The following is a 71454-nucleotide window of genomic DNA, read 5'->3' on the forward strand; positions in this document are numbered from 1 at the left end:
GGAAGTAGTACAAATACAAATATATAGAGTGCAAAACCCTATATTTTTTATGTATTTGCACATACATATCTATATTTGTACTCTTTCCAAACTTAGTGTTCAACTACTAAGTACTAACCATGTATATGTTACTCCTTTGTCCAAAAGTTTCAAACTAGGAAGTAATAAAGCATCTTTGCGTGCGAAGCCTGTACTGGGATCAAGAGCTTAATTTCTAATATCCTTAAATAACTTTTTTACTGCCAAATGTGGTCATACAAACAATGGCGAAATTCCAAACAATAGGTCTACTGAAGCCATCGAGAGCATCTACCAAATACCCCTTAATACATTATTGGAAGCCCTGAGAAAGAAACTGATGCCAAAGGAGATCAAAAACCATTTGCATGGAGTGATCCTCTCCCCCTCCCCCCCTCCCCCCAAAAATAAAAAAGAAAAACAGGAAAAATGTCAATGCAATGAATAACCAAGATTTACACGCAGTTACAGGAACACCATTTTGATGTTTGTAATAATTGGCAAGTATTGCAGCAAACGACTAATTGCACCAATTTTTAATAAAAAAGCAAACATATTTCTTGCAGAACGTCGCATAATCAGGGGGTTGCATTGATGATTATGGTGAACATGGTAAAAAAATGCAATGATACCAAACACCATCCCAAAAGCACAGTTGCACACTCAACAAACCAGTTGTATCTGCACCAAGCAAAATGAACAAACTTCATACGGTGAAGGATCATAGGTACATTATACATTTAATATTTGATTTGATTCCTGCTTCAACAAAGTTAGCCTTGGTTTAAGACAAATCAATTACAAATCCTCCTAAGCTTGGGGTAGGGGGAAACTTACACCTACAATGACTTCTCCATTAAGTCCTTTGCGAAGATGTACCGGAACCTCGTATTGTAAGGTAACCACTCCACAATTTGTGATGTTTTCCTCTTAGGTTTACAATCAATGCATTTTCCAATTAAATCATGGAGCTTCTTATCTACATTCAAGGAAACCCACTTCAAAAGATCATCTGAGGTGATAGAGGCCTCTTTGGCATACCTCTCTAGTAGTTTAGGTAGAAAGACTTTTCTTGACTTCTTAACAACTACATTAGCTTGCAGATACTCCTTCTTGGCTATTTCTAGCTCCTCCATGACATTTGCGGCAGTGTAGACTTTTAGCTATAAAAATACAAAAGATGCCAGGATAAGAAACTACCAAATGCAGTTCAAAACAAATCATTTCTTCTTTGTCCCCCTCCCCCAATTTGATATTGGACATTGAACTATAGAGACTAAACTGGCTATCCTAAGAGAAGCAGAAATTCGTTACATCTCAGGCAATTGTAACTCACTTAACATAGTAAAAGTAAAAGGGTAGTTAGACTTGCTATGCTTTTTTTTGACAAGTTAGACTTGTTATGGTTAAGCAATAATATTTTGGTAAGTATTAACGACCGTGACTAATGATGCGGCCCATTTATTTCCCAAAATTTGGCTTGTTATATAACCAAATTGAGCTCAGATCCAGGTCTGCATGGGGTGGGGTTTGGCGCAATGGTTGGGTTGCTCCATTGCGACCTGGGTGACCACGGTTCAAATCTTGGAATCAGCCTCTCTGTATGTGCAGGGGTAGGCTGTGTATATCTATCCCTCCCCAGACCCTGCATTGGTGGGAGTCTCGTGCACTGGGCTGCCCTTTTTATCCAGTTCTGCATGGAAATTCCAATGGTAATCCAATCAGGAAAAAAAGAATTACTCCAACACCGTTGGCAAATAATGTGTTTTAGGCATAATTACTGAAACACATTTACTTACCAGTGGTTACCAAAATATATTCCTGGTTGGATTGTGACAGGGACTCCCTATGGACCTTTGCAAAGAGGATGAAAACTCAAATTTGGGCCAACTATATCAAGACCAACACAACTCCATAGAATTTTAGCTAACTTCCAAATCATATCAATAAAATGTGTTGGTACCAAGTAATTTTGACATAGTCATTAAAAGACTTGAAATGTACTTCAAGCTGCATTTGGTTATAATATAAATAGATTAGAAACGAAATTACCACAGGATCAGAAGAAGCTCCGGTACAAAGGGCAAAGCATATGAGTGGTTGAGAACTTTGAAGGCCAAGCTTCGAATATAGAAGTTGTCTTTCTTCCCCTGCTTTCTTTCTCATGGCAGCTGAAAGGATGGTCTCAAACCACTGCAAATAAATAAGACTAGAAAATTATATATGGTGGCAAGAAGAAAAAAAATTTTTGTAATATCTCACCTTCAAAATAAAAAACTACAATTTCATCAATGCCAAAGTTTACATGTGTACTATTGGAAGATTCATTTCGATGCAAAAGGGAAAAAACAAACCATGGGGAATAGACCAAATATCATTCAGATTCTCATTAGATGGCAATATTCAAAATTCTATGTTGTCACAGAGATATGTTTTATTGGTCTAAAAGGTCAAAATAACTAAAAGAGTCACATTGGTGAATTTTAGCTTTAGGAAGGTTGAGCTTATAATGCCAGTTTTCTTACAGTCTAGGTTTACAGCATCTAAATTTGTTTAAGTCCTAGGAAATAGAATTGTGTGTCTTTTAATTACTGTTTTAAATAGGATCTCTTATTGTAGTGAAATTTAGGCTTCTGAATGTGGAATTCAAATTATGAAGTGTTTCTCTTGTTACCAGCTTGGTACAACCTCTCCTGATCTTTCTCTTTAATCTATTTTCTACTTATTTATTATTATTACATATATCGGCATCATAATTTTACAAATTTCTCTTTTCTAGTTATCAACTGTTGCTGTCCAGAATTTATGATCTTAATCCATCTGGTATTCCCTGAATCCAATCATATGCAACGTATGTGAGGTGCACAAACTGACAAAAATATCTATCCTTTTCAGATCTTATATGCCCCAAAGCATCCTGACAAAGGTAATCCTACAGATCCTGCGATTGACTTTTTTTAATGATTTATGTCCAGAAAAAGCAAATTTTATTGTGCTTAGTCTGATCTTAATCAAAGATTCTTTATGGGAGAAAACCATAAAGTAATAAGTTCAAAATTTAAATAGAACTATTGTCAAGGAAATAAGACAAAATTATGGCACAAAGTGCATGTTTTGTGTTGGTGCATGTAAACAGAAGTGTGCTGTGATTGTGTAAAACAGGCATCAAGAATAGTTTGATACCCTGCCAATTCGGGGGGTACGGAATCTGAATATAGATTGCTCAATGACATCTGTACTAATGGCATGCCCTCCAATGTTGTAAGTAGCCTGTACCAAACAGAGAAACCATCAATTATTTTAATAAAAATGGTTAGATCCACGTATGATTAGTGACCACTCATTTGCTGATTAGAATATAAGAATGGTAAAACAAAAGAAGATTTGGATACATGAAACTGATTGGTGCAAGAAGAACATTGAAGAATGAAGTGCACTACCTTGTGAAACAGGGCCATCCTTCTCACTGAACCATGTGGAATTCCGTATGCTAAGTATGCCTATACAATCCGTAAGTGTTACATAGGCACAGATAGATAGATAGCGAGAGAGAGAGACAGAGATCCAATTACAAAATATTTACATGCATAATAAGAGAATTGTACACATTGATCCAAAATGCCATTTGTGCATTGCCTCCAATTTGACTCACATTCACTCTCTCCAATTGTTCCACTAAGACCCTGAAATTGGAAAAGCAAAGAACAGCAGTTCTTTATGGCATGCCTATAAAAGGAATAAACCAAAGAATAAATCCAATGCATCCATTGGTAGGTCATAAATATGGTTTCCTAGTGCAATATGAAACAACAGAATATATGCATGGGGATGCAAGAATCACTGTTTGATGGAGCTCACTGATGCAAATGCAGTTTAAATGATTACTGCCTAGGGGAAGAAGCGCTATTGTAACTAGAAGGTGATGGATTGATTTCTCAGTCATGACCTATTGAAGGTTTTAATTAAGGCTGGTAATTTGGATTGTTAAGAAAGGGTAAAGTCTACATGGGTTTTCATAAAGTAAATTTAATAAATATCATAGTCAATATCTTGGAAAGCATAGTCCATGGTCAAGTATTGAAATGATTTTTGTGGTATTTCCTATGTAAATGAATGTATTGTTCTTGGAAACACAAGAAATGTAAATTGAGAGTTTTCATAGGGACTCTATATATATGGATCTAAGAACAGTGTTTTAAAAGTGCAAGGCGCAAAAAAAGTGCAGGGGTCAATTTGTGCCTGAGGCGCAAGGCGAGGCATGCGCCTTTTTAAGCAAGGCACAAAAATAAAAAAGGCTAAAAAATAAAAAAATAAAAAATGCCAAAATTTTCAAAAAATGCAAATAATCAAAATATTATTAAACATAATATTAATAAAAATATAAACTTTAATTTTAAAATAAATGTTTTTAAAAAACTATTATCTAATATTAAAATACATAAATATAACATGTAAAGCATATTCAAACAAGAATTTAAAAATAATATCAAATATATAAAACATTTTCAAGCATATAAAACCCACCTCTCTTTTTTTCTCAATTGCATTACTTCAAGTAGCTAATGCGATGTAAAACATATTACATTCCTGATTCTACAAGCCGCCTTTGTACCACGCCCCTTGAGGCAAGCCCAAACAAGTCCACATTAGGTCTTAAATCCTTAATTCTCACACAAAAAATAATAGTTTTATAGTTTTAATTGCTTTTTAAGAAGACATTTTATTAGAATGAACACATTCATTTTTATCACCTCTGCTTCAGTTGTAGGTTTTTGATCAAAGATTTTACTATTTATTCCAAACCATAAAGTCCACATGATTGCCAGTGGAATAGATGACCAGCACACTTCCCCTTTTTAGTCATTCTGCAAATCGGCCGCTCTTCCAATTGTGCTTTCATAGTACCTGGGAAGCACCAGTTTAGATTAACAGCCTTCAAAAAATGGTTCCACATCGCTGTACTGAAATTGCAATGCAAAAATAGGTGGACTGAGTCTCTGTTTCCAGATTGCAGAAAGAGCACAAAGGTCTAAAATATTGAACCTCTCTTTATGAGCATCTCTTTAGCAAGGCACTTTTCCAAGGCTATAACCCAGACAAAAAACTTGACCTTCGAAGAGGCCGCAGATCCCCAGATTGCTTTGCTTGGAAACTCATCTTGAGGTTCACCAATTAGTCCTTTATAAAAGGATTTGACAGTGAAGCCACCAGACTGATTCCACTTCCAACATTTTACATCCTGAGAATGCAGGTCCAGGAGATGGTTCTAAAGCTTGGCTAGGAACTCAGCCACCATCTCAATCCCCCAGTTATTAAAACTTCTTATGAAAAGGGATTCCAGATAATTCTGTTGCCTTCCAGCACATATGATTCAGCAAACAAGGCCAATTTGCTTTCAGCCATATTGTAAAGGGCAGGAAATAAGTCCTTTAATGCTCTTTCTCCGTACCACGGATCTAACCAAAACATTAACCTCCTTCCATCCCCTTATACTTTATGCCTCTGCTGAACTTTGAATAAACTTTAGATTTTCCTTTCCACACACCACATCCATATTTCTCTGCAATTACTTTTCTCCAAAGATTGTTGGGTTCCAATGAGAATCTCCACAGCCCTTTGCCTAGTAAGATTCCTAGAGCCCATGAGAAATAGGCTTGAAAACCTGTTCCCAGTTCACCAAATACAATTTGGAAGAATCCCTTCATCCAAGCCATAAGAAATCCCTCACTTTTTTTTTTTTTTCTGCCACCTCCAAGAAAATTGGAAACAATGACATGCAATATGGAAGATTTGTCAAAACACATTTGATGAGTGTGACCTTACCCCCTTTTGAGAGGTACTGAGCTTTCCAAGCTGCCATCTTCGTGTCCATCCTTTCTAACATTGGATCTGAAATGGCTTTTCAGGTGCATTTAGTTCCTAGGGGCAATCCCAAGTAGGAAAGCTACCAACCTTGTACCTTAATATTTCAGCCAGTTCATGAACATCAGTGAACCTCCCAACTGATAACATCTCACTTTTGGATAAATTGACCTTCAGACCTGACACCATCTCAAAACAGTATAGGATGCGTCTTTAATTAAGCACCTGATCTGGAGATGTATTGTAGAAGAAAAGTGTATCATCTGCAAATTGCAATAGAGGAATTTTAGTGCCATTGCTACAGCTTTCAAAACCCTCCAACCAACCAAAGTCTGGAGCACTCTATCAGCCAATTTGCTTAATGAGAAATATCGAGGGTGACAGTGGATCATCTTGCTTCTTTGATTAGTTCAGACTTCAGACAATCATAATCAGCTTATTTTATGCTACTCTCTTCTTTCTTTTCTTATTGTAAGATTCAATGTACTGTTGCTTTGCTTCTTGATCTTGGATTTTTGTTGTTACCTTTGATCCTTGACATCACTCACCTAGGGATTTTGTAGGTTGAATGGTCATCATGATTAAGAGTGTCTGAAATAGTTAAATAGCATCATATCAAACTTCAAAAAAGATGGTCAATTTTTATGGATTTTACAATTAGCTTATCCGACAAGGTCATTATTTTGGTGGTTTTATCAGATGATAAGTTTCCTCTTTCATTGTATAAGCTAAAATGTTTTACTAGATCATTTGCCTACCTGATGATCACTGTTAATGATTGAATCACCAAAACGAAAGATAGGAAAATTGACATTCTATTTTTTTTTTCTCTCATCCCAACAAGTGTGGGGATCCTACCTATAGTTGTTGATAGCATAAGAAGCATGAAAGCATTGATTCTTATCAGTTGATATCCAAGGTATTTCTACCACAGATTTGCAAGACCAGTCCCTGGTTGATGACCTTGACAATAAAGGAGAACGGTTTTTTTCTGGCTTTGTGGATGCCACACTATGTAGCCAGCAGTATATTGCAGCCATACACCTCACCAAGTCCTCAGATAATTTGCTTGGGCACTGATAGAGATGATCTTTCAGAGTATGTGCTAAAGAAATTTTCTCCACACCTGGATTCTTTTCATAAACCTGTTGCAAATTGGGAAATGCAGGATTAACACAACCAAGTAGATATTGTATGGCATTGCTAGGTGGAGTAGGCATCATTTCTAGCTAGTTTAATTATGTGTAAATATACTTGGGGAAATATAATTTTGTTTTCATGAAGGATGTACAAAATTTTGTTCATGCCATCAATTTGTAGCCATTTCTGAATATATAGACTGTCTAATTGATGAGTAACCTCTTAAAACTATTAAGTGTCCTCATCCTTAGTTCATATACATCAGTTAAGTTATTCTCATATAACATAAATAAGAAGTGAAAATTATGACTCCTATTGCATTGATATTGATATAGTTGTCGGAACTATAAAGATTGCAAAGTTTCCCAAAACTCAAGGAATAAATTCATGGAGTTGGCAGTGTAATTTTAAAAATCACCAAAGAATCTGGTATCTTATAGAACCTAATTGCCATTGGCATAATAAAATGTTATATTTTTACAGATAAACTTCTTAATGAAAATTTAGAGCTTGTAATGCATGGTGGTTATCAGTATCTGGTGTGCAAGCAAGGAAGGGAATGCAAAAATAGGAAGAAAATCTTGAAGTATAGACTGAAACTGATAAGACCCGCTACTAACTGTCACCGGTGAGCTGGTTCGAGGGAGCTCGTCCTCCTGAAATGGACGAGAGGAAGAAGACGAGAGAAGAGAAAGAGAAATTTCAAAGATTCAATCACTGCCCCTCATGCATTCATTCATTGGCCTAAATGGCCAGCTAACAACCTGTAACCTATTCTGAGCATTTAGACAGTCTATGATTACTTTTTTAATACGTGGCATCGGGTGTATACGAATGTAATGGGTGGTGTCACCCGCGTGATTCGTGGGGGTGTTCTGGACTAACGCATGGGCCTGTTGGGCCTGACTAGCTCTGCCTAGGTCTTCTCCTCCCTGAGCCTAACATTCCCATCTCCTTCGAGAATGACCTTGTCCTCAAGGTCGAGGGTGGGGAGCTGCTTCTGAAGTTGGTTATTTCCTCCCACGTGGCACCTCTTGAGGCAAGCCACGCCATATGACTAGAGCCTGCTTAAGGACCTTACTGCCCTTTCAAACCCAACGCAAATCTTTGATCACCAGTGGCTCGAACACCACTTCCCCGGTCTCTGTGAATTGTGGAAGGGTGGGGCTGATAACATCGGTGGAAGCCAAGCACGGCTTCAGAAGGCTGACAGGGAAGACGGGGTGCAGCTGGCACTCGGTAGGCAAGTGGAGACGGTAGGCCACAAGCCCAATTCGCTCTACTACCTGAAATGGGCCGAAGTATCTGGGATGCCCTCTTCACCCGAGAGGTCTGTCTATACGGTTGGAGCTGTAGATAAACCCAGGCCCCAACTGAGAACTCTAATTCCTGATGCTTCTTGTCATAGGCTAATTTCCTTCGTTGTTGGGCTGGTTGTAAGTGGAATTTGAGGAGCTTGAGTGTACTGTCTCTTGCCTGTAATGGTGTCTCCACCTCGGCTACCGGTGGAGTGTAGGATGGAAGGAGGTTCGTAACCGTACAACACATTAAAGGGGGCCATTCCAGTTGAAACCTGGAACGTGGTATTAATATTCAGCCCACGGCAACCAGTAGGCCCACTGTTTGGACTCCTCCCCAATGAAGCAACACATATACGTTTCAGAGGCACCTGTTAACCACCTCGGACTGCCCATCAGTCTTCTTTGGCGAGGGCATACCTAAGGCAGGGACAATGATGACAATGTCAAATCTCTTCATTGTAGCCACAAGACGAGCACTAATTAATCCAACTCCAAACTGCCTGAGCATTCTCACAACAACAGCTTCCACCCAGATATAGGATATGGCACCATCGGAGATGCTAGAATGGACAACGTGAACAACGACTACGTTAAGGATGCCTGGATTCTCACCATTACCTATCTTTTCACCCTTTCGTTGTTGACCTGTGTGTCAAGGTCCTGTTGGAACCAAAACCCAAATCATTGAGTCCGCTTTAGCTATTTTGACATCACTGTCAATGATCGAAAGAGTCTGCCGACATCGTAACATCTTGGTGGAAGCAAGCACACGTCCTACGTGATCTTCGTTGTCGAAGGTTCCTTGACCACTGGGCTTAACTCCAATAATGAACCAGAACTCATGGTTGCCACTAGGGAGCGAGGGTACATTCATCATCACTGATTTGTCATTAAGCAATATCCTTACCTTGCATCTGATAAGGTTTGCTTGAATTGTATTGGAAATAATAATTCGGGCTGTTAGTAGGATCGAAGGATGCCAAGGGACGCTATACCGAGGAGGGTCCCATCCACTGAAATGGAAGGGGAAAAGAACAGGGATCTGTAAAACTAGAGGGTGGGCAGATATGGGTTTCAGGAGGCATGGTGGGATGGATCGGGTTATGGTTGCTGCCAACGAACATGATGTCCAGCGGTTGAGCAACTGAGACGGACCTTGGCTGGGTATGAACATGCTCGATTTAAGGGAGAGTGAGAGGGAAGAGAACGGGGACCAGGGGTTGAGCTTCGGGGATTTCCATGGATGGGGTGACGAATTGACTAGGGTTGGGATGTTGGTAGATCTTGGTCGGGGTTATACTCTTCACACTGCCCTTCTGAACCTCCCCTATTCTGTCACCTAGCATCACTGAGCTCGGTGCTGGGATTGAAGTCTCTTCTACTGTTGATGATCTGGTTCGTTATGGGTTTTCCAACGCTCTCTATCGGCTTCGATCCTCCATTTTCTCCAGAATTAGTGTTGACGGAAGGAGCTCGGCGACTACGCTCTTCTAGAGGACCGATCATCGTGTCCAGCTTGCCTAAAATCATCTTCAACTGGGCCAAAACCCCTTTCTGAATCCTCTGATTTTCCTCAAGACGACTGAGACGGTCTTCAAGCCTCGTCATTCACGCATCCATGGATCTGGATGGTTCTGATACCAATTGATAAGACCTGCTACTATCTGTCACCGGTGAGCTGGTTCGAGGGAGCTCGCCCTCCTAAAATGGACGAGAGGAAGAAGACGAGAGAAGAGAAAGAGAGGGAGTTAGAGAGAGAAAGAGAAATTTCAAAGATTCATTCGCTGCCCCTCATGCATTCATTCATTGGCCTATATAGTAAATGGCCAGCTAACAAACTGTAACCTATTCTGAGCATTTAAACAGTCTATGATTACCTTTTTAATACGTAGCATCGGGTGTATACGAATGTAATGGGTGGTGTCACCCGCGTGATTCGTGGGGGTGTTCTGGATTGACGCATGGGCCTATTGGGCCTGACTTGCTCCGCCTAGGTCTTCTCCTCCCTGGGCCTAACAGAAACTTTTGCATGACTAAAACATTGGTAATTATTCCATTTAGTAAAGTCCTTGCAATACAGACCACCATTTATTAAGCCCAAGATTTGGCTCCTAAGTTGGGGATCTTAGGATGGTCTCATTTGTATGACTTATTTTATTCCTTATAACCAAGCTTTGGCTCATAGGTTCAATCTTGTTGATCAATTCATTGATGAAAGCTGTAAATGCTTTTAAACTAAGATGCTTCTTCTTTTCTTTTTCTTTTACAGTTTTGGCCTATTCTTCTGTTCATGATTCACCTTTATACTCAATTTGATTTAGAAGTAAAAGGACACAAAAATAGCACAAAGTGCTGCTTCCATCTAACATTTTTTCAGTTCTTGTGGTCCTAGATCTGGACCTTCTATCTAGGTGGACCTTGGCAGTGTTTGGTTCCTCAAAAAATAAATGAGAAAGGAAAAGGTGTGGGAAACACAATAATAATAAATAATAGGAATAAAATTTTGACACATCATTTCATTTTTTGTGGTATTATTTTGTTCCTTTATAATATTTTTCTTAGCATTTCTTGACAAACCACTGCAATGTTAAGTTATCTTTTATTGGGTGACAAATCTGACCTAACCTTCTTCGAAGTTGAAGTGCCGGTATGAGGGCTCCCACAAATGTACTTCTAATGAGGCCAGGCTGTCTGTTGTCCCTGGGTTTGCAAATGGGCAAGGAAGAAGATTTGCTTGTGTAATTTTTAGTGATTGCTTTCAAGAAAGAATCTCCAGTTGATATTTCCATTGTTTTGTAGTATACCTTGTGATGAAAGGGAAATTTGGCCCGACCTCGCGATCGCCCGACACGTGGCAAAGGCAAGCAGCTCGGGACAGTAGAGCGCCCGAAGCGAACATCGGAAGCAAGTCCAAGCTCACTACCGAGCTGAACTCCAGACCGCTGTACTGAGTCCGAGCTCCCTGTTAAGAGCGAGCTCCTTGTTAAGGGTCCGAGCTCCCTAAGTAAGAACCCGAGCTCCCTAAGTCCGAGCTCCCTGTTAAGAGCGAGCTCCCTGTTAAGGGTCCGAGCTCCCCAAGTGAGGACCCGAGCTCCCTAGAGTCCGAGCTCCTTGTTAAGGGCCCGAGCTCCCTAAAGTCCGAGCTCCCTATTAAGAGTAAACTCCCTACCAGGAGTCCGAGCTCCCTATTAAGAGTAAACTCCCTACCAGGAGTCCGAGCTCCCTATTAAGAGCGAGCTCCCTACTGAGAACCCGAGCTCCCTGCAAGGAGCACGAACTATACTGGGCCCCAAGCCTCACAAAGCTGACCTGAGCTGGCCCATGGCAGCTCGGAACACTCCAAACCGAACTCAAGACACCTCGCTCACCACTCCAACACTTCACTTCCAAAGCACCAGGCCAGCCAAACGTACCCGACACCAAAGACGACCGTATCCAAGGGCGACGTACCTGACTGATTTGGGATCTGACGCCTGACAGCTGCATTTCAAACGGCTTCCTGCTACCGCCACCTGCAACCGTCGTCACTAGCCGCAGAGACGGCTCCGACAAAAGGAACAGTGGCGGTTCTGTCCGGCCAGAGGAAATGACATCCGAACTGGCAGGAGTTCAGAAGTAATCATGCCCGACCTGACGGAGGCCTGGAAGTGAGTGCGCGAGGTGGTTATAAAAGGCTTCTACCCCCTAGGAACGAGGTATGCTAACTTTCGCGCTATCTGGTTTATCTTGCCTTTGAAGGATTCTAACTTGAGCTTCGGAGCCCTTACGCCGGGTTCTCCCCGGAGCTTCTCTTCTCCTTCCGTTTCAGGTCCCTGTTACTCAGTTCAGAGGCAAGATCATCGACAGCTAAGACCGGCCAGATTGTGCATCATCAATTGGCGCCGTCTGTGGGAACGCTTGAAAAGGCCTCCCTCCAAAACTTTCATACCCTTTTCTTCTTCTCTGAGACTCTCAATACTCATGGCCTCATCCAGCAACGCCGGACGCGGCACAGAGACAAACACCACCGGGGAACAGCCCCAAGTTCCCGTGGTGTGTGTTGGGCAGTTCACCATCCCCTTCTCGGTGGATGGAATCCCCAATTTGACTACGCCACAAGCAGTGGCGCCTGTAAGCCTACCTTCCGCAAACATCCCCTTCCCTCTTCCCATCGAGACTACCTTCACTGAACCAACCACCGTCCCCCTGGCAGCTAGCCAAAATCGGTTGGACGACTTAATGCAGTGCATGCGGGCAATGCAAGCCCAGATGCAGCAGTTCCAGCAACACCAGCTTCACCAGCACCAAGTGTTGCACAACCTTTCCCAATACCACTATCAACAGCAGTTCCCCCAACTGACACCGAACCAACCACTACTTCCACCTCGCCACCCTGCCCCGAAGCCAGTCAAGGCCTCTCCGCAGGATGGGCGCCTCCACCAAGGAAAGGCCTCTAGGCCCCAGAATCCCCCAAACAGCCAGACCTCGTCCCTAGGCCGGAGAGAGAGAAAAGTCATCCCCGCCTCGCGGCTCGCAGGCGGATCAGGAACCTCGCCCGCAAGGTCGACACCTCGGGTCTCCAAACCGGAGTCCCCACTGGTGGAAAACTGATTCGGCGCACTGGCAGCAATGGACTACCAGCACTCCGAGCCCATCGAGCTCGGCAACACGGAGGCCAGCAGCGCCAATACAAGGCCCACTCAGCAGCAAAGGCGTCGTCGAAGTCAACGAACCGCCACTCGCGTCTTATCCGAGCTCAGAGGCAAAGGCGAGACGAGCTCAGACGAGGTAGGAGTCGCCCCGATTATCTCAGTTCCTTCCCCCCTCGCCTCAGAACTCCTGGCAGTCCCCTTGCCCAGAGATTTCAAGCTCCCACCCCTAGACAAGTATGACGGGTCCTTCGACCCCAACGACCACGTAGACGCTTTCCAGTCCCAAATGCACCTCGCCAGAGCCAGCGAATCATGCATGTGTGTGGCCTTCACCACCACCCTCAAGGGGGTAGCCCGCACTTGGTACAGGAACCTGGCCCCCGGATCGATAAAGTGTTGGGCTCAGTTCGTGCAGGTCTTCATTGCACACTTTGTCACCAGCAAACGGTGCCCCAGAGCAGAGGAAAGCATCTTCGCGGTAGTCCAGAGGGAAGGAGAACCCATACAAGGCTACATCAAGCGATTCAATGAGGCATGCTTACAGATACTACGGTTAGACCCCGCGATGCAGCTCGCCGCAGCAAAAAGAGGGGTGACGCACAAGGAGTTCAAATGGCACATGGTAGCCAACCAGCCCGCGACCGTGGCCGAGTTCCTCAAGCTCGCGGACAAGTTCATGAGAACAGAGGAGGAAATCAACCAGCGAACCGAGGGCGGAAACGAGAAAAGAAAGAGGGACGGCGAGCCCTCTAGCTCGGCCGACCGAAGAAACCCAGCCCGGGACCCAAAACCGAACCAGTCGTTCCGAGCTCCCCTGCCAGTTCGGACGGATTACACGCCCCTGAACACGAGGCGGACCGAGATCCTAATGACGATCAAGGACGCCCCATACGTGAAATGGCCATCTCGCCTAAAGGGAAATCCGAACGAAAGAAACAAGAATTTGTATTGTAGTTTCCATAGGGACCACGGTCACAGTACCGAGCAGTGCAATAACCTCCGAGACGAGATAGAGGGGCTCATCCGTCGCGGATACTTAAGAAACTTTGTACAGCACAACAATAATAGCAATAAAGCAGATCAGCCGGGCGAACACTTAAAGGACGCCCCCGAGACTAGCAGCAGGCCTGCCGATCCGATGCAGCGACAGCCTCCGGCAGAAAGGCCAGTTCGGGGAACCATCCATGTAATTGTGGGAGGTTCGGTGGTGGCGGGATGCACATCAGCAGCAGCCCGGACCTCAGTTCGCAAAGCGGTCCTCGAGGAGCGGAACCCCCCAAAAAGGCCGAAGACCGAGGAGCCGATCCTCTTCACAGAAGACGACGCGCGGGGAGTTCGCTACCCTCACGACGACGCACTTGTCATTAAACTCAGGATCAACGACTTCGAGGCTAGGCGCATGCTCGTAGATTCAGGCAGCTCGGCGGACATCCTCTTCAAGTCGGCGTTTGATCGGCTACAGTTGCCAAGGAGCGAACTAAAACTTGCAAGCACTCCCCTGGTGGGCTTCAGCGGGGAGGAAGTCAGGCCCCTTGGAAAAATAACGGTGCCCGTGGAAATCGGCACATGGCCTTGTGCGGTCAGACTCAACCACGATTTCCTGGTGGTCGCGACCCCCTCCCCATACAATGCCATAATAGGACGGCCAATCACGCATATCCTGCGGGCGGTGGTCTCCACCTACTATTTGGCCATGAAGTTCCCTACGGACTTCGGTGTGGGGGTAGTGCGGGGCGACCAGCTCGAGTCCCGCAAGTGCTACGTTGCCGCCCTAAAAGGCAAGTCCAAGCCGGCCGGCGACCTCGATTTGGAGCGGCCTACGGAGCAAGGCGAAGAACGAGCCTCGCCAACAGAAGAAACAGTCGCAATCCCGACCTCACCTACGGACCCAGCTCGCGCACTCCAGATTGGTGCTTCTGTCAAAGAACCCCTACGGACCGAACTGGTAAGTTTTTTACTCCAAAATTTAGATTTTTTTGCATGGTCCGCGGCCGATATGCCCGGTATTGACCCTAGTCTTATAACTCACAAACTTAACACTGACCCTTTAGTCAGACCCGTTAGACAGAAGAAACGGAACTTAGCCCCGGAGCGCTAGAAAGCGGTCGACGAGGAAGTCGAAAAGCTCCTCGCGGCAGACTTCATAAGGGAAGTCCATTACCCGAGCTGGGTGGCCAACCCTATGCTGGTGAAAAAGGCGAACGGCAAGTGGCGCATGTGCGTCGACTACACTGACCTGAACCGAGCTTGCCCAAAAGACTGGTTCCCCCTTCCTAGGATCGACTGCCTAGTGGACGCGACCTCGGGACATGAATTGCTAAGCTTCCTGGATGCCTACTCAGGCTACAACCAAATCCGGATGGACCAATCCGACGAGGAAAAAACCAGCTTCATAACCGAGTTCGGTCTATACTGTTACAAGGTCATGCCCTTCGGGTTAAAAAACGCCGGGGCGACCTTCCAAAGACTTGTAAATAGGCTGTTTCGGCCCCTGATCAGCACAAAGATAGAGTGCTATGTAGACGACATGGTTGTCAAAACACAGTTTTCACAAGAATTAATACAAGACTTAGATTCTGTCTTCCAAATCCTACGTCAGTATAACATGAAACTGAACCCCAACAAATGTGTCTTTGGCGTCACCTCGGGCAAGTTCCTGGGCTACGTTGTCAATCGACGCGGCATCGAGGCCAACCCAGACAAAATAAAAGCCATCCTAGATATGAGACCACCTCGGAAAATAAAAGAAGTCCAAAGGCTAAACGGCCGCATAGCCGCTCTAAGCCGCTTCATGTCCAAGTCGGCAGATCGCTGCCTACCCTTCTTCAAAGCAATCAAAGGCAAAGGGTTCGAATGGACCCAAAACTGTCAGCTCGCGTTTGACGAGATAAAAGGCTACCTCGCCAGTGTGCCAACCTTAGCTCGGCCCGAGGAAGGCGAAGTCTTAGAACTGTACCTTTCGGCTAGCGACGAGGTGGTCAGTTCGGTACTAGTAAAGGAGGCAGACCGGGTCCAACGACCCATATATTATGTCAGTAAAATCTTGCAGGGAGCAGAGACAAGGTACCCGCAGATAGAAAAGCTAGCGTATGCCCTGGTGGTAGCAGCACGGAAACTCCGCCCGTACTTCCAGGCCCACACCGTCATCGTCCTGACCGACAAACCTCTGAGACAAGTTTTACTCAAACCCGAGGTTTCCGGCCGGCTGACGAAGTGGGCCATCGAACTCAGCGAGTACGATCTCCAGTACAAGCCAAGAACTGCCATCAAGGCCCAAGCCTTGGCAGATTTTATCGCAGAATGCACGTTTAGCCTCGAAGCCCCTGAGCCGGTCGAGCCCGAGATCCCCAGTTTGGGCGAACTCGGAGCTCCCAAGCCAAACGAGTTCGAACCCCGTGAAGTAGCAACCAGTGTGGCATCCCTCCTGGTTGGACCAAGCGCGAACTGGGATGAGGAGCCCTGGATCCTTCACGTAGATGGCTCCTCGAACCAACAAGGCAGCGGGGCTGGAATAGTGCTACGCGGCCCGAGCGGAACAAAACTGGAATACGCACTACGCTTTGAGTTCGCGGCATCCAACAACGAAGCGGAGTACGAGGCACTGATTGCCGGGCTAAACCTAGCGCACGAGGTCGGAGCAAAGCACATGGTTATCTGCAGTGATTCCCAGCTCGTGGTCAACCAAGTTACAGGCGAGTACGAAGCACGCGAGCTCACTATGATTGCGTACTTGGCAAAAGTAAAGGAAGCTCTGCTCAACTTCCAGTCACACTTCATCAAGCAAATCCCGAGGTCAGAGAATGCTGAGGCCGACGCCCTGTCCCGACTGGCTAGCACGAGCCACAACGCCAGGAGAACCGTGTACGTAGAGGACTTACCTCGGCCCAGCATTCTCGGTGGGGCAGAAGAGGTCGCTCCCGTCACCGAAGCAGAGCCGAGCTGGATCGACCCACTCGCGAGCTTCCTATTAGACGGAACCCACCCCGCGGACCGCAACGCAGCCAAGAGGGTGTAGCGCCAGGCAGCCAAATACGTCATGATAGACGAACGATTGTACCGACGATCCTACACGCTCCCCTATCTGCGATGCTTGCACCCAGCCAAAGCCGAGCTGGTACTCCGCGACATCCATGAAGGCTTGTGCGGCGGACACCTAGGGGGCAGAGCCCTCGCCCAAAAGGCACTTCGACAAGGATACTACTGGCCAACGATGAAGACAGAGGCAATCGAGCTCGTCAGAAAATGCGATAAGTGTCAGAAGCTCGCCAGCATCCACCATCAGCCCGCCGCCGACCTCAAATACCTCACCAGCCCATGGCCCTTCGCCCAATGGGGGATCGACCTCCTGGGGCCATTCCCACCAGTGACAGGCGGAAGAAAATTCCTAGTGGTGGCAGCAGATTATTTCACAAAGTGGATAGAAGCCGAACCCCTGGCAATAGTTACAGCCCGAAACATACAAAACTTCTTTTGGAAGAACATTGTATGTCGCTTCGGGCTACCTCGGGTACTGATCTCCAACAACGGCAAACAGTTCGAAGATATCAAGTTCCAAGAATGGTGCCAAAGTATGGGAATTAGTCAGAACTTCACATCGGTCGCACACCCACAGGCAAATGGCCAAACAGAAGTAATGAATAGAGCCATCCTCCGCGGACTGAAAGCGCGATTGGACCGAGCTAAAGGTTTGTGGGCAGACGAACTACCAAGTGTTCTATGGGCACACCGAACCACGGAAAAAACCACCACAGGTGAGACCCCCTTTAACCTCACATACGGCACCGAGGCAGTAATCCCGACGGAAATCGAAGTACCTACGTTGCGACTAGAAGCGTACGACCAACAAACAAACGAGGGCGAGTTACGCACCAACCTCGACCTACTGGACGAAGTGAGAGACCTCGCACACATCCGAACTGCGGCCTACCAACAAAAGGTAGCTCGGTATTATAACGCGCGAGTAAAAAAGAGGAACTTCCGCGTCGGCGACCTGGTTCTCCGTAAGGTCATGGTGCCCGAACCCGGTGTAGGGAAACTGGGACCGAACTGGGAAGGTCCCTATAGAGTAAAGAAAGCACTCAGTGGAGGAGCATACGAGCTTGGAACCCTAGAAGGAAAACAAGTACCCCGAGCATGGAATGTTGTCAACTTGAGAAGGTACTACCTATAGGCCACCAAGTACCCCGAAGACATTTCATGTCAGAAAACGAACTGAAGGACCGAAATGGTCAGTTCGGCAAAAAATATAGCTTGAAGACACCAGTACTTGAACAAAAAGCCATTTCATTTCAAAATAGATGTGTACATTCAAAAAAAAAAGTGTACATTCACAAGCCAGGGGCTATTTCATCATTATCAGAAGCCACTTCGACAACGCCCGAAGGACCTGCCTCCCCCTCGGAGTCCGGTTCGGCATCCGCAGCATTAGCCATCTCTTGAGTGATGCGCGAAGTGGATATGGCGTTGGTATCGAGGTCGGGGTACGTATTCCGGATCATCCATCGACTTAGCTTAAAACCCCTCCTGTAGGAGTCTACCATCAGATCATCGAAATCCGGCGAAGCGATGTAATCGTTGACAGCCTTCTTCTTCGCGTCTTCGATGCCTTGAGAGAAGATCTGAGTCCTCTCCCTGATATCCTCCTGAAGATACTCGACCTGGTGCTCCAGGTCCAGCTTTATTTCCGCCATACGCTTCACCACCACTCCCATGGCCTCGGCATCCCTCTGAGACCTCACCTGCCTAGACCGCGCAAGGCGAGCAGCAGCCTCAGCAGCACGAGCATTCTCCTCGGCAGTCCGAGTAGCCTCCTCGGTAGCTCGCGTGTGCCTCGAGCATTTCTCCACCTGGTTCGCTAAGGCATGAATGGAAGAGTTCACCTATCAAAGGAAAACGAGATCAAAGAAACGAATAAAAGAATAAAAGCCGAACTCTAAAGAAGGGAGCACTTACCACCATGGCATGAGTAATAGCACGGCAGACCACTTGGTGCAGAGGGAGCTCGGTCCACGCCGCAACTTCCTCGGGAAACATCGCCTCCTTACTCCGTTGAAGAGCATGAACAGGCGACAGCACGCTCCTGAAGTCCCCCGGGGCCTCCGAGCCCGACGACCCAGCTCGCATATGGGCAGACTCGGAATAGGCGGGAGCCCCCGTGTGTGTGGTTTCGGCATAAGGAGCCCCCGCCGGCTCCTGCATAGGAGGAACCATCTCGGGCTCCTATGCCGAATAATCTGGCACCTCGGGCTCCGCACCCTGGGATGGCTCGGCACGAGCTCGCTTAGCCATCCATTTTCTCCTCTTCATCCCCTGGAACAAGTGCCCACCTCGGGTCCCTCGAGAGTCCATCGTACCTGCGAAAAGGAGTTCGGCATCAGTAAGACACGTAAAAGAAGAGCAAGACAGGATCACTAGGGAAAGAACCTACCCAAACTCAGGCCCGCAGCAATAAGCTTGGCCTCCGTCAGATACCATTGACAATCCAGCCCAAGTCGCGCCCATTGCCGGAGGCCCTTCGCCATCTCCTCATCAAGTGTGATGCCGGAATCAGGAGCGGCCATCCCCCAGCCGGTCTGAAACGGCCACCCCAGCGCACTTCGCACCCCGAAATAGTCTCGCTTCCACGTCATGACCTTATTGGGGAGTCCGTGTAAGAGCTTGAAGCCCAGGAAGGGGACCCACTTGCTTTTTTAGCATTAAAATGGAAGAGAAAATCTCCAGATCCAGAGGAAAGTTCTCATCGCAAAATAAAGAGATCGTTCCCACTAAGTTCCTAATAGAGTTCGGGTGAAGCTGGTCGACCGTCACACCGAAGTGGTTTAGGACCTCGACAAGAAGAGGGTGGAAGGGCAGTCGCAGCCCTGCGGCGAGATATTCCCGAAAAATCACGATCTCATCAGGACCGTGTTCCCAAGGGAAGCTGCCCGTAGGGATAAAGTAACCGTACTCACTAGGCAAGTCGTAGTAGTCTACGAGGGTTTGAAGTTCCTCAGGCGTCATAGTCGAACGGCCGAACTGATCTACAACCCGGCCACGACGGGAGGTGGACGCCGACCTACCCGAAGCACCTCGGGCTGTAGGCCCGACCCCTTCCTCAGGACCTACATCGGGCTCACTTGAACTACCGGGGGACGCAAACTGGTTCGTAGAACCTACATCAGACCCGCTTGAACAGTCTGAACCCTCCAAACCAGACATTGGGAAACGGAACGGGATTCCAAAAGCACTCACCCGAGAAGACTGAAGCAGACCACGAAAGCTCGAACAAGCGAGGAAAGCTGGGACGCGAGCTGAAACTTATGCGCGAGCTCAAGATGTACAACAGTAGCAAGGACGGGGCCCCCCCGCGCGCTATTTATATCCACAGCGGTCGGAAAGCGACGACCCAGATCGAAGCCAATCCAACGGCCCACAGCCGCGCTAAGCCGCACGTCTTCCAAGACCAATCGACGCACGTCTTTCCGAAACTGACGGAGCGTCGCGCACGTCTTGTCAGAGGACAAGTGTCGGCACGCATCTTCCCGAAACTGACGGGGCATCGGTGCACGTCTCCTCGCAATAAAAGCGTCTGCAGCGCAACTCCCGAACAACTGCTGTCACGACTCCCTAACGCGCGCCCATTTTTGAAAATCAAATTAGAGCAAGCGCGCTCGGCACGGACCAAAACCCTCCTGCTACCTTGCAAACTCCCCGCGCCAAGACGGGACCGTTGTCGCAGGGAGTGGGGGGCAATTGATGAAGGGAAATTTGGCCCGACACGTGGCAAAGGCAAGCAGCTCGGGATAGTAGAGCGCCCGAAGCGAACATCGGAAGCAAGTCCAAGCTCACTACCGAGCTGAACTCCAGACCGCTGTACTGAGTCTGAGCTCCCTGTTAAGGGTCCGAGCTCCGTAAGTAAGAACCCGAGCTCCCTAAGTCCGAGCTCCCTGTTAAGAGCGAGCTCCCTGTTAAGGGTCCGAGCTCCCCATGTGAGGACCCGAGCTCCCTAGAGTCCAAGCTCCCTGTTAAGAGCGAGCTCCCTGTTAAGGGCCCGAGCTCCCCAAGTAAGGACCCGAGCTCCCTAAAGTCCGAGCTCCCTATTAAGAGTAAACTCCCTACCAGGAGTCCGAGCTCCCTATTAAGAGCGAGCTCCCTACTGAGAACCCGAGCTCCCTGCAAGGAGCACGAACTATACTGGGCCCCAAGCCTCACAAAGCTGACCCGATCTGGCCCATGGCAGCTCGGAACACTCCAAACCGAACTCAAGACACCTCGCTCACCACTCCAACACTTCACTTCCAAAGCACCAGGCCAGCCAAATGTACCCGACACCAAAGACGACCGTATCCAAGGGCGACGTACCTGACTGATTTGGGATCTGACGCCTGACAGCTGCATTTCAAACGGCTTCCTGCTACCGCCACCTGCAACCGTCGTCACTAGCCGCAGAGACGGCTCCGACAAAAGGAACAGTGGCGGTTCTGTCCGGCCAGAGGAAATGACATCCGAACTGGCAGGGGTTCAGAAGTAATCATGCCCGACCTGACGGAGGCCTGGAAGTGAGTGCGCGAGGTGGTTATAAAAGGCTTCTACCCCCTAGGAACGAGGTATGCTAACTTTCGCGCTATCTGGTTTATCTTGCCTTTGAAGGATTCTAACTTGAGCTTCGGAGCCCTTACGCCGGGTTCTCCCCGGAGCTTCTCTTCTCCTTCCGTTTCAGGTCCCTGTTACTCAGTTCAGAGGCAAGATCATCGACAGCTAAGACTGGCCAGATTGTGCATCATCACCTTGGTTTACAATTCTTTCTAGTTAGAGGGATTTTGTAAAAAAATAAAAGATCTCAGAATAATTCCATTTATTGAAATGCTGTTTGTTTCTAACTGCAACATGTTGTACTTCTTAGAGCTTCACTCTAACTGCAACATGCTGCACTATCGTTTTAGAGCTTCACTCTTAGCAGGAGTGACTGTTCCCAAGAAAATTTCATGTTCCAAGTAAATAAACCATCAAAGAAACATTACATATAATTGCACGAAAGCAGTTAAAATTCAAATGAAGGTAGACAATTGAATATGAAAGATAGATGAAAAACAGATGAACAACAAAAGCTAAAATTTTTTAACCAACTGTTTTGAATGCACTCATACCTTAATGGGATCTGAATAATTATTCTCCATATGAATATCAGTTTTCCCAGTCAATAGTGAAACATGCCTGGTCTTTGAATGCAGTAACACATTCTTCTTTCTGGATTCCATTGCAGAAGCCAGAACTTCGAAAGGTTGCAATCGGAACTTTTTTGATGACGAGCAAAATGCACTTGAAATTATACTTGGGTGCTTTCTTACTTCATTCTTTGCATGGGCAGGAGATGTAATGTTTGAGCTTTGACCAGAAGGTGTAGCACTACTGCACTGATCAAACATACTTCTATACAAAGATAGAACATGCTTCTCACGGTTTGCAATTTCTTCTTCAAGTAACTCGATTTCTGCTATCAACTCCTTTGTCTGAAAAAAATAGGAAAAGAAAAAATAGCGAAGGAAACATAACATCTGTGGTGTAATATTGACAACATAGAATCTATTATTAGTATTGATGAGTGACCCTGAAAAAAGCACAACACAGTAAGAGCATATGATCTGTATGAACAACCCAGAGGTTTTGTGTAACAACCATGATAACCCATGTCTCTATTAGAGAAAAATTAGGTATAGATATGGATGAGAAATAGTTAGGATTTAGGTGCCATAACTATTACTGCTAGATGGCAAAGTTATTTAGTGAAAAAACTAAAAAAAAAGAACTTTTTTCTATGAAAGTGAATTTTGGTATCTGTCCAGTAATATTTTTTCTTATTTGACATTTTTTGAGCAAGACTAAATATCATCTTTTCAATTCTGTCCCATTGATATTTGATTGTCAAGACAAAACTTGCAATTTATTCTGATAGGGTTTACATGTTATTGACATGATTTTCAACAGGAAAAATCTATGATGCCGGGAAGACATGATACAAGAAAGGTCTTGACCAATCAAAACCTCCAATGGATTTTGATGAAAACCCACCTGATTGGTTACCACTTTTATGATGCCTGTTGATTTGTTGCAAGTTATTCTGTTATCATGTCTTTCCGGCATCATAGTCGAACCCTTTTCAATAATGTAACTATGTTTTACAGTTTCTTGCTGGCTTGGCCATCTTTGTCCTCATAGAACTAATGGAGGGCCTGCACCATGTATCTAATGGGATCTTAATGCAGACTAACTTTGTAGAAAATGCAAAATATAGCAAGGGAATTGATCTTGAAATAAGCTTTATAGAACAATAGGCACTATTCACGATTACTGTTCATGCCACCATAGCAACAGTATAGAACGGAGAAAAAAGGAAAAGGAATAAGGGCAGAAAATTCAGAGATAAAAATTCTTATTTAAAAAGAAATCTTATTTTTATTAATTTTTTTAAAAAAGCCTCCAATAATTAAATAACCAGACCCAAAAAAAAACCTAAGTTCTACCTAAGACTATTTATAGAATTAAATCCTTATCATAGGCCTACTTCTATTGGGGTGAACCAAAATTCTATTATAATCCTAATCTAAGATATACTTGCGAAGCAAGTTTAACTCTATGTGTAAGACTCGTAACTTGGAAACCCACTTCTAGTTAGATTCTGATTCCAAATAAGAAACAGAAACAACTGAGGCTCAGTTAGCACCTTATAAATAAGACTCGGCAATTAAGATAAAACCCTGAAGAACTACTACTGTTGTGTCATCCTGCACCAATTCCTCAAGGTATAGAGAATTTCGACATTGAATGTGATGATATGTACTCTAACAGCTTGAGCACAGTAGATTCTTGACTATCAACTTGCAATGGCTTCTTTGATGCCATTGTATAGTAAGGCCATTGGCACAAGCCCACAAAAACTTTTTATTTCATTTAAGTTTATAAGTATTGAACCTGCAATAATAGATAGTAATTTAGGTGCTTTAGGCAAGCCACTGGCATGTCGACACGCGGCCAAGGGCAGAGCCAATCAGTGCGTCTGGCAGGGCAGAGGTCCATGCCCAGCGTGGGACCAATGGCGTCACCACACACGAAGAACTAGGATGGCTGCCCGCCTAGGGCTGGACCGCATCCTGACCGTCCGCGGTGTTCGTTGTCAGGCAACCTCAAGTATAAATAGGGCATGACTCCCCTAAGGTAAGGGGCCAAACTTTCATCTCTCCAAACCCTCTTACTCTCTAGCTTTTTGGCGACCTCATCCGAGCTCCTTGGACCTCGTTCGCCCTCTTTGCTACGCCCTCACTAACTTGATTGTCGGAGTCCCCGCCTCGGGTTATCACCTGGGGCCTCTGACGTCCCCTTCTTCCGTAGGTACCGACCTCAGCTGACCTCGGGCAGACTTCACCAGCCCTCGGCTGCAACGCACTTCGGGCCCCTCTAACCCTTGGCCTCAGCATCCCTTGGGTCATTTGGCTAGCTGTTAGAATGCTCGGGTCAGGGGTATTTTGGTCATTCTGGATTAACTGCTTGAGAGTGAAAGGTCTGTTGTATCTGAGTTTAAGTTATGTGTCCCATCTTCTGAAGTTCACAACAGCAGTAGATTGGTGGTGGTTATGTTGTGGTGATTGGTGTATCTATGTTTCAAAATATTTAAAAGTGATCTCCTGTACCTTGTGTATAATCAGTTCTGCAGTGTGCAGCCCAAGTGTTTGATGTGAGGACTGAGTGATTTCAGTCTTAGTGTGTTGATGGTGAATGGTTCTGCAGTGTGCAGCCCAGGTGTTTGATGTGAAGACTGAGTGATTTCAGTCTTAGTGTGTTGATGGTGAATGATTTTGCAGTGTGCAGCCTAGGTGTTTGATGTGAAGACTGAGTGATTTCAGCCTTAGTGTGTGGTGTGCAATGTGTATTTAAAGAAGCTGGAATTGGTGGTGTTATAAGTGAGATAAGTCTTGTGAAAGAGTGTGAGGTTGTGTTGTATATTTGAAGGTAAAATAATTAAGATGGTGAGAATTATGTAAGTGTTCAAATGACATCCATCAAGTTGAATGGTGAGAATTATGTACCATGGGCAAAATCTGTGGAGGTGTTCTTGAAGGCCAAGAGAAAGGTAAAACATGTAAGAGAGGAGAAAGCTCCCTCTGATTCCCCTGGATTCAGTGACTAGGAACAAGTAGATGCACAGATAATGACATGTCTTTGGAATAGCATGGAACCAAAGATTAGTGTGAACTTCATGTTCCTAGATACAGCTAAGGAAATCTGGGATCATGCTAAGAAGTTGTACTCTGGACAAGACAATACAACTAGGGTGTATCAGTTGTACCAAGAGTATTTCAATTTGAAGCAAGGGAGTCAAAGCTTAGAAGAGTACTATGCAAGTTTGAGGAACATTCGTAATGAGCTTAATGTGTATCATCCTCTAACATCAGATGTTCAGATCCAACAACAGCAACGTGGGCAGCTTGATGTGACAAGGTTTCTTGTGGGGTTGAAGGCTGAGTATGAGCCTGTCAGAGCACAAATATTGGGAGGATCTGCTCTTCCCTCACTTGAAGAAGTTTTTGCTCGTCTTAAGAGGACATCCATTGAGTCGGTAGAACATTCTTCTCTCTCTGACAGATCTGGTTTGGTAGTGACTAAAGGTGGTGGTCGTGGAAATAGAAGTGGTGGTGTCAGGAGTGGACTCCCAAGCAACCGTGGTGGTCACATGTTTAGCAGGGCTAGTGGTCGGACTGGAGGTCGAGACTCAGGGGGAGGTCGGGGAAGAGGAAGGAGTTATACTCAGAGAAAGTGTACACATTGTGGTTTAGAGGGGCACACAGTTAATTTCTGCTATGATTTGCGTGGTACACCCAACACTTGGGCTAACCATGCTAGGACTAAGGGTAGTGACACAATTACTGAAAGTCAGCAAACTGACCCAGTTCGGGTGCTGATTTCCTTAGCTGTTATGTATGATTGGCCTCTTGTACAACTTGACATAAAAAATGCCTTCCTGCAAGGTGATCTAGTTGAGGAGGTGTATATGGAGCAACCACCAGGGTTTGTTGCTCAGGGGGAGTCTGGCAAAGTGTGTAGGCTCAAAAAGGCAATTTATGGACTGAAACAATCTCCACGTGCTTGGTTTGGCAGGTTCAGTGAAGTGATGAAAGCCTTTGGGATGAAACAATGTCAGGTTGATCATTCTGTGTTCAGTTATAACTCAAAGGATGGGAAAATCTTGCTAGTCGTGTACGTGGATGATATTGTCATAATTGGGAGTGATAGCAATGGAATCAACAGGTTGAAGAAATTCTTACAGGATCACTTCAATATGAAAGATCTGGGGAAGCTAAAATATTTCCTGGGAATAGAGGTTGCGAGGTCAAAACATGGGATCAACCTATGTCAAAGAAAATATGTTCTTGATCTACTTGAAGAAACAGGGTTGTTAGGTGCTAAACCAGCAGAGACTCCTATGGAACTCAATGCCAAGCTGAGTGTTGATGTGGGTGAAGAGTTTGATGATCCTGGAAGATACAGAAGGTTGGTGGGCAAATTGAACTACCTGACCATTACCCGACCAGATATATCATTTGCTGTGAGTGTGGTGAGCCAGTTTATGCAACATCCTCGGGTTCCTCACTGGGAAGTTGTTCTAAGAATTGTCAGGCACCTAAAAGGTGCTCCAAGTCGTGGTTTGTTATACCAAAGTGGAGGAACTCTTGAGATAGTAGGGTACACAGATGCTGACTGGGCTGGTTCTATATCAGACAGGAGATCAACTACAGGGTATTGCACCTTCCTTGGTGGCAATCTTGTAACTTGGAAGAGCAAGAAACAAACAGTGGTGGCAAGAAGTAGTGCAGAAGCAGAGTACAGGGCTATGGCCCATACCACATGTGAGCTAGTATGGCTGAAGAACTTGCTTCAAGAGATGGGATTCTCAATTGACAAACCCATGAAATTATACTGTGATAACCAAGCTGCTGTTCACATCTCTTCCAATCCCGTCTTTCATGAGAGAACTAAGCATATCGAGGTTGATTGTCACTTTGTAAGAGATAAAGTAATAAGTGGGGTGATAACCACATCTCATGTGAGCTCAGGAAATCAGTGGGCAGATCTCCTCACAAAGGGATTGTCTCAGGGAAGAATAGATTACATTTGTAACAAGTTGGGACTATATGATATATACTCTCCAGCTTGAGGGGAGTGTTAGAATGCTCGGGTCAGGGGTATTTTGGTCATTCTGGATTATCTGCTTGAGAGTGAAAGGTCTATTGTATCTGAGTTTAAGTTATGTGTCCCATCTTCTATGAGGGACAAAATGGTCTTTCCTGTAACTCTATGTTTTTGAATAAATACAAGTGGGTCAGCTAGGGGAGTGTGATTTTGACTCTCTTCTAGTCTGGCCGAACCTTTCTTTCTTCTTCTTCTTCTTCTTCTTCTTCTTCTTCTTCTTCTTCTTTCTCTTTTCTCTCTTCTTCTCTACTTCAACCTAGAATTTGCTAGAGTTTACTAACACTAGCCAACTCGTTCAGGAAGAAAAACGGATTTACTGTGTTGTTCTCGGCCAATCCGAGCATCAACAATTGGCGCTGTCTGTGGGAACGACTGCTAAGCCTTCTCCCCCAGCACTACAACCCAGCTTCCAACGGAATGGCAAGAAACAAGAAAACTACACAGAACTTGGTAACTAGGAACCAACTCCAAACAGTCCTCGACCGGCTTGATGACCTCACGCAGAGGCTGGACGAGGTGGGGCGACCGGTAGGAGGTCACTCGTAGGGTGGCCACCCCGCTAGGAACCTAGGGCATCACTGCGGATGCCTTACGCGGGCTTTGCTGGCTAAGCGCCCTGTCGTACCTTACCGGGCTGACCCCTCAATGTTCGGCGGAAGCGACCGAAGTGTGAGTTAGCCACTGATAACCCTCCAACATCCCAGTCAAATGGAGAACGAATCGGTACGGTCTTGGAACCGACGCTGAAGCCAAGGACACCACTGCTGACAAGAGACGCCACCTCCACCTCGCATCTCGGGCCTCCAAGACTACCTCAACGATTGACGGGCCAAAAGGAACCGAGACGCGACTGGCCCGTCCCACTGTCGAGGAGACCAAGACAAAGACGAGGTACCTGTCGGCCAACAGATTGCCTACCTACAGGCGTAGCTCGGCGCAGTGAAGGATGAAATTCGGCAAGTCAAGGAGAAACGAGGTGACACCTCAGCAAGTCAGTACTCCTCCACCAGGATGGACGCCTTCACCGCCGCTATCACCTCGAGGCCTCTTTTGCATCATTTCAAAGATCCCACACTAGAGACTTACAATGGCACCTCGGACCTAGATGAACACTTGGAGAGCTTCCGAACACTCGTGCTCTTGTACGGGTATTCCGACGCATTGATGTGCCGAACTTTCCAGGCGACCTTCAAGGGGGCAGCTCAGCCCTGGTTCTTCGGGCTCCCACCTTGCTCCATCAGCTCTTGGGACCAATTTTCCAACCTTTTCCTCGCCCACTTCATCAGCAGCCGACGAAGCCAGAAGCGGTCAACCCCATGGGGTTGAGGTCCCTCGCGACCTCGACCCCATGGTCTCCATGCACACAGCAATCCAAGGCCTCCTCCCTGGGTCGGCCCTTAAGTGCTCTGTTACCAAGACACTGCCCAGAACCAAGGTGGAATTTTTGAAAAAGGTATAGAAGTACATCGCGACCGAGGAAGCCTCGGTCGGCGAGCACCGAGGTGGAGAAGCCGACCACGACCATGGCGGCCACCGACATGAAGACAACTGTGGCTACGATAGCAACGTGAAGCCGCCAGCCTCATCCTATGACCAATACACGCCACTCAACTCCACCCGAGCACACTTCCTCATGCAAGTAGGAGGGAAGGAGTATATGAAGTGGCTTGGGAAGAGAAAGAGGAACCCCAAGAGGGGTGACCCAGCAAAATACTGCACGTTTCACCGTGGCGCCGACCATCACACCGAGGACTGTTATGACCTCCAAGACGAGATCGAGTCCCTCATCCGCCGCGGATATCTGAAGCTATACGTTGACACCGACGTCATCACCTTGCCCCAGCAGTAGCAGTTGTAATAAATCACTCATCATCAACACCTCGGCCTTGGGCGTGCCCGTAGGCCGGGCCATGTAACCACAAGAGCTCGGCCTTGGCCAACCATGTAAACATTTGGCAATAAAGCAAGTTTCTCTTACCTCGCCTCAAACCCTCAGCATATACGTTCTCGTCTTGACCGAGCAACCTTTTGTAGCATACGACCTTTGCCAAGGTTACACACTCAGACTGGACCTCGGTCCAAGGCACATGACCATTGGAGGTCATACGCCAAGTCGCTAGGCTCCACCTCGGTCGACTGGTTGGCCGTGGCATACAATCTTCACCAAGGTTACATGCCCGGATTGGACGTCGACCCAAGGCATACGACCCTCCGGAGACCGCACACCCTCAGACGACCGACTGGTTGCGGCATACAACCTTCACCAAGGTTACATGCCCAGACTGGACGTCAGCCCAAGGCATACGGTCCGCTGGAGGTCACACGCCTACTCACCCCTTTTGACAGGGAATCTAATGGACCTCGGCCACAACTGACGGGGCGGCCCTTGATTTTGGCCTCGACCTCGGAGAGACCCTCCAAGCGAGTGAGTTCTTGTTTAGGCTCGAAGGCTGGCATCGGCCCTTTGCTTGGCACAATTTATGGTAGAACAGACATGTTGAAGGGAACAACGCCATCTCGCTAGACTAGGGCGGTCCGCGGCGCCGACCGGTGTCCATATAGCCTAGGCCGCACACGGGTTTACGTGCCCTGTCCCCCATGGGATGGGTAGCTAGGAGAAGTTGCAAGCCGACGACAAGACAAGTTCCCACCTTGGCCACCCCTACGATTGACCTGGCCGAGGCACCCTCCTAGCCGAAGCACCCTTCTGGCTGAGGCGCCCTCTTTGCTCCGAACGGGCCCTTGCCCAGCGCCCTCTCCAGTAGCAAGTCCCTGGCGTTCAGCGACATCCTTACGCAAGCACGAGCTAACTGATGCTTATCAACGGGAAAGTGAGCCAACGTATCGGGTTGACAACCAGAATCCTCCTACCTAGGCGAGCGAAGCTGAGGCCATTCCGTGTCAAAGCTTCCTCCGCCACCAGGGGCTCAGCTCGACTCCCCACCAAATTGAACTAAACGACCAGCCCTTTGCACCAAATGCAAGGAAACACCACCATCATCTCGCGTACGGTCACGACCAGATGCCCACCTCGGGCACGGTCCAGACCTTCAACGCCGAGACCCATCACGCGCGTGGACAACACCCGTTGCCGGAATTCATCATGTGCGCAGCCATGACACGCCCACTCATCATCTGCACCTCACACAATGGTGATCAGCCAAGAAGCTGACGCCTGGCTTGCGCACAGACTCATTAGCTCATCCGAAGCACACGACTGGGGGGCATGCGCACCCCGTACTCATAGAAAACACGGTACCAAGCTCTCTGAAGCCGAGGCCAACCCCTCCGTTCTCTTCGGCCCTCCACAACCTCCTCAAGGAACGGAATCAACACAGCAACTAATGAAAGCCCCTCGAAGCCGAGAACGACGTCTACACGCTCATAGGCCAAACTACCTCCGACAAGGCCTTTGTCGTAGCCGACGTCTCCACGCTCCCAAGTCGGACTATCCTCAGCAACTCCAAATCGGGGCCAACACCTCCGTGCCCGAAGACCACTCTCTCTAGCCTAGCTATAGCCAAGGTCCTCGCCATAGAAGGCCACTCAACGCCTCCCAGCAAGAACGACACTCCCTTCGGCCGAAGCCGAGGTCCTTAGCTAAGACCTCCACCATGGCCTCAAGAGTGGGGGCAAATGATGTAGGCGCTTTAGGCAGGCCACTGACACGTTGACACGCAACCAAGGAACGAGCCAATCAGCGCGTCTGGCAGGGCGGAGGTCAGCCCCCAGCGCGGGACCAATGGCACATGAGGCGAGCTAGGATGGCCGCTCGCCCAGGGCCGGACTGCATCCTGACTATCTGTGGTGTCTGCTGTCAGGCGACCTCAAGTATAAATAGGGCATGACTCCCCCAAGGTAAGGGGCTAGACTTTTATCTCTCCAGACCCTCTTGCCCTTTAGCTTTCTGGTGACCTCGTCCGAGCTCCTTGGACCTTGTCCGCCCTCACTAACTTGATTGTCGGAGTCCCCACCTTGGGTTATCACCTGGGGCCTCTAATGTCCCCTTCTTCCGTAGGTACTGACCTAAGCCGACCTTGGGCAGATTTCACCAGCCCTCGGCCGCAATGCACTTTGGGCCCCTCTAACCCTCGGCCTCAGCATCCCTCGGGTCATTCGGCTAGACAACTCGTTCAGGAAGCAGAACGGATTTATTGTGTTGTCCTTGGCCAATCTGAGCATCAACAGATAGCATTCAAATAATGAAACCATGGCCTTCTAAGAAAATATTACAAACATCCATGACACATGTATAGCATGCGACCAGGTTATTATAGTGTCCCATAACCAATTTAAGGGGTGTTGATTACAACTCTTCTGGAAACTCAACTTGAGCCTACTCAATCATCATTGCTTCGTTTTTCTTTCTTCATTGAGCTCTAAGTCTGATACTAGGCCTTTTAGATATTAGGTTCAGGTACTTTCATTGTTAATAATATCATGAAAATCCTTAGTTACAGTATAACCATAGAAATTCTTCTCATAGAGAAGCACAACATTGGAGAATTTGTTCTAGCATAAAAGGCATGTAATGGAACTTAAGCTTCTTGATAATAAGAGCCCTAAGATCCAGAAGAGACATCACGATGTTTAGTATCAACCTCTTCCAATTAATCATCTTCATTATCCAAACTCTCTTGCTGTTGGTTAGTTAAAGTCTTTGCCTCCAAGGAATTAAAGCTGGGCCGGTGAAGTAGATGCATGATCTAGGAGTATTAACAACCAATAAACATGGTTACAGTTGACCAAGTGGTGACAACAAAAGAGTTAACTAAGGCAATCTAGCCATAGAAAATGAAAGATAAGTAATTTTTGCCTCTGAGAATAGTGAACTTTTGGCAACTTGAAGATTATGGGAGACAAGTATTTTATTCTGGTAGTGAGAACACATTTAATATATAATTCATTATAGAATATGACCCTATATAAAGTTCAAGTGGGACAAGGCATATGATGATGATTGGATAGGATTTTGGAATATTTCCATGCCAATAGGTGTCCCAAAAAATGGATAGTCAAATGCAAAGTTTGCTTTTGCAACACCTTGCCTGGCTCTTGATTCTCACCCTTTCTATATGTCAGTTGTCGGATAGTTAATTGGCACCAGTTGTTCCAGTATGGCAGATAGGAAGACTGGTGCTAGGAACTAGGGCTTACTCATGACTAATGTGACACGGTTAAAGAAATTTTCTTAAGATAATCTCATCCTTCAAGAGTTGATGCACTTATTTTGCACAAATAAGGTTAGGTTTATCTTTTAATGAAATCATAATGTTTGGGGTAATATGATATAGGCACTCAGTGAATTAACCATTGCTATAGTAGAGGTCATAACCACTTCTCATGAGATCTCAAGACTAACTGTGACAGGTATGCCTTGGTTTATGACACCATGACACCAGAGGTAAAAGCCACTTCTCAAGAGCTCTCAAAAAGCTTTAAGGGGCTATGCTGGAAAATGAAATCATATCATTTGATTCTTTTGTTGTGATAAAGTTCAAATTCAAACCATTTTCACAAAAATTATTTGATTGATGTTCTATAGTCAAAGGTTTTACTCAAACTATCTAAGCAAATGCATTTGTTTATTATCTATATATCCTCTTTTTTTTTTCTTTTTGTTAGTAATTCCTTTATGAGAAAGAATAGAATATACCTAAACCAAAATGATAACAACTAAGAAGTTTTGTGAGAGGTGTCTAATAAACTGTTTCAATGTGGCACACACAGAGGACCATGTATGGAACTTCATACATGTGTATTACTTTCTTTATAAAAATCTACTACTAAATTGAATGGAAAAATCATACAGATCATGTGGCTCATATGTCAAAATGATAAGTGCAAGTTGTTGAATTTTAGATGATTGGAGATTGGAGATATACAAACATAATATCTAATCAGTGAAAATGCTGTTAATAAAGGGTTTTGTTTCAAGTCTGGCTATTAAATAGGCAGTGATTTAGAAGTTATGATGTAAGCCATTTGATAGGTGTTGTAGTTAGGCTATGGTTATAACTATAAGAGTTCCAAAGTTCATTAGGTTGAGATTTCATAATTCAAGTTTGAATATGAATGTTGAAAATACTCAGATATATCGCTTTTGGAAAGGCTTCAGTGAAATACTAAAATTTCATGTTGTCATTAATGGTGTCCTTACAGTATTTGATGATGTCAAATTAAGTTTTAAATTTTTTATGCATCATATTTTCATTAGTCCACAATTCTTTAACCATTTAGCAATCCATTATTTTCCATTGTAAGCATGTAAAATATACTTTTTTGGTGTCAATAATGGTTTATATCCCATTTGTGTGCAGCATTCATGTGCAAATCTAGGGAAGTAAAGGTGTGTAATCTTGAGTAATACCAAGTCTGAAGTTTACTGTACCTTGGGAACAGTGTTTCCTTGATCAAATGCATTAACTTGTAATTACGTGCATATAAGGAAGTCTTTGTCTTAAAGATGGTTTCTTAGGTAATATCTCTTCCCTGAATTCTCTTCTGATATCTATTTCCCTTATTCAGATGCTCTTTTCTCTAACATGTAAATAGAAAGTGAATGACAAACAAGATATTTCATGTTTGTTCAGGATTTCTTTTGCTTGATTCATGTTATTGTTGTGCACAATTTCTACATAAGGACACATGCTGTTGTTGGTGAATGTAGTATGTTAATCAAAAAACACAGGACTGAACTAAGGTTCTTTGATATTTCAGCATTTAAATAATACCTGAGAAGCAAAGTGTCTGTGTCCAGGTGATAAAGTACTAGAAGCTCGGCCCATTGCCTTCTCAAGCACAACTCTCATAGACTTCTCCTGCTGCAAATGCAGTTGTAGCTGTTCGATCTGCAAATTCAAGCATCACTTATTTCAGAATATGCTACAGCTGAAAACTACAGTGAACAATAATTCAACCAGAATCAGATATTGTATTTAAATTTCTAATATAGAAAGGTTACATAATGGAAGGGAAAATTGGGTTCAATGCACTAGATGAAGGAAATCGGTCCTGGATATAGTGGAATGCTGATATCATATTCTATCAGCTTGCCACAAATACTTAGAAGAAGACTTGGACAACAAAGACAATGAAGCGATTTTCCTGTTTACTCTATTTATTATTAAATTGGTGCTTTTTGTTTGAGTCAAAACTTGGAAGAGAGATAAAAAACCAACACAGCATGTTCCAAGACATGATACAAGTACCACAACAACCTAAACATTAACTTGCATTTTAGATGGTCTCAGCGGTATGTGAGAAAGTACCAAAAATCATCATTAAGAAAATAAATTGTTGCCATGGATATAAAAGTGGATTTCAAACTAGTTGAGCAAAAACAATAGGAATTTCTGTTAAGGATGTGAATATGGTGTTTCTGGAATTTAAAGTGATTTTGTCTGTGTGATTATTGTCATTTTCTTAACAAGTATGCCAATGGGACCTAGAAAACCAAGGCTTCTTACTGTCATTATTTCTTCTTATTTTTCATTTACAAGTTCAGTCTGTTCTGTAGTTACCATTGTCCTTTAATGAGATCTACCCCCTCTGATAGAAAAGAAGCATATATTATACAGGAGGAAGTAAAAATATGCACAAGAGCAATACATCCAAAAATAAAAAGCCATAGGACAGGCCTGAGACAGAAGATGGTTACATAGGTAGAGAGCTCCCGGTAATCATAAGATTGCTGCCTTAAATAGAGAGCATGCAGATCATGAGATATACCATGGACTCCTAGATGATCTGATTTATTTTGTCATCACTTTGATGGATATATTTGTTATGAACCTTGTAAATTGGTATGTGTTCATCTCAAATGGCTCATCTCAATGCAGTAGACTGGACATATTCCTAAAAGGCAGGGGACTATTTATTAATCAAAATGGAACTTCGCTATCTCATATGCTAACATCGTGTGGATATCCTCTACCTGCAGATATCTATCCAGATATTGTACTTTCACTGGAGGTAATATGATTCCCCCTCCTCCAAAGGGGCGGGGAGAGATTTCAGTTGATGCACAGTGTTGAGCTGCAGAAGAATGTAATGACATACAAAATGCATGAATTAGTTAGATTAATGTCCTATAGAGGGCATAATTCAAGGCCAGTTACATATGAAGAGTCATTTACAACAACCAGGCAAAACTTCCTGTACCTTCTAATCCAGTCTTCAAAAGGAGGACTAAATGGACCAAGTTAGATTTGCACTTCAGCAATAATAATTTGGGGAAGTTAAAGAAATATATACCAGTTAGTGGGGTCCTAGAATCTTTGTCAAGGACAGATACAAGAGAAACAAAATGGTCAAGGACTACTCAAACCTGACAGGGATAAAATGCATGCCAAACTTTATGACATTCTAGAGACACATATATCTATTTATGAGTTAAAATAAAAAGGAATGACAACCATAGTTAACATAGCCTAATTTTCACATGCTCTATCTGCATTATTCTTTTCTAAATCTTTTCTCCTTCAACCCCTATACCAATTCAACCACCAAAATATGCACTGGCAAAATAAAGCATGTGAGCCATCAGCCATCATTAATCACTCACAAATAACTGCTTCTATCATCCTAGATCTTAATATTGACCTAATGAGACCCAGAATACAACCTTATCGGAACTTGATCATCATGACAATCATGGAAGCTTCATCTGATCATGCATGTCTCTTATTCTCCATGCCTATATATTGACAGAAGATTAAAGTCTGGCAAGAGGCACAAACATGTCAAGATCAATTCTGTGCCAATTTATCATATAAGTCTCTTAACCCCATAAAATTGTAATAACCTATCATAAAATTTCCCTATCAACAAGCTAAAATATAGAAGAACCTGAAAGAACATGATGGATTTAGATGCTGAATGTAGAGGTGATTATTTCTAAGTCCTCATTGATCATAGGGAATATAGGAGAAGACAAAAAAGAATTACTTGGGGTAAATGAATTTTGTGACTGCTCAAGAAAATTTGAAGAAACTTTTGAGTTTAAAAAGTTTCTCCTCTGGAGCTCAGTAGTTTTCTGCCAACTCCTTTATCAATACAACCACAAAGTGCTTTTTGAGGCATGCTGGTTACATGAAATGTTACCTTATGTCATGGAATAGTTGTAAGATAAACATGTAAAGAAAGAAAAAAAAATTTCACATAGAAATACCATTCTAAAGAAAATACAATTTCCTACACATTTCAATCAATATACCCTTACATGTGTGCTCATACAGATATTTAGCACTCACATTTAAATAAATGTAAGAACAAATATGCAGGTATATGTACACATACAAATAAGTTTCATGTAAAGCAAGACATGCGATGCTTACATCTTTCTCCAAGGAAGCTCGATGGCTGACTGAAGAGCTGATCCTAGTATAACTTGGACTTTGTGCCCTGTAAATCCTGGTTGTAGGCTGCAAATCCTGAGGGATTCAGAAAAAAGTGCAACACATAAGTTGACTCTCTTTCTTAGTCCAATCTCTATTATAACTCCTTTTTATATGCTAGTATAAAGTAGTAAGACATGATAATTAGTGGACAAGAACAGACTAAGATTTTTGGTCTTACATGTGATACATCCAAGTTCTTTCCCGTGGAATGTGGAACTGCATGTGTCGTGGCATCCAAGTTTGTGTCTGAAGCACTGAAAAAAAAGGCTCATTAATTCATTATCCTACTTAGAGCCTCAACAAGAGAAATTACATGAACATAGCACATTGTGAATATAGACTTAAGAATAGCTTTTAGTGTACTGCCACATCTCTGTTTCTTTTGACTGGATGATAACATGCATCAAGCTGCATGTTCTCAACCAAAAGGCTTGAAATTTTGAGAGGGGTGCCACAGTCCTCCATGCCACCGTAATACCACATGTTAACAGGCAACAAAAGAAAATATTTATGAATAATACTAATCTTCATGGCAGTGATCATATGGGATATCGCATTTACTGTTCAGTTGTGAATTATGAGTTTGGTAACTGGCACTCATTGTGAATTTATGTGGAATTAAACAAAGACGTACTACAGAAATATGAACAAGAGAGCTTCAAAGTGAAATGCAGCACTAAAGACCAAAGAGTACTCTTTGAGAAACAGAGAGAATTTATATAACTGCTAATACCAGATGGTTTTCTGGCAAAAATAATGCGATGATAAAAAGTTTCATTCCCACCTTGCCGTCCATTTGACTCCCTGGGGTCCGAACACCCATTATCGGAATCTACTATTCAGTGATAAATGAAACCCATAAAACTAAAGGGCCATAATGCATCTTATAAAACCACAACTAGATATTTTAGCACTCTATATACAGGAATTTAACCGAAAGAGAAAAACCAGTGACAACTTAAACAATGGAAATAAACTGAAAATGGTTACCTACTTCAGATTAAAACATTGAAATAAATTGATACCACCCTAGACTCTCCGAAATCAGAATCCCGTGTCCAATTCAAAGCAAACAAAGCCAACAAAAAAATGATAAAAGAACGGAAAGAAAAGCCAAAGTAAACCAACCTCTTAGTGCGCCTATGTTGGGCTTCACCACTGGAACAAGCACAATGTTCTTCCATATATCTCTTCCAAGCCGTTTCTTCATCTTTACCTACAGTGCAACCATCCATTTCTCAACCTCTACAGCACCCCAAGCTCTCACATTCTTCTTATTTTCAACTTTTAGTTAAAAGATCTAATAATAACTGAGTTAAAAATCAAATAAAACCCAACAAAGAGTTTGATGGAATTCTTTTAATGGTTTGTTTTATTGGAAGACTAAAATACGAATTCAAATTCCCGACCTTGTTAGAGAAGGAAGGAATTTGGTGTAATTATTACTACACTTACCGAAAAAGCCTGCTTGCTGACAAAATTGAATTCGAGGACTGTAGTATCGTTGAGAGCATTAAATGATATAATTCAGTTTTACCTCTCTCTCTCTCCCATATCCGGACACCGTCACACCGGAGCTCTTTGATAGTCCAAGATCAAACAGAACCTTCATGTTTCACTGCAGCCAGACGAACCAAAACAAGTCCGGCCCCAACTAATTCTCTGCAGGATAACGAATTGCATTTTTATGAGGGGAATTACAGCGGAGTAAAATTGTCCCGATGCAATGACCCAATAACTAAAATGAATGTGTCCGAGGACTGTCTCTCTGGTTTGCTAGTTGGTTTGTTCTGCCGCGGAATCAAATCCTTTTGAAAAAAAAAAAAAAAGTGTCAGGAGTATTATTTGAGATCAAATCAGCCCCCATAAGATTGTTCCCCACAACGTCCCACAGTACACCGTCGTGTGTATCCTTGAAAACGATTGAAAACAACTTTTAACAATTATCAAAATATTTATAAAATGTTCACTAAATGTGCTTCGCTTAGTGGATCCGGTCTCCTCAAAATTGTCCCGGGCGATCCATGAATGACGAGATTGTCATTTGTCAAATTTGTCCATATTGGAAAATGTATGATTTCATATTAGAAAACATCCACCAAAGTCCAAACACAAGGCAGACATCACATCGGATGGCCCAAATTCATTTTTGAAAGTTGTTCTGGTAGATTGTAGCAGTACCGGAGCGACAGTGTAGCCCCCACATCATCCATAATTGTTTATTTTGACCATCGGACTCGACCGTCTTCTTTAATCTTTATAAGGCCACTCCTCTGGCTCTGGAAAGTCTAGGACTACCGACTACGGTTGTCCCCACTAGTTACGTCCATCATAACCTGCCACGTGGTAAGTAAATGGAGGAGTCACGATGATTGTCAGATGGGTGGGACCCAAGAGGACATGCCGCATAATAAATGTCCACTGACCACAGGCATAATTTCTGCTTTACTTTGACTTTTGAAAGCTTTGTAAATGTTTTTTTTTTTGTTTTTTGTGTCCAGAGTCCAGACTAAGGGCCTGAGTTCAGATCACGTTTGAAAATCCGATTTCTGGCCCATAAAAATATATCATTGATCTGGAACTAATTTGGAACTTTTACTGGAGTTTGCCAGCCATGATAACGATTCAGACTTTTCTTTCTTTTTCAATTTAAAAATTTGCAAGCCTTGGGCACGTACCTCGTTTTTCATATTACCATCATTTGGCTAGTGCATTATTTCCCGACCCCGCTTTGGAATTCAAACCTTGAAAAGAAACAACCAGTCTATTCAAGTTAAATTTTATTTCTTCTACTATTTTCCAGAAACTCCGTATCATGTTATCGTGCAGATTATTAGTCGTATGTGAATTTTTGTTATTCAAAACCCAAATAATATATATATATATATATATATATATATATATAGATTCCAATGGCGTACAAAGTAAAAGAAAAAATAGAGATTATAAAGTTGCGTAGACCATCTCTTACATAAACCCTAAAAAGTTACTGGCCCACTCCTCCGTCGACCATAAAACGGGATGCATCTGAGGACTGAGAGGGAAACATCACATTGTCGTAAACAAGTCCAGCAATTGCTGCACCGATCAAGGGTCCGGCCCAATATACCCCTTGATTCTTAAAATTCCCACTTACAAGAGCTAACCCGAATGAACACGCCGGGTTCATCGAACCACCTGTAAATGGAGCTGCTGCCAAAGTATTGGCTCCCACTATTAGTCCAATCACTAAAGGCCCGATCACTCCAACCTGACCTCTTCTTGCATCTCCGGCTGCATAAAACGCGTAAACCAATGCAAATGTTATTACACCCTCCACCACCGCTGCTCCGAAGCCTGTCATCTCCTCCGCTATTGCATGCGTCGGAATTACCTGCAAAATCAAGCAACTAACCATCAATGATCCCCGGCCGTTTGTCTTGATCAAGCAATTAAACCACTTCATTACTTACTTGTCCAACAATGGTAGCCACAATATTCAAGAGAAGGCATGCCACGGTGGAGGCCAGCAACTGTGCAACCCAGTAGATCATGGCCGTCGGGACGCTGATATGACCACCAATGGCCATTCCAAAGGTCACCGCTGGATTCACATGGCCGCCGGAGATGTTGGCGGCCATGTAAACTGTTGATGATAATGCAAATGCATTAGCAATGGCAATGGCCACTAGACTAGATGGATCGGGCACAGCATTCGGCATTAACTTCCCTGTTAAGAATTTAAAAAAATAATAATAATAATATTATTAATTAATTAATTAATTAAATTAACAAATCAAATTAAGCCCGTCACTAATTATGTGATCTAGTAGGATTCATGGACGATGGTACCAGCAAATCAGAATTTAAATATGTATCCCAAGTCCAAACTCGCAAGAGTAGGAGGATAGGAAGATAACTAAAAAGCAAAAACTCACGGGATGAGATGGTGGATCCAACAGAAGCAAAGACGAAGAGGAATGTGGATATGAACTCAGCGAGGTATGATCGAAGGGCAGTAGGAGTTACAGACTGCTCAAGACGGGTTCCTACCATCGTCAAAGCCATTATTCTGTTTTATTGGCAAATGAAAACAAGACAAGAGGTTGCTGGTTCTCCGCTTTAATTCATAGATAAGAGGAGAGGAGGATGGTTTATATATATAATATATATAGATTGCATCCCAAAATGTGAAAAGCAAAAGGAGGCGACGCTTCTCTCAGTCAAGTCAGTCCCATCATCCCCATGGCATAACCGCATGAGCATCATAACCTCTTGAATTCAAAATTCAACTGCCAATGCCAAAAAGCGCGACTTGTCGTTTATTTGCGTAACTGTCCGTTTACGGGAGTTGCTAATCAGCAACGGAATTCGGATGAGTCCGGATCTCTTGTTCACACAAACTCTATCCACATCTAATATCTCATCAGAGTTTGTGTGGGCCAGATTGAATTCGGATCACTCAAACTCATCCCACACCGTGGACGATGTTTCCCACACCTCTATCACGAGACAGGGAATATTTCTCTTGTCATTCGCGAGAGAGGTGGAAACAGCAGATCCCGAGTGATTTCCCTTGTGCTGTGGGTGTGGGGTTGGTCATTGGTGTCTGTGAGGAGCAAAAGAAGGATTCACCGTCACCGTCTGAATAGTTCCGTACTTCGCTACAAACAATACGGGAACGTCGGGAAGCTATAAGGTGTTCTAAGATCCAATTCGTCCAATATGCAAGACCTCATCTACCATTCTCCATTTCTGACAATTCTTAAATTTAATTATAGCTGAATGAAATGTCAAGCTTCAGCTTAGATAAAAACAGAACTAAGAGTAATTCCAAGCTGCCTAACCACATATTTAGTAGTTTTTTTTTTCTTTGAAAGAGGGATGGGGGAGCCTAAGAGTCGAACATTGTCACTAGTACAAATGTATGGCATAACTAGGCAACAAGAAATATGGTTTCCAGACGCCAATGCAAGTATTTAAGTCACATATGATACTAGAGTACCAAAAGTGGGCCTCCTATATATTATATATCCTCCAAGCCCAGGAAGAAACTTGAATGATTTTCCCCAATAAGTCCAACAACCTTGTCCATTGTTCCATCGCCAAATCAATCCCACAATATCGCCATCTAGTATCTTCTATTCCAGAAAACAGACAAGCTCCTGCCATTCAGAAAAATAAAAAAAAAAAGTGTAAAGAAAGAAGGAATTAGAAGTAATTTTAGGAAACGACACAATATATAGTAGTGATATACAGAGTAAAAGGATCAAGCAGCAAACCTTAATTAGTATTTCGTGAAACCTCATGAGCTACGGAGCAGCAGCAGCGAGTGCATGCACTCGTATGCCCGGTGCAGGCTTTCAGATTGCCCTGCTGCACCGGGATTGAGTAAGGGTTGATTGATTGCTAATCAGAGTCTTCGTAAACTTCTCCATCATCAGAGAATTCATCAAATGACCTTATATCAAGCTGGTAACGAAGGATTCCTCCAATGCCACCAAACCCTCTGCAGAACTGGGACCCTTCTTGTGATTTGTTAGTGACAAATTCAAGGCTGCAACCAAATCGCTTGTACTCGTTAGCAAACCACTCAAGCAGTGACATCTTTTCCTGAACCTCCAGTTCTGAACTAGTGGCTGGATCCCGGAAATTATTTTGATCGGTCTCTTGATCCTTGTTCAGGTGCTTTATGACAATCTCACCTGTGGAACTGTTTTTCAGCACATACCTGTTAATATCCAGATTTTCCCACACAATTAGCGTTTCAACAGCACCCATCTCCAGTGCTTTCAGGGTGTCATCTACACCAAAAACATACTTGCCAGTATCCTGGCTGATCTCCTCGAAATACTTCCCAATCAAGCGCTTCTCCTGAATGAACTTTACATTGGATAGAATCTCCGAAGAAAGCTCAATGGCCTGATTGAAACCATTCTCCCCTCCATAAGAAACATCAACCACATTAAGTATCTTGGCCTGGAGGCGAGGATCAAACATATCTGATTGGCTCAGCTCTGTCTTGAAGTCAGCTGATCCTGCCAGTATTAATCCAGCAACATTGGGCTGGCTGGTGGCTGGATTGATGAAGAACTGTGTGGCAAGTTCAGCTGTTTTTCTAACATAGTTGTGTCGTTTCTCCATACGAAGGCGAGCAAAACGCAGAGCAGACTGTCCTCCTCTTCCATGTTTCTTTGGAAGATCAACAGTGAATTTGTGGAGCACTTCCCGTGTGTTTCCACTTAATGTTCCAAAAAGTGTCCCATTCCCATCCATGACTATAAAGCCAAATTTATCATCAGATTCCAGGAGTTCATTTAAGGCTTCAGTGTGGAACTTATTATCACAGAGGTAGAGTGATGCATTTATAGGCTTGAAAGGCTCAAAGTCAATGGTTACCTTCTTTTCCTTCCCATCTTCAGTAACAATTGTTCCAGTGTACAAAACCAAACCATTCGGAGGAACTTTATTGTACAGCTTCAACCTCTGCTGAGCAGAAGTAATGGCACCCAACACTGACTGACGGTTAACCCTACTTTTAATGTTTGAAGCAGTTCCAAATTCATCACCCAACATCTTAGTAACCCGAGATATCTGATCACGTGGAGGCATGATAAGGGAGATCATGCTGGTCCCATTACCTCTTGCAGCTTCCAGTGCCTTGATCAATTTCTTGATCTTCCATATCTCAATATTCTTATCAGTTTCATGACCATCAGCCATTTTAACTGGATATGAAGCACAGAAAGGCAATACACCAACCTGCAAGAACAGCATATAATCAATTCAAGTGAAGCATGTTTACATGCAAACAAACCCAAAGAAGAGCAAGACCCATCAAATTTACAATGGAAGGCCAGAAAACAATCAAGAACCACTATAAATTGCATCTATAATATGACATGTTTCAATTAAAAAACTCTTATTTTTGTGAGAGAAACAACACCAAAGGATTATAGCCTTGACCATGGGGACTTTATGTTCAGCCAATAAAGCTGCAGTTGTCCTTCACGGCCTAAACATAGGTTCCACTGTGATTACAAAGCTACTACCTCCAATTTTAATTTACAACTAAAATCAGAATTTCCTTAAAACCTTTTATCTTGTGTGCAGGGCAGCAGGGGTAGAGGGCCAGAGTTGTAGCACAAAATCTAAAACCACTAGAAATAGTAAATCAAAATCTATAGAGAGTTTTCCTTTAAATTTCTTCTTGCACTTCAAGTTAGAGAAGTTGAGCAGAACATAATTAGAAAATTCATGTACAATGTGCATACTATTTTCTTAAGAAACTGCTCCAAATTGTGTTTTTTTAAGTACAGAAAATATACAAATAATATAGATTTACATATATATGCCAAGCCTTTCATTCTTAACAATCTTTCTACTGTATTATGTTGATCTGACATAATTTTTTTTATATTTGTTGTTCCTTGTTAAAAAATTAGACAAACATTTCCCACATGTCATATATGAATCCATCACGGAGAAGAAAAATAAAAGTTGCTTTCCAGAACTTGTGCAAATGCACCCTGAATCTTACAAAACTCTTAGACCGTCCAATAAAATGATGTACCGTTGACCAGATTAAATCATCCAGTTCCCTTGCCTTCAAATACAAATATCTAAGATAGAACCTTTTGATGCTGGATTGATCATCTGCATCTCTAAAATGTGTCTGCATATGATTGTAAGTGTATTTGAAAACGGCATATATAAAGCCCAGGTTATTCTTTTCCTAATAAATAATAATATGTAGTTAGTCCATAGGAAAAACTATCATATGCTGACCTATCTCCATGCTCTAATGCCTGTAACTAATATACATTATAAAAAGAGATAGCATGTTGATTGGCAGTGACTGGCGGAGACGTGGCAGGGTTGAAAACGAGGAGAAGATATGTTGGCTTTCGAAGGACAGGACGTTACAAAAGCAACTTTAAACAGAGTTTCCCAGGAAAACTCAGGAGGGACGGAAGATACAGGGGTGGAGAACGAGAAATTCTTACTATGGGTATGAACAGAACCAATGCGGAAGGGCGGAAAATCCTTCTCAACCTAAGACACTAGGAAGAAGAAACGAATCCTATGCGGAAGAGGCCAGAATGCCTACCTGGTCGAAGGAGGGAAATGTAGTGATGAAAACAGGGACTGAGTACATCTACCTTCTACCTGACGGGAAGGGGGAGAGCGAAAGAAAAAAAATTCTAAAGACTTGTTTGGTAGGGGTAGTGGAGACGTTGCTATCAGTTAAGGAGCTTCAGGCATGGGCATTGAGAAACTGGGATCTAACTCTGGGAGTTAGAGTAAGGAGGATGGCAAGAAATAAATTCGTGTTCATCTTACCTTCAGCGGTGGAGGTGAATAGGATTCTAAATGAAGGGGCGAGAAACATCAGAGGAGCCCTGCTCCATTTGTATGCTTGGGAAGAAACGGAAGGCTGCTGGCAGATGGAGACTGGACAACCAGAATCTTTTTGGCTGAAGATAGTTGGCCTGCCTCTGCACCTATGGAGTGAAGGTCTGGTGAGAAAGAAAATTCATTTAGTTAACTGGGGAAAGGTGTGCAAACAAAAAAAAAGAATGGAGGGCCGGTAATTAGAAGAATTCGGGAAATGAACTTAGCCTTACTTGGCAAGTGGTTTTGGAGGTTTGGTAACCAAGGGAACTGTTTGTGGAGGAGAGTAATCGGAGCAAAATATGGTAAAAGAAATGAAGGATGGTTCCCTAGTGATGTAAATCAGTTGAATGGTTGCTCAGTCTGGAAGGGAATTGAAAAAAGCTATAATGCTTTCAGCAAGGAAATCAAATTTGAAATGGGAAGGGGTACTAGGGTTCATTTCTGGTTGGATCGATGGAAAGGTAACAATGTACTAAAGGATGACTTCCCAGAATTATTTGCAATTGCAACAAACAAGGAGGCAAAAGTAGCTGAATATATGCAGTATCAAAATGAGGTATGTTATGGGCCCACGCGGTGTCCATAACAAGGTACTTGTGTGGAATCCTCGCTTCAGAAGAGCTTTGAATGATTGGGAGATTGAGCCATTTAGTAGGCTTCTTCAAAAGCTGTACAACACTCAAATCAACCCCAATTTAGAAGACAAAAGGCTTTGGATTGCAGATAACAAAGGCCAGTTCTCAGTGAAATCTTTCTATAGTAAACTGGCACAAGAGGAAGATGACCTGGAATTTCCTGAGAATGTAATATGGTGCAAACACATTCCATCGAAGGTCTCTTTTTTTATTTGGGCAGCTTACCTCAATAAGGTTCCTACTAGAGACAACCTGGTTAGGAGGGGTGTGGTGATTGATTCTAAAAGATGTTTTGTACAACAGTGATGATGAGACCGTTGACCACCTATTACTGCATTGCAGCTTCACTCACAACATATGGGTAAAGATTCTCAGAATTTTGCAGTCAGAAGTTGCTGCCCGGAAACAATGGCTGATTTTGTCAACAATTGGAGGGTTCAAGGTCTTAGCAAGAAAGGGAAAGTCCTTTGGTCCATGGTTCCCCCGAAGTTTGAGTGCTATCCTTGTTCTTTAATTGTACAGCCTCTGGTTGTACTCTTTCCTTTTAATGAATTGATACTTTACTTCTCAAAAAAAAAAAAAAGATCTCCATCTCTCATTATCTGTATTTGTCTCGACTCTTGAGTGAACAAGAAGACCTATAAATAAGGATGCTTATGGCACCACAAGTAGACTATCCGAAGTCCTTTTTGTACATTTTCTCAAGTCTTAAATGAGGCATTCCACTACCTGGAAGCATGAAGCATAGTTCAGAATGCAAGAGGACATTTTGAGTGCCATACGTGTCAAGAGCATCCATGCCTCCAGCATACGCTACAGGGCATTTTGAGTGTGCCATGTCCACCCCAATCACCTTTTAAAACATTGCTGTCAACTATACTGTTAAATGTTAATGGTTATATATATTAATCTCTGTGAAGTCTAAAGTTAGACCATGTAATTCAAATAATCTCATTGAAACAAACAAAGAATCATATTGGAAAATATAACCATATTTTTGCCAATTTCAATATAGTATATTTTATGAACATCACGATAGTCTGTTGCATAGTTTCTAACTTTGCATACCGGATAGTAAATACCACAGTAATATTGATAACCAGAGATATGCTATCATGCATTCCAGGTTGGTGGTTGAAGGTGATCCATGAGTGGTAATTGGAGTGGAAAGGGAGGCAATATACCCTTTGCATTATAGACATCATATTGGAGAAGTAGTGCCCCTTGGCATTCTATGAATACCTCATTCACTTAGGAAAGGACAACAGCTAACCTTTGAATTTGGGGTGGGGTGGGGGTTGGAGAAGAATGCTCCTTCGTACACCACAAAAAGGACTTCTCTCTATCTAATAGAGTGTCAACAATGTTTGTATAATTACATATTTCTTAACGAAATCTAGACTTGTGATTAATTGTAAAGAAATGGAAACTGTTGTCAAACATTATGACTGAAGATAAACCTCTCGATTGCCAAAATTTTCTGGTGGAAGGAGACTCAGCTGTAAATGTTTAATAAAGTTGGGCAGCTGAAAAACAATTATTGAGAACCCTGGCAATACAAGCACACTTAAAGAGAAATCAGACGCCAAGCTAGAGAAGTGGGATCTACCCTCACTTAGACTCGATGATTATCTAACCATATGGCAGATGTGCAGATGCATTGTCCAAGCAAATGGCCAACAGGACCCAACTGTATTGGGGATTGGGGTCATTTCTATGGAGAATGAAAGAAAATTGTAGGGCAAAATGTACATAAGGGCAAGAGTTGTTAACAGGTTAAGTAGTAGGGCTAGCCTAATTTGTGGGGATGCTTGGTATAATTCAGTTGTACAATTCAAACATTATTTTCATTTACCAATAAAAAGAATTATGACTTATTGATCAAAACAGAACATTAGGACTGAAATTGTAAGAATAGCCAATTAATTTGGTTGTATTCCAGTTCAACATTAAAGACCAGAATCTAAAACTTGTATGTGGCTGGCAAATTGTAGAAACTCAAATTCTCATAATTGTGACCAGCATCATGGACAAGAACCATATTGTATTTAAAGAATTGCAGACACCTAACCAATGTGCATAAAAAAGAAACAAATACATAAACAAGCAAGACTTCAAATAATAATAATGAGGGTAAAAGGCTTAAGCCTCCCCTAAATTTGAAGATAAATACTATTACCCCCCTTCTAATTTCTAATAGGACTTAAACCTCCCCTGTCAGAATAAGATTCCATTTTTTTTAGAATAAGATTCCATTAAATTTAACAGAAACAATAAAAAGACTCTTTTATCCTTCATTATTCTTTAAATTTAAAAAACCACCCAAACTAGCAAATAAAGAACTACCACTGTTTTCTTTCCTGTAAGGATAAAATTATACATTAAATCCAAAGGAAATTACATCAAGAGGAACTAAAACCCATTCAAGACAAAACCTTCACTCTCTAACAAAGACGCCAATATATGAGCCAATTTATTGTATCATGACTAACATGATGAAACACTAGCTGCATAAAAATGATGAAACACTAAACTGATTAATAAGAGATTTAGAATCAACAAAAAGGACAATTCAATCACAAATATGAATATTCCAGCTTGTTCTGTATGAACCCGATAACAATCTGATTTTCTAGTCATTAGAATGTATTTGTCCATAAACTTCTGCACACTTTGAAGAGTTTTATACACCGTATATGCCACAGCTACTTCTACATCGATCAGCAATAGGAACAGGATGCACCCCAACCTCCAAAACCTTCATCTAACAACCAATGATCACCCATGCAGTCATAGCTACTTCCCCTTCAATGAACCATCAAAGTTAACTGTTATATCGGTATGATGTACAAACCCATCTCTTAGTTTGGGTAATGATTCAACCACTGACATAGAAACCCTCTGGATTGCCCACAAAATGAAGCACTTAGGTTAAGAAATCAGTGCAAGCAACCTCCAAAATCGTGTTCTGCAACCATTCTATCAAAAAGCTAGATGCAACCATGTCTGATCAATAGCCAAGGCTCAACCCAGATAAGCAATGTGACAATACCGTGTGGTGGTGTTGCTGGTGAGAGGTAGTCGTTTGTGGATTGCAGATGTCAGTGGTTGGGTGGTAGTGGTACAGGGAGTGCAGACCTCTATCACGTTTTTGGGTATGCAACACACTGACACACTGAGAACGGAACAATGGACAATAATGGACAGAATTGGGTTTTAGGGAAAAATAACTCCCGCATAATGTCAAATGCTAACGGATTTGGACGGAATGTTAACATAGGGGAGGTTTTTGTCTTATGATGTCACAAAGCATGGGAGGTCTTAGTCCAAATTGAAAGAGGGGATGTTTTAATATTTAGGATAAAATGAAGGGAGGTTTAAGTCTTTTACCCAAATAATAATAACTAATTAGAACATCATACAAGATAATCTACTTTGATCATGCATATTTTTTAAATTTAAAATGACCAAAGTTGCAACATCTTAAAAGAATTATAAATTTTACTTGCTAAAGTCAATACCTCTATCTAAAATAGTTGAGTGTAGGATAGCATTGTATTTTACTTCTCACATAAAGGTACTTGATTCCTCCTAATTCATAAACTGATTGTGTATTTGTGTGGCATAGTTTCATGACCATGTAAAATCCTTCCACAGTTAGGGGGTTTTAGTTCAAAATTTACTTTGGTAGGAAAAGTATCAACCACACAAATTCAGTAAAAATCCAATGGTTACACAATCTAGCAAATCCAATGGTTACATTATTCATCCCAAGACAAGTGGCACCAAAAGAATGTAAAATGCAGTAAAAATCAGATAAAAGAAGATGAGTCCAAAAACTTGGGAAGATAGGGGGGATAAGACTGGAGAACAGAACTTTGGGTAGTAGTCAGGTGTATGTATCTGGAGGAGAGAGAAAGGAGAATAATCACACATGTACTTTAACAACACAATTTGGACCACATTCAGCAAGAAAATATTAGCTTTGTGTCAAAATGAAGAAGAAACAATGTAGAAAATATATAATTGAAAGACTAAATATCCAAATCATAAAACTACTTGAGATAATGAGCCAAATGAATATTATCAATGATGACAACATAAGTTCATATCAGAAAAGTTCACAGACATCAGATCAGTTTACCATTACAGCAAGTCATGGCCCCTAACGTCGGTTTGATTTATCTGGAGTATTGGAAGAGGTCAACTGAATACGGCCCTAACCTTTCGCATTTTCTTTTTCTTTTTTTTTTTCACAAAGTGGCCTCTCTCAAACAAAACATTAGATGAATGCACAGGAAATTTGTAAAAAAACAAGATCAAAAGATTTAAGAAAATAGAAGCCCAGTAAACAAAATTTCAAATCATGCAGTAATGAAATACCCCCCCCCCAGTGGCCAATAAAATAACAAGGAAAAGAGGGAGCTAGAATATGAACATGAAACCGTCAGGCGATGATCATTTAGAAATGGTAGCTCTAAGGAAACAACCATACCCTAAATCGACCACGTATGTACACGCGAACAACATACCGAAACGATCAAACCCCAAATCACACAAAGATACACAGAGCTAAACAAAAATCAAATACTGAAAAGCTAGAAATAGAAATCATAATAGAACGGATCAAATTACTACGCACTGAATAGAACGGATTATGGATAAACCTAAATTCCATATAAAACAGATCTGAACTAGCAAAAAACAATCAGATCTCGTAATAATGGTGAAGAGGTATACCTATATGAAGCTAGATTTGGCCCTTCACGCGGTGGAAGAAGAATCCCTGGAGGGGAGATTTCCCACTTAGCGAGGAACGACAGAGAGAGAGCTATACGGGAGATACGGCGTTTCCCTTATTGTTTCCGTTCCACTCGTTAGGGGTATATTGCCTTACCTTACCTGAATCAAACCCTCCAATTTGTCTGGTAACGATGAGTGTCCGCACACCGCAGTCCGCACGTAGACCCGATACAAATACAATCCGGGTCCATTAGCCCTCGTCTATCCCTTGCGTGTAGGGGTGTCAACGGTATTCGAAAATCCGATTTCGAATTTGATATATTCGAAAATTCGATTTCGAATTTGATGTTCAATATAATCGAATCGAATGCGGATAATTCGAATATCTACTTGGTCGAATTCGAACATTTTATTCTTATCCAATAGTTAATTAGATAAGAATTCGAATATGACCTGATTCAATTCGATAAATATCCGAATTCAATCAATTATTTAATTCTTATATATAATATATAAAATATTTTATATAATATATATAATAATTAAGTTATATATTTATATATTTTATATTAATAAAATATTTATTTTATATATTTATTAATTATCTAAAATAATTAATTAATTGAATTCGAATTGAATCGGATATTCAAATATTTAATCAAATTTGAATTCGGATATTAATTTTCAATATCCGTCGGATATTGAATCGAATTCGAATATCAGATTTTCTAATCGAATTTGAATTTGGATTTGATCCGTTTACACCCCTACTTGTGTGGGCTAATTGGGTTGTGCGCCTGTGCCGAGAATTTCCCATGACGGAATCCTATAAAACGACAAAGTGGGTCCAAATGGATTGGTCCGAATCCGATCATATTTTTGTTTGATTTTGATATTTTTATCGGATTTTCGGATTTGATCGAATTTAGGTCACCCTATATATGTATTGGATTTTTTATAAGTTTTTATAAAACGAAAATTATCTAAAACCCACCGTCACTTTTTATCAATTTTCAATTTTTATAAATTTTCTTAGTCTCACCATAACTTTTTAAAACTTCCAAAACTCACCATATCAGTGAAATAATGGTAACTTGACAAACGGGCATCATTAATTTACTATTTTACCCTTCTGGCGGTCAATTCGTAGTTTAACACCAGCATTATTTTCCTTTCTCTCTGACTCTACCCCCCCCCCTTCTCTCTCTCCTTTCGCAAGACCCTCAATCGTTCCTCATCAAAGAAGCTTTAATCCGGCCACTCCAGCTAACACCACCACCACTACCACCGTTCATATCTCCAAACAGAGGAATTCTCTTTTTCGCTTTTCCAGTGGCGTGGGGACTTTGCTAAAAGTTGTCTACTCCCATTCTTAGTCTTAGACACATAGATAGAATTCATCTTCCTTTCCCAACTTCGATATATCATCTCTTCTTCTTCTTCTCTCTCTCTCTCTAGTTTCCCTTCACCTCTTTCGCCCCCTCCGAAGAGAATTGCAACACCAGGTATGATTACTGATGGAGGGAGATTTGGCCCGACCCCTTGGCCGCGCGACACGTAGAAGCAACCGAGAGTGACCTGGCAGGAGCGCCAGCTCGGCACGGCAACGTGCCCATGACCCGAGCTCCCCAAGGAGGAGCCCGAGATCTCCTTTAGAGGCCCTGAGCCTTACAAGGAGCGCAAAGGACAAAAACCCGAGCTGACCCACCTCGGGGCAGTTTGGGCCACACTTCTATCCAAACTCAAGACTTCACCTGGCACACCACTCCGGCACTAGGTCGCCTGACTGAACAACCGTACCTGACGCCAAGGAAGCCCGTACACGGAGGCGGCGCGCCTGACTGATTAGGGGTCCGACACATGACAGCCGCCCTCCAATGGCCACCTGCCACCGCCATCTCAGACGTGGCAGAGACGGCCCTGACAAGGAAGACAGTGGCGGTTATGACACCCGATCTGGCATCTGGCAGAGGTGATGACACCCGATCTGGCATCTAGCAGAGTTGATGACACCCGATATGGCGGAGGTGATGATACCTGATCTGGCAGAGGTATGGGAGTAAGTGTACCAGGGTGCCTACAAAGGCCCCCCTTCCCCTAAAGAAGGAGGTATGTGATTTTTGTGTTTTCTGGTCCTGAAGTCTCTCATTTCCCTTGCCTTCTCTAGAGCACTAACTTGAGCTTTGGAGTGTTCCGACCGGGTTCCTCCCCGTAAATCTCCAACTTCTTCCTTGTTTCAGGCACCTTCAGCTCCGTCAGAGGTGAGGCAACTGGCAGCTAGGACCGACCGGATTGTGCATCATCATTTGGCGCCGTCTGTGGGAAGACTTCAAAAAGCCTCCCCTAACCTTTAACTCTCTCTCTCTCAAAGAAACCTTAGCTTCCATGGCTTCCTCCAGCAGCAACAGGCACAACGCCAACTTGAATGTTGTAGGGGAACACCTTCAGCCCGCCACTGTATGCATCGGACAGTTCATCGTCCCCCTCTCGACGGATGAAATCCCTAGCCTCAATGCGCCAAGCACGGTGGCCCCTGTGAAATTAGTTTGGCGCGAATTTTTGACGTCCGAAAATTTATAATCATTTGACGTCTGCGCGTGAGCTGCACGCGACCCGGGATTGACCCCTGGTCGAACCAAGCCGACCCTGATCGGGTCGAAAGCACAAGCAGGTCAAACCGGAGAAGCTCCAAACCAAGGCCAAAGCGTCACGGGGCAAATCCATCCGTCATCCTGTGAACTCCCCACGCCGGATCAGGACCCCGGGCACGGGGAGTAGGGGGCAATTGATGGAGGGAGATTTGGCCCGACCCCTTGGCCGCGCGACACGTGGAAGCAACCGATAGTGACCTGGCAAGAGCGCCAGCTCGGCACGACAACGTGCCCACGACCCGAGCTCTCCCTTAGAGGCCCTGAGCCTTATAAGGAGCGCAAAGGGCAAAAACCCGAGCTGACCCACCTCGGGGCAGTTCGGGCCACACTTCTATCCGAACTCAAGACTTCACCTCTCACACCACTCCGGCACTAGGTCGCCTGACTGAACAACGGTACCCGACGCCAAGGACGCCCGTACACGGAGGCGACGCGCCTAACTGATTAGGGGTCCGACACATGACAGCCGCCCTCCAACGGCCACCTGCCACCGCCATCTCAGACGTGGCAGAGACGGCCCTAACAAGGAAGACAGTGGCGGTTATGACACCCGATCTGGCATCTGGCAGAGGTGATGACACCCGATCTGGCGGAGGTGATGATACCCGATCTGGCAGAGGTATGGGAGTAAGTGTACCAGGGTGCCTATAAAAGGCCCCCCTTCCCCCAAAGAAGGAGGTATATGATTTTTGTGCTTTCTGGTCCTGAAGTCTCTCGTTTCCCTTGCCTTCTCTAGAGCACTAACTTGAGCTTCAGAGTGTTCCGACCGGGTTCCTCCCCGGAAATCTCCAGCTTCTTCCTTGTTTCAGGCACCTTCAACTCCATCAGAGGCGAGGCAACCGGCAGCTAGGACAGACCGGATTGCGCATCATCAATTACGAATAACCTTCTCAACAAGGCCTGCATGGTTACATGCCAAATTGCCAACAAAAGACACAGAAGGGTGACACTGTTGGGCTTAAACCCAGAAGCTTTCATCCTTCGGAAACAATCTATTGCTTCTTTCCCTCTCCCATTTTGCATATAACCATAGATCAGAGAATTCCAAGAAACAGTACTCTTTGAGCAAGTATGTCGAAAGCTATCCAACTATCCTCCATGCTCCCACATTTGGTGTAGAAGTTGATAAGAGAATTACCCACAAACACATTGTGCTTACCTAGAGACTTGATATCACATGCGTGGAAGCTCTTGCCCATCCAAAGAGCAGTGATATTGGCAGTTGCACTTAAGACACAAGGAAAAGTCGATTCATTAGGCCTCAGGCCTTCTCTAATCGTCTTAATGAAAAGGTTTACGACCTCTTCGTTGTGGCCCATCTGACTATACCCGCCAATCACCACATTCCATGACACCACATTTTTGTCTGGCATCTCCTGGAATATCGGAGAGCATCCTTGAAGTTCTCGTGGTTGAGGTATGCAGAGATCAAAGTTGCATAAGAAACCACATTGGGGTTGTTGATATCTTGGAAGGCTCTTTGATCTTCTTCGATTGTCAACTTGGCATAGCTATCAAGGAGCAAACTACCCACAAAGACATCTGAATGCAGACCCACCTTTGTCGCGCAAGCACAAAGCTGCTTGGCTGTAGTGATATTCCCTGTGGCAATAAAGGAATGATGACTGTGTCGAAAGTGAACCCATTGGGTCTGATGTTGAGGACAAGCATGCGAGAGAAAATATCAATTGCCTCCTTATGGCAATTGTGCCGAGCAAAGCGACCAATTATAGAGGTGGCTTAAATTAGGTCCCAGTGATACGTTTCGTCGAACAACTATCGAGCATACGAAAATGCCTTGGATTCACAATAGGTGGCAACAAGGCCCGACACGACAAGGTTTGAAGTTCCTAGTTTGAGGAGACGGGCGTGAGCTTGCTGGGCCTCAACGGTGATATGGATTGAAGCTAAATTGTGGACACACTGTCTATATAATTTTTGAGTGAAGGGCAAGATATTGGACAAATGGGGATTTCATTTCCATGAACTACTATTGTTTCTACTTGGCGAGTGTGCGCAAAATACACATTGAGTAGCTTAGCGTCAGAGACCACCACCACCCACCCACCTTTCCTCGGTTGTGAAAAGGAGTGGAGTGACATGCCACCACACCACTAGCACTAACTAGGAACAATGGTCATGTTGATGGTGTTGATATTAACAGGTTGACTCACTATTTAGGAGTAGTTTAGTCATGAAACATGCATTTAGGTTGGCGTGGACAATTTAGATCATTGAACTTTAACAGTGTTCTAACATGTTGAGTTTTAGAAAATAAAATCTCATTGACATGGTGAATTTTGGATGTTTTGAAAAGTTATAGTGAGTTTAAGGAAATTTATAAAAAGTGATGGTGAATTTTGGATAATTTCCCTTTATAAAAATACATGTATATATTAATATATATGATGAAAATAGTTGAAAAAAATATTTATATTTTTTGTTTTTCTTTATAAAAATGTTATGTTTTTTCTTTTAATAATTTATTAACATTTTTAGAATTTGAATGGGATTGGATCAGATTCCAATAAACGACATCCTTAACAAATTCAGATTTGAATCACCATTTATGAGATCCAATCGAATCTTCATATCAGATCTAGGATATGTGCTATCTTATAGATTCGGATATATACCTTATTCGAATATGATTTGATCCGTTTGCATTCCTGTAAGGGTGTTACTTTTTTAGTGGGGGTAAAATATAAAATCCTCCCATGGGTTTTCTGACAATCATAAAATCTTCCCATGTGTTTTGATCTTAATAAAAACCTCTCTTGTGATTTTGAAAACAATATACAACTGCCCCACCTCCCTTCCATTGGATTTTCAATAACGGTGATGTTGAAGTTATGAAAATGCCCTTACCACCTTTAAAGGCAATGAATTTTTTTTGTCATTCCCTTTCCCTAATCAAGAAGTCTTTGCACAAGTAACCTTCAATCTTGACGTACTATTGATATACAATTTGCTTCCTATAAGTTGATGAACATAATAGATAAATCCAAAATGCAATTCCTAGTTTCCATTAAGCATCATTCATGATTCATTAAAGTTGTGTTTGGTTTGAAGGAAAAAAAGTAGGGTAAGGTAGAACAACCTTTACAAGCTTTGTAGGAAAACCTTTACAAACCTTGTATAAGTTTCCTTACCTTTCCCTTATTTTTCCCTAGCTTTTCTTTCAAACCAAACATAGCTTAGTGGATTGACATTGAGGGTAGGAATGGCTATATTTTATGTTGGAATAATGAACAAGGCTCACTTAGGTGGCGTTTGATTGCACTTTTTAGACGTTTGAATATGAAAATATTACTTTCAGATGCCACCTTTGGTGTTGCATTTGAAATAGGGTTTGAAAACTTTTTTCAGATCTGAAATTTTTAAACTTAGGCTTGTCACTTAATGCATTCAGACGCGCTTCATATGTGGTCAAAAGTCAAAACTACCCCTCACCATTGGACCTCTCTTTCTCGTCTTCATACATCTCTCTCTCTCTGCATTGTGTTCCACCATTGTCGCTACCATTGCAGCGATGATTCTCTCTCTCTCTCTCTCTCTCTCTCTCTCTCTTTGCCCTGTCTTCCCGCCACCGCCGCTGCAAGTTGTAGCGGCTCTCTCTCTCTCTCTCCCCTGTCTTCCTGGTTCTCTCTCTCTCTCTCTCCCCCTCCCTCCCTCCCCTGTCTTCCCACCACCGCCACCATTACTACAACTTGTAGTAGCGGTGATTTAGTGAGTAATAATAATATTTTTTTATTAAACATTAATTGCTTTTTATTAAATTTACTTGTGCCATTTATTAATTAGTAATTATTAACTATTTTAAAATTTTTATAGTCATTAATTATTTTTTTAATTCTAATCATTTCATTTATTAACTAGTAATTGTTAATTTATTATTTTTATTTGTATTGTTTCAATATTATTTTGAGGTTGAAAATTATTTTTTATGAGATAATGCAAATTAAACTCAACATATCCAAATAGTATGTTCTAGGGGTAAAATAGTAAATCAGTACAATTCAGATGGTAAAGGCCTCAAGGGTTGGTCCAATACAAACAAACTTATAGATTCAGAGCCTCTAAAAAGTAAAAAAAGCACATATGCTTCTTTTTAAATTTTAGACACAAAAAATATCTTTTTAATTTTTCAGATATGAAATTTCAGATTTATCAAACGCCACCTTAGAGTGTGTTTCAAGTGATACAAAGTTGTCCTGTTCTTGGTTTCTCTTCACTAAGTTTTTTGATAAGGTTGCCACTACAAGAAAAATGGTCAAAGCCAGTAGTCACATGACCGCTGGCTTAGGCCTTCAAACCGCCGCCATAGATCTAAGGCGGTGGTTAGGCACCCTTCCCCTAATCCACTGTCGGCCTAGATCAAGACTGCCGGTTCAGTTGAAAAAGACCGCCAACTTTGATGGCCGGTCTGAGATGGTTCAAAATGCGCTAAAGTGGCAATCAGTCAGAAGACTCAGAACCGCTGGCTTAGCATGAATAAAGGCGGCGGCTTTCAACCACCGTCTTAGGTTGTGCCAAACTACTCACACTTTTAGGTGGTGGTTTGAACCGCCGCCTTAGACTATGCCAAATGATACTTGTACTTTAAGGTGGCGGTCTGAACCGCCAAGTTATGTTTCATATGACCGCCGCCTTAGGTTGTGTCAAATGTCACTTGCACTTTTAGGCGGCAATCTGAACCGCCGGCTTAGGTCCCATATGACTGCCGCCTTAGTAAACCTACAATTGAATGACCACCGGTTTAAATCTTTTTATATTTTATTTTATACTAGGTTAATTCCAACATTTTTTTGCATCTACACTTTAATACCTGCTTAATAAATCTCATGACAATTGATACATAAAAACAACTTAAACAAAAGATGTAATTTAAAACAAAATCTATTAATTTAAAAATTAAATTTTATAATATTCAAAACAAATTGTTCAAATACAATAGCCAATTGACATATAAAAAGTACAAGGACTTTAAAAAATCAATTTATTGAATAATGCAGCACATCTTCCAATGCAAATCCTTGTTGAATATTGCAGCACATCTTCCAATGCAAATCATTGTTGAATGTTGCAACACATCTTCCGATGCAAATCCACTTAACATAATGGTTAAACTTGCAAATCATAATATATAAATATTAGAATTTATATTGAAGTATTTTAACTACAAAGATAGTTAAATTGGTCTTTGCCTTTGTTGTCAGTGTGCTATAATCACCTACTATCCTACTATCCTTCTAAAACACTCAATTGTCTATGGTGTATTCCCTTCCTTTTCCTTTTAAGAAAATTTATGAATTCATAGCTGCATTTAAACATGTTAGAGAATAGAAAACAACCTTTAGATGTTCTAGATGCAAAGCAGGGTTGATGATCCTTCTATGCTTAACCCATTTTTCTTCCTCATAGCTTACAAGTCCACCTACTAACAACCTTGCAAGAGGATTTGGTTTGGACCTCTCAAAGTGTCCAAATTTGTATAACAGAATCTCCATCAATTCTAGATCTGTAATATAAATCCTTGTTCTCCGAGACCATGATACTGACATTTTACTTGCATTTTTCAACCAATTGTCTAAGCTGGAAAAGATGAAAAGAAATCATCTTTAGAAGCCATACTTTATAAGGAAGAATAGATAACTCATGCATTGTAGAAACTACTCATCTAAGATAAATTTTATACATACATATAGCTTTTTAACCAGAGAAACAAAAGGAATTGAGCCAAAACATTGTTTAAATGTAAACCAGGGTGCATCAGTGAAAAAGATGGCAATTCACATCAGAAAAAGCAATGGTTTAGAAAATGACAACTGGAAAATATCTTTGCTGATGTGGCACATTAGAGCCACTTCTATTAACTATGGGGATATTCACCAATATGCATGATTTTGTTTGAAAAGAAGTGGTTGATTTGTTGACGTGGCAGCATGCACATTGGCAAATACCCCTAGAAGTTTCTCTAATTTGTTGTCCTTAATATAGTTGCATTGACGAAAATGCCCACTCAAGAATCCATTGGACCAGATGGCGACAATTCCTATCAAAAGATGGATCTTAGGCCTAGGTTATCCTCCTCCCCTTAGGAGACTCAGACATAGAAGAAATAAATATCAAAGTTTAATTCCAGGCAATGTCCATTCAATAGGACTATTTCATGTTTCTTGGGATTATTCAATCCATCTGGGATCAAGCAACCACTCAGACACAGACCTGCAAGCTAAAATGAAGAGAGAAAGTAGAGAAGAAAATTGGTAAACATGAACAAACATCAAACTTATCAACTAAGAGCAACCAAACGAACAAATTAAGTAAAATAAATTATTAATGCATGGCTCCACAATGTCCTAGTCCTTTTCATTCACATTTTTCTATTATTTTATTAGTGGATTGGGGACTATGACAACTAATATATGTCTCCGAACAAAACCAGAGGTGTAACAGTGAAAGGTGGCCCATTCATTGAAATGGTTAAACTAGCAAAGCAACCATTTCACAAATAGATGGATGTAGGTATAAATATATTATATAATTCTATTTTAACTCTCTATAGAGTCTAGATAAGCGTCTCTACTGAAGTTTGGAAGTAAAAATCTAAGAACAGAAAAACAGCTAGTAATTACTGAATATAAAAATACATTAAAACTACAAAACCATCTTAAACATGTTTGTTTATTCTATAATTCTGATAAGGAAATAGATTAGTTCCTTTTTTTACTCACATCTTTGGAGCCTCGAAATGAGGAATCCTTTGGGCTTGGATGAAAGGGACCCTGAACAGATGACCTCTCTCCCAATAACCAAGATGCAATGGTGACTGTATTTTAGTCATGGAAGTATTACTTACTAGCAGCACTATAGACTTTGAATTGGACTCCATAAGCCACTATAAAGTGGGATGTGTTGATTATAAACACTTCTTTGTGCTATTATAACTAACATTTCTTTAGATCATAAACATTATTTTGAGAATATTCATGCAAGAAACTATACTAAAGAGCAACTTTTGTTCATGTGTTGATTTGTATTATATACCAATGGTATCTAATTAAAATAAAATTTCAAATAATTACAAAAGCAAAAAATCAAATAATTGAAGGGAAAAATATATGATTGGAATACACAAACTCACCAAGCACAAGGAATATAGGTATAGATCCTAGACTATTCTTAGTGTAATATCCTACTTCTAAAAATATATTTCACTTGATGGATTTTTGGGGTAAAAATGAAAACTGTCTAATTAATAGATTGATAAAATTAACAGTGAAAAGTTGAATGGTTTGTATTGCTAGAGTAAATATAAATGAGTATAGAAGAATATAGAATGGCTAAAATTGTAAACTTGTCCCTATTCAAACACTTTGTTGTTTATCAATAAAAGAAAGTATCCTATTTCCCCTAGCAAAAAAATAAAGAAAATAAAATCAGAAAGATAAATGTAGAATATAAAATAGATATAGATAGATGTAGAACACAAAACAGATCACAATGGTGTAACCTTTCCATGCTCATATGTTTATAAAATCTTTTTAAGTCTTTTTCTTGCCTTATGTGTAAGGTGAATGGGTGGCGATCTTAGGTTTTTACTAATATTAAACATTTAGTTGTTTAGATTATATATTAGGCAATTTTGCACCAAAAAATTCAATTAGATTAAATAATAATGTTATTGAATCTTTTCTAAATGGTTAAAAAACTAGGATGGAATTCGTTGGAAAATCATCCATCAATTTGATGGTTAGAGGTGATCCAATTAATCAAGTTGGATTTTGGTCCAATAGATCCTACATCAGATCTACAAATGTACAATGTTCATTTTAGAAATATTTTCCATTAGTTTATTATTATCATGTAAGCCTTGTCCCAACTATATGAGTCATCTTCATGAGTCCCACTTCGTCATTCCAATTTGTTTAATATCATACCCATTGTTAGCTACATGAAAGGGACCCTATGTTTAAATCATTTTCCACCAGTTTGTCTAAAATAAATTAGGTGCAAAATCACCATGCTTAGACTTCCAAATAGGTACAAAATCACTCTTTGGGGATGAGCACCAGACTTCTAACATGCTTAGTTTGCCTATTTCTTTGGCTACTCCCATGGTCCAAATATGGTTGATCATATTCTCACATTGGTACTTCCCATTTCAATTTGCAAAAGAGATAAAAAGTTCTAATCCTTAGCCCCTTACTGATACTCATTGAGACAACCATATAGTTAAAATGGCATCAACATTGAACCAAACCACATGTCCATGATACACACTAGAAGACTCAACAATTTTCAATTCTAATAGCACCCAGACCCACCTTCCATATACCATCAGTGGAGACCAGTTAACACCAAACCCCAATCTCAAACATATTTAATGGCTGAGAGCTCTTGTTCAAATAGTTCTATTTTTACAAGTGCTCGACAAAAGTTAATCTTATTGTTGTTTCTTCAGGTACAATTGACAAATGTGCTTTCACTGAAACAATCTAACTCAATGAGGATCAAAATCCTCAGGAAGCTAGTAAAGTATGTTATACTACTGATCCTTTTCCCCTGATCAAATAGGATAAGCTTTACTAATATCAAGGATACTGTTCATGATACAAGCATGTAGTCCATGGGAAATTAAATGGTAGAGAGAGACTGACAGAGACTAGCTAACAATTTATCCATATACTCTTTTTATACATCTCGGATTTCATACTTTTGATGCTTTCTCTTTGTAAGCAAAATATCACATTATGATAATATTGAAAAGGCAAGACCTATTGCAACTAATCTGTAAGGATAGTATCTACTTTCAATTTCATGTTTTAATTAATATCTTCCTTTAAGTTTGACAAAGTGGCTAAAAATCAGAAGTTATAGCCACCGGTTGGTATTTAAGTTTCAAAATTAAAAGTTATATTCCTTACTAGTTGCTCGAAGTTATATTCCTTACTACTTGCTCGAAGTCACCAGACATCCCCATTGATAACTCACATTGCTCCTTTGTTATTCCAAGTACTTTGCATACCTCAATCCTGCAGTTTGACAATGTCTGTCTCACCGCGACATAAACAAGCAATTAGACAAACGAAATTAAAATAACAATAAAGCATTAAAACTGAGTAAAATGTATTCCAAAATTATTACCCTAAAGTTTTCTGGTGTTGATGTGTAGTCCGGCATTCCTATTATCATTAGGCCTGAAATTCGAGATTTGGGCAACCAAGTTTAACATGTTTTGCAAGTTCTACATAATCTGATGGTTCAACACCAGATTTTGCTGCAATATTATTTTGCCGATCAATTGATTAATTCACTCATGCGTTTTTTATGCAAGTGAGGTAAATGGAGAAAAACAGAATAACCTTCAGTGCTTAGAGCCAAAGATTAAAGACCAAAAAACTGGTTTCCTCAAAACAAAAAACCTAAGGGTTACTGGCAAAAAGAATCAAGGTTGAGGAGACTCTTAAGGGAGGCTAGATCCTAGGCCACACAGATGAACAACTCATTCAGTTGGGTTTCTCAATCGACCAATTCCTTGTGGACATCCTAGCTAGAGGGAGAAGGTCGATCCCTTCAGAGGCAATAAATGGTTCAGAGATTGCATGAATGGCACCTTCGATTAAGCCCTAAAGGTAACAATTTTCAATTTCATTAATTGATGCCCTAGAATGGGAGAAAACACAGAAGAAGAAGAAGAAGAAGAAGAAAAAGAAGAATCCTTACCTTTTGCTTCTTCGTCAGAGTTTTTCTCAAACGAATGCACGAAGTATAAAGAGGCGGGAGTGTTTTTGGCGTTTTGCTTTCTCTCTCCCTTCCTCTCTCAAATGCAAGAGGCCAACTATTTAGACCGGCTTAAGTCCGGTTCAAATGAAAAAGCGTTGTGTTTGTTATAAAAAACCGCCACCCAGATTTTTATTTTCTTTATTTTAGTTTTCTAGGCGGCGGTCTTTGGAGGAACGCTAGCTCAACTATCTCTATAGCGGTGGTCCTTAAGACTGCCGGTTTAGATCATTTTCTTGTAGTGTTCGTTTGGATACAATGCAAATAGAGTGTAAATCCTGGTTCAGGGTATATTTGCACTCTGGTTCACTTTTGTCTTTGTTTGGCAACATTACATTTATGCATTGACAAATAACAGAACAATGCATATTTACATTGACAATAAGATGTAAAAGTACATCAATAAAAAAAAGAAGTAAATTTGCATCCAAGTGGACTTTTGATAAAAAAAAAAATATGCTTTATTGGATTTCGTATTTGCATCCATTACAGCTAAAAGCCTGTTTGGTAAGAGGGTAAGTTTTGTCAATGCAAAACTAACCCAACTTTGCAATTTATATGAATTGTTTTATACTCTACATATTTGCATTCACACTTATTTGCATCATTTCCAAACGCAGTCTAAAGGTCCCATTTTAGTCCTTTACTTGCAAATTTGGATAAAATGCGATATAAACTAGTTTAGGAATCAACATTTGATTAAACAAAGGAAGGGGAGAGAGAGATGAAATCCATGGGTTCCTTTCAAAATTTCGTCTCATGTAAATCAACTTAATACGATAACAAAGTTCAAGACTTGTCAAATCTTATAGAAATAACCAAAAGTTATCAAAAGCCATGGTTGATTTTGAAACTCCAATTCAAAACCCTTATTTGTGGAGCGACAATGATGCCTCGACATCAGGGTATATCTTATCTCAAATGTCAAGAGTACCTTGCTCCAATTGCAATATACCCAATCTAATTGTCAAGAGCCTACATATATGTTCGGACATAAGGCCATGTTTAGGAGTGTTTAAAAATAAGTGTTTATTTGAAATAAGTTCTTATTTGGGTAGGGATTACACCATTAAGCACTTATTGGTGTTTGGGAAATAAGCCTAAAATAAGTGCTTATTTTTTAGGGATTATAGTTGATAAGGGCAACTTTTGGGCCATAATATCAATAAAAGTAATACTTTTAATAAAATTTAAAAAATAGATTAACATTTTAAAAATAATATCAATTAAGGGCAAAAACGCTGTTCATCATCTTCTTCTTCTTGCAATCCATTCATCAGTGCCGCTACCCCCACCGCCCATCGCCACCTCTGGTAACCTCCAGCAACGCCTCCAATCACCTTTACTGTCTCCGCCCACCACCGGCAACGCCTCCGCCCACCTTCGCCTTGGCCTTTGCGCAACGCCGCCACCTATGCCCACCTCCGCCTCTGCCTCCAGCAATTTCAACAGTAATCATCACAATGCCAAGGAAAAACCGGTTCTCTTTGTGTATCCCTCCAAGTATGTTCTTCTTCTTTAGCTTCCTTGCATTCAAAAGATTAAAGATTTGGTAGAGGACAAAAGTATTAAACATAAGGGTGTCGTTGATCTTCTCACTCACCTCAAAGATAGAGCTTCCATTGAAATGTAGCACCATTAAGACTGCCACCTGATACAGAGCCTGACCAATGAGGTTCCTATACATGATGCTATTGATAAGATTAGACTTGCTTCGATCTACTGGAGGCTTTTCCATGAGCTCCTCGGTAGGCTGCTCTACAGCTAGTGCCAAGGCACCGAATACATCCATTATCAGGTGCACCCACAGTAGCTGGATTGCCGTTAAAGGGACTCTACTAGAAGAAACAGCTTCAATGAAGTTGATCACTAGGGCAGCAACATTCACTATGAGTTGGAACTGGATGAACTTTTGAATGTTGCTGTAAATGCACCTTCCCCGCTTCAAAACAATTATTACAGAATTGAAGTTACCTTCTGCAATGATGATGTCTAATGTTTCCATTTCTATTTGAGTGTATTGGGTCCTCATATATATATATATATATATATATATATATATATATATATATATATCCCAATATCAGCTTCTTTGATTGCTCTCAGATCATTTCTATCGTCTCCAATAACCACCACGACTTGGTTTTTTCGCTTTAGGCACTGTACCATCATGTATTTGTCAGAGGAGCAGCACCTTGCCATTACCTTGATTTTATCAGTCTTCTCCATCATTTCTCTATTTGAATATTTTCGGAAGTCTTCTCCTTCCACCATTGTTTCTTTAATCTTCAAGTCCTCGTTAGGTCCAAGTATCCCAAAATCAATAGCTATAGATCTTGTCGGAGGTGGGTGGAGGCAGGGTCATTGACTAGTGCCGCCGCCCACCTCCAGCAACGTTGATGGAGGCGGAGGTGGAGGTGGGCGGAGACGGCGAAGGCATTGCCGAAGATTGCCGGAGGCGGCAGTGGCACCGATTAGGGGTGGATTCGAGCCGAATGGTACCAGGCTCGAGCTCGGCTTGAGACTATTCTACAAGGCTTGAGCTCGAGCTCGAGTCAAAAGTTCATAAGCTCGAGCTCGATTTTGAGAAAAAAAATATTTTATAAAAATAAAAATTATTTATTTAAAATTAAAAAATTAAGAATTATAATAGTTTTATTATATATATATATATATATATATATATAAAGATATATATTCGAGTCGGTTTGTGATCCTCACAAGACGAGCTCTAATAGGCTCGAGCTCGGCTCATTTAATAATCAAGCCATTGAATTGGACTCGAGCTCGAGCTTGAGCTTGGTTCAAACCGAGCCGTGTCGAGCTCGAGCAGCTCGTGAAAAGCTCGGCTCATTGCCACCCCTAGCACTGATGAATGGATTGGAAGAGAAAGAAGATGAATAGTATTTTTGCCCTTAATTGATATTATTTTTAAAAATTTAATCTATTTTTGAAAATTTATTAAAAGTATTACTTTTATTGATATTAAGGCCCAAAAGTTGCCCTTATCAGCTATAATCCCTATTTTTTAAGCCCAAATTTCTAGCTTTTTTAAGTGCTTATTGTATAAGCACTTATTCAAATTTTCTTCTTCCAAAATTATCTCTAGTTGAATTTTATAAAAGTGCATCTATAAAAGTACTTTCATAAAAGTGCTTTTATAAAAGTGATTTCATAAAAGTATTTTTATAAAAGTACTTTTACATAAGTGCTTTCATAAAAGTGCTTTTATAAAAATACATTTATAAAAGTGCTTTTATAAAGGTGCTTTCGTAAAAGTGCCAACACATGAATGGGACAAAAATGCTATTTTTAATTATGGATTTTTATGACTAAAATGGTCATTACCTTATTTACATGAGAAATAAAAGAACATGGGTAAATGCACTTATCTGGATAAGTGTTTCTCAGAAAAAACTTATCCAAATAACTACATTTACTCGAGTAAATAACTTACCGAAAAGTGAACAGAACCTTAATGTCAATAAAGATTTACAAAGATAATAAAATCTTTTGGAATGGGGACATAGACAATGAAATGAACTTTCAAGGGTTTGCTAATTCACCTTGTTTAAGCTGGAACTGAACCTGTGTTTTGACACTAATAAAAACCTCTCATATACTTCTTGGATAGTCGATATTTGGCTGCCTTATCCGGTGGTAAAAGAGGAAAGCATCTTTTAGGGGTATTATAGTAAATTTATTTTGTAAGGGAGGTATAGGGTTTTATAAAGGGGGCGGTGAGGAATGAAAACTAAACTACTAGTTCAAGCAGGTTCTAATACCATCTGAAGAACTATTGAGTGTAAAAGCTTAAATTGTTAGATTATGCCCCTGAATATGGTTTTCTTCTCTAAGAACAGGTGATCCAAATTAATGTTCAAAAATCATATTTAGTGGAGTTTGATTCAACTTGAAGCAATGAACTGTATATTTATTTATATTGAGACAGTATTGTCTGAAAGCAAAATGCGTGTGACCACATTAATTGACAGCATGACATCCAACTACACATGATGCAAACATATTAATTTCAACCCAATCCGACCGATGATCCAACAAATCTTACAAATATTAATCCGAATCCAAATTCATTAAAAGATGTCAGATGTCTGAATCTGATTTGATCTGATTTAATTACCCATGGGCCCATAAAATTTAACAAAAAATATACCTTTTCACCCCTATTGCATATTGCAAACCTCTCATGATGAATGCAGCGTACAGGGAGATGTTTTCAATATACAATCGGATGTCATGCTCTCAACATATTTGCACACTTGTTGCTTTCAAGAGATTTGGGCTCCTTGTTGGGTATGCAAATGGAGCTTAGATTTGTTACCCACAAGAATGATATTCATTAAAATGGCATGTTTGAATTAAAAAATTGTCTATGTTTTTATTCGTCTTGTGTAGGGTGTCAATCGATCGGTTTTGGTTTGGATCCAATTCGATCCATACTTTATCAAATTGGATTTGAACAGTCTATTATAATTATTGGATTGAGCCAATCCAAAATAAATTAGTCCATATTCTTATTGGTTTGAATTGGACCTAAACCAAATTTTCAATAATCCGATCATGAAGCCAAACCCTTGTCCAATTTGAAATCAATCAAAACCGAAGCCAGCAACAAATCACTTCTACGAAAGTAGTTTTACGAATGCACTTTTATGAATGCTCTTTTATGAAAACACTTTTACAAAAGCACTTTTATAAAAGTAATTTTATGAAAAGTATTTTTACGAAAGCACTTTTACAAAAATACTTTTATAAAAGCATTTTTACAAAAGTATTTTTATGAAAGCACTTTTATGAATTCACTTTTACAAAAAACTTTTACGGAAATACTTTTATAAAAGTACTTTTATGAAAGCACTTATATAAAAGCACTTTTATGAAAGCACTTTTATGGAAGCACTTTTATGAAAGCACTTTTATGAAAGAATTTTTACGAAAGCACTTTTACAATAGTACTTTTATGAAAGCACTTATAAAAACACTTCTATGAAAGTACTTTTATGGAAGCATTTTTACAAAAACACTTTTATGGAAGTACTTTTATAAAAACACTTATGAATACAAAAACACTTCTACAAAAGTACTTTTATAAAAGTCTGAAGTACTTTTCTAAAAGACGAAGTACTTTCAATAAAGTGCTTTTGTAAAAGCACTTTTATGAAAATACTTTTACAAAAGTGCTTTTTCAATGCCAAAAAATGCTTTTATATAATTTTTGATATTTCATTTGATTTTAATGGATTGGATTGGATTTGGACTGGATTGGGTCCAGTCTATTTGTAAGTTGACTCACATTGGATGGATCGGGTTGAACTAAATCCAATCCAATTAACACCTCTAGCCTTGTGTAGCGTGGGGCACCTTTTTCATGCCTCAAAACATCATTTGAGGTGTTTCAATCTATTTCACTTTTATTCCATGCACTTCCATTCAATTTATTTGAAATGAGCTTGAATCTACTACTCACAACACTATGTATCACTTGCTATATCTCATACTATCATGTTGACCCTATGTGTACAGAACACTAGTGTGTTCATTGTGTTCATTTATGATTGATTATGTAATAAGCAGACCTGTTCACGGGCCGGGCTTCGGTCTTACACTGTGTTGGGCTTAGGCTTTGGGCCCGCCCTCATTCAAAATTTGGCCAAATCCAAGCCTGAGCCCGTCCTATGAACAAGTCTAGTAACAAGTGATGCAAGCAACAAATCTCAAACCCTTTTAAATTTGGTATCTCTAAAAATCTCTAAGGACATTGAGATATATGGTACAAAGAGATCCCTCCTATTAATTTGAGTAGATGAAAAGCATGACATTACAAAATTAACCTCACATCAAGAAACAAGTTGCAATTAAGGCTTAGTTTGGAAGGAGTACAAATGCAAATATGTAGAGTGCAAAACCTTATATTTTGTATTATTTTGTATGTATTTGCATTTGTACTCTTTTCAAAACTAAGGCTCAGTTTGGAAGGAGTACAAATACAAATATGTATAGTACAAATTTATACAAAATAATACAAAATACAAGATTTTACGCTCTACATATTTGTATTTGTACTCCTTCCAAATGGAGCCTAAAGAAACTATGATCATTTTAAATTCATCTTCTACAAGATCCACCATCACCATGAAATAAGATACAAAGTACAATCGTGAGATGTATGTATCTTGTGAACATTAACATAGTGGAAGGGTGATATCCACTGTCATCAAGGCAGTTTGTTTCTTGCCTTCTCCAAATAGTGGAGATCAATATATGTAAACCATCTTCTACCCTTCCATAGCTTCTATGGTGGCCTAGTTGGTGATCACAATCCAAAGCTTTAAGAAATGGCAGAGCTGAAAAAATAGCTCTCAAACAAGATTCATCTGAGGTGTAGTTTGATATAATCAAGGTTTTTAAAATCGACCTGGAGAATGAACTGGTCAGGATCCGGTTCTTGGGTCGAACGGTTGGCCCATTTTGACGAAAAAAAAATGATCAAAACCGTTTGAACAGTTTGAACAATTAACCACTCGGGTCAGCGGTATATTGACCAAAATCAAAGGTTTTTGGGAAAAATCTAGTTTTGAGGAAAAACAGAACCAGTCACCTAACCGGTTCTCAATTTTTCGGTCCAACCATCCGGTCCGATCTGGTTTTGAAAACCATGGACGTAATTAATGGCCCTATGCAAATCGAACCATGGTTTGAGGATTCAATTGACCGGTGCAAGGGAGAGAGAAGACTCAAATGTCACTCATCCCATTTCAGCCACAATTTTCCAACTCCATTTGTTGATGAAGACAAATAACAACTTCCCATTCATACTATATAGGTTTGAATCTTTTAATATGTTTATAAAACCCATCTCTCCCGAATTTGTTGAGAGGTTGAAAGCCCATTATAATTACTTTCCCCAGTTGGGGCAGCTAGATGGGTCCACCTTGGCCCTACCTACATCACTCGTCATAGATGGTGTTGTCGATTGCTGTGGTGCCATAAAATCAATGCATTACATAGTAAATTGAATTTTAACACACACATGAACTAACACAGAATCTGTGATGTGAAATAGTGAATGAAGGATTTGATCCCTTAAGCTCTCCTCCCAGGATAGGAGTTTGGATCAAAGTATCTAAGATCTACAGAATTCATAATTTAGACTTAGACAAAACCCTGTTCTCCCTGTATCTATTTGGGTATTGGAAGAGAAACAGAGACTGGTCTAAAACATTTTAATCATTGTCTATCTCTCGTGAAAACAAAAAGGCCCAGATTTTCTTTTGGCATGAGATGTGTTCGATGAAGCGATGCCCCTTGCTTAGAAAGTTGAAACCTTTATGGCTTATCCCCTTAGGTGAATATCTATTGAATAGGGGTGCCAAGATTAAAGCGTTGAGCCTGCTAATCTATATTTATACCTATATCTATACTACTATAAAAAATATGATTAGGGTTTAAGATTTCTGGAATTTTTAAACTAAGATATCTCTTTTTTGAAAGATAAAATTCCTAATCAGTATCATGTACTTTTGCTCGAGTGACAATTTGGTCCCCAAACTTTAAAATGTGACAAAACTCTCAAAATGTGACAATCCAGTATCCAAACTTTCAAAATGTGACAATCCAATACCCAAACTTTCAAAACGTGACAATCCAATACCTGTCGTTAACCAGTCCATTAATTAGTCACTAAGTGACATTTGAAAAGTCAAAAATGCCCTAAAAATGCCATCTAAATTCTCTTTTTCAACCATCCAAACATTGACAATAAAATGAACAGTCCCAAATTTTAGATTCTTCTAAACAGTCACCAAATTTTTTGAATAGAAGAGGCTAGGATTTAGGACTGTTCAGTTTTTTGTCAATGTTTGGATGGTGATAAAGAGAATTATATGGCATTCGAAGGGCATTTTTTACTTTTCAATTGTCACTTAACGGCTGATTAACGGACTGGTTAACGAAAAGTATTGCATTGTCACATTTTGAAAGTTTGGGTACTGGATTGTCACATTTTGAAAGTTCGGGTACTAAGTTGTCGCATTTTAAAGTTCGGGGACCAAATTGTCACTCGAGCCAAAGTATAGGGTACTGATCGGGAATTTTCCTTTTTTGAAATAGGGTCCCTATCTATACGAGGGTAGAAAATGTAATTTGAATATTATTATTCATTGCATTCAATTCCCTCTCATTAAATTCTATTTAAGGTAATTCTCATTCACCCTCATTTAACCATACATTTAAGGCATTTTTGTTTTTCTTAAGGGAAATTGTCTAAAACTCACCATGAGTTTTCAACATTTCTCTTAAACTCACCACAACTTTTCAAAATGTCTAAAACTCACCATGTCAGTAAGTTTTTATTTTCCAAAACTTACCTTCCGTTAGTGCACCTTTAATCCTTCTTAACAGAGGTGTCCACATCAGCATAAATAACAATGTTCATGACCAAATTACCCTTGGATGGTGAGTTAGAGGAAAAAGGGTCTTTTTTAGTTTTCAATTTCATGTTTTTTTTGCATTTTTAGTGTTTTGCTATAATTTCCAATGCTTTTTATAATTTATGTTTTTTTAGATTTTTCTTTTTTCTACAATCTATAAATTTTCCTATATATTTTGTTATTTATTTGCAATTTCTGTGTTTTTCTATAATTTTTGGTGTTTTTGTACAATTTTTATTT

General features: G+C 41.5%; 4 protein-coding genes and 1 pseudogene across 14 annotated transcripts; all 5 read right to left on the minus strand.

Annotated features, from left to right (window-relative positions):
- Positions 1 to 693: 693 nt before the first annotated feature.
- On the minus strand, positions 694 to 38289 carry LOC104602375 (uncharacterized). 6 transcript variants are annotated; one of them, XM_088895815.1, is made up of 12 exons: positions 38111 to 38289; positions 37702 to 37789; positions 36752 to 36827; positions 36511 to 36606; positions 33907 to 34023; positions 22078 to 22440; positions 6739 to 7025; positions 3602 to 3701; positions 3459 to 3518; positions 3202 to 3288; positions 2071 to 2211; positions 694 to 1181 (listed from the first exon to the last, which is right to left on the minus strand). In XM_088895815.1, the coding sequence occupies exons 2-12, from the start codon at positions 37755 to 37757 to the stop codon at positions 858 to 860; spliced, it is 1707 nt and encodes a 568-aa protein (XP_088751941.1). In that variant the 5' UTR covers positions 37758 to 37789; positions 38111 to 38289; the 3' UTR covers positions 694 to 857. The 6 variants fall into 6 exon arrangements, with proteins under 6 accessions (XP_088751941.1, XP_010264345.1, XP_019054163.1 ...); XM_010266043.3 differs by having other exon boundaries at positions 38029 to 38289; XM_019198618.2 differs by lacking the exon at positions 38111 to 38289 and adding an exon at positions 1818 to 1872 and having other exon boundaries at positions 694 to 1711; positions 37702 to 37948.
- Positions 38290 to 39402: 1113 nt separating this feature from the next.
- On the minus strand, positions 39403 to 41166 carry LOC104602376 (putative aquaporin TIP5-1). Its single transcript, XM_010266047.3, has 3 exons — positions 40491 to 41166; positions 40026 to 40282; positions 39403 to 39946 (listed from the first exon to the last, which is right to left on the minus strand). The coding sequence occupies exons 1-3, from the start codon at positions 40618 to 40620 to the stop codon at positions 39560 to 39562; spliced, it is 774 nt and encodes a 257-aa protein (XP_010264349.1). The 5' UTR covers positions 40621 to 41166; the 3' UTR covers positions 39403 to 39559.
- A 138-nt stretch (positions 41167 to 41304) lies between these two features.
- On the minus strand, positions 41305 to 50525 carry LOC104602377 (eukaryotic peptide chain release factor subunit 1-3). Its single transcript, XM_010266048.3, has 3 exons — positions 50325 to 50525; positions 41835 to 43314; positions 41305 to 41717 (listed from the first exon to the last, which is right to left on the minus strand). The coding sequence occupies exon 2, from the start codon at positions 43273 to 43275 to the stop codon at positions 41962 to 41964; it is 1314 nt and encodes a 437-aa protein (XP_010264350.1). The 5' UTR covers positions 43276 to 43314; positions 50325 to 50525; the 3' UTR covers positions 41305 to 41717; positions 41835 to 41961.
- Positions 50526 to 53849: 3324 nt separating this feature from the next.
- On the minus strand, positions 53850 to 54940 carry LOC104602433 (pentatricopeptide repeat-containing protein At5g42450, mitochondrial pseudogene; annotated as a pseudogene).
- A 2940-nt stretch (positions 54941 to 57880) lies between these two features.
- LOC104602378 (cytochrome P450 CYP72A613-like) lies at positions 57881 to 62856 on the minus strand. 6 transcript variants are annotated; one of them, XM_010266049.3, is made up of 5 exons: positions 62708 to 62809; positions 62129 to 62181; positions 61909 to 62033; positions 58333 to 58573; positions 57881 to 58107 (listed from the first exon to the last, which is right to left on the minus strand). In XM_010266049.3, exons 2-5 carry the CDS (start codon positions 62174 to 62176, stop codon positions 57973 to 57975), a joined length of 549 nt encoding a protein of 182 aa, XP_010264351.1. In that variant the 5' UTR covers positions 62177 to 62181; positions 62708 to 62809; the 3' UTR covers positions 57881 to 57972. The 6 variants fall into 6 exon arrangements, 1 of the variants encoding a protein (XP_010264351.1); XR_016080886.1 differs by having other exon boundaries at positions 57881 to 62033; positions 62129 to 62261; positions 62708 to 62841; XR_016080889.1 differs by lacking the exon at positions 62129 to 62181 and having other exon boundaries at positions 57881 to 58573; positions 61935 to 62033; positions 62708 to 62835.
- Positions 62857 to 71454: the final 8598 nt, after the last annotated feature.

This window comes from Nelumbo nucifera, chromosome 1, assembly GCF_055504915.1.
Source record: "Nelumbo nucifera cultivar China Antique chromosome 1, China Antique-T2T, whole genome shotgun sequence".
NCBI lineage: Eukaryota > Viridiplantae > Streptophyta > Magnoliopsida > Proteales > Nelumbonaceae > Nelumbo > Nelumbo nucifera.

What these genes read in the sequence shown, in the direction of transcription:
- LOC104602375 (XM_010266042.3), bottom strand. Translation starts at nt 37,808, where the DNA reads ATGGATGGTTGCACTGTAGGTAAAGATGAAGAAACGGCTTGGAAGAGA. An exon ending in AGAACTTGGATGTATCACAT is followed by an intron (nt 36,607 to 36,751) that starts GTAAGACCAAAA and finishes TGAATCCCTCAG; the next exon opens with GATTTGCAGCCTACAACCAG. An exon ending in GGATGGCCCTGTTTCACAAG is followed by an intron (nt 3,289 to 3,458) that starts GTAGTGCACTTC and finishes TGTTTGGTACAG; the next exon opens with GCTACTTACAACATTGGAGG.
- LOC104602377 (XM_010266048.3), bottom strand. Translation starts at nt 43,275, where the DNA reads ATGGCTGATGGTCATGAAACTGATAAGAATATTGAGATATGGAAGATC.
- LOC104602376 (XM_010266047.3), bottom strand. Translation starts at nt 40,620, where the DNA reads ATGGCTTTGACGATGGTAGGAACCCGTCTTGAGCAGTCTGTAACTCCT. An exon ending in TGGATCCACCATCTCATCCC is followed by an intron (nt 40,283 to 40,490) that starts GTGAGTTTTTGC and finishes AATTCTTAACAG; the next exon opens with GGAAGTTAATGCCGAATGCT. An exon ending in TGGCTACCATTGTTGGACAA is followed by an intron (nt 39,947 to 40,025) that starts GTAAGTAATGAA and finishes TTGATTTTGCAG; the next exon opens with GTAATTCCGACGCATGCAAT.
- LOC104602378 (XM_010266049.3), bottom strand. Translation starts at nt 62,176, where the DNA reads ATGATAATAGGAATGCCGGACTACACATCAACACCAGAAAACTTTAGG. An exon ending in CAACACCAGAAAACTTTAGG is followed by an intron (nt 62,034 to 62,128) that starts GTAATAATTTTG and finishes GCGGTGAGACAG; the next exon opens with ACATTGTCAAACTGCAGGAT. An exon ending in TGCATCTAGAACATCTAAAG is followed by an intron (nt 58,108 to 58,332) that starts GTTGTTTTCTAT and finishes ATGATTTGCAAG; the next exon opens with TTTAACCATTATGTTAAGTG.